General features: G+C 37.8%; 2 protein-coding genes, 2 long non-coding RNA genes and 1 other non-coding gene across 5 annotated transcripts; 4 read left to right on the forward strand and 1 right to left on the reverse strand.

The window, feature by feature from the left end:
- Positions 1-15,835: 15,835 nt before the first annotated feature.
- On the forward strand, positions 15,836-17,155 carry LOC133822864 (uncharacterized). The gene is made up of 3 exons (XR_009888058.1): positions 15,836-16,061; positions 16,549-16,647; positions 16,736-17,155. It is a non-coding gene; the product is annotated as an uncharacterized LOC133822864 (long non-coding RNA).
- A 769-nt stretch (positions 17,156-17,924) lies between these two features.
- LOC133822916 (uncharacterized) lies at positions 17,925-18,574 on the forward strand. The gene is made up of 3 exons (XR_009888075.1): positions 17,925-18,031; positions 18,166-18,300; positions 18,532-18,574. It is a non-coding gene; the product is annotated as an uncharacterized LOC133822916 (long non-coding RNA).
- Positions 18,575-19,072: 498 nt separating this feature from the next.
- On the forward strand, positions 19,073-21,675 carry LOC133812875 (7-dehydrocholesterol reductase-like). Its single transcript, XM_062246712.1, has 9 exons — positions 19,073-19,096; positions 19,209-19,322; positions 19,416-19,475; positions 19,591-19,770; positions 20,269-20,394; positions 20,498-20,562; positions 20,843-20,924; positions 21,006-21,088; positions 21,422-21,675. Exons 1-9 carry the CDS (start codon positions 19,073-19,075, stop codon positions 21,486-21,488), a joined length of 801 nt encoding a protein of 266 aa, XP_062102696.1. The 3' UTR covers positions 21,489-21,675.
- A 3,318-nt stretch (positions 21,676-24,993) lies between these two features.
- On the forward strand, positions 24,994-31,440 carry LOC133791156 (uncharacterized). Its single transcript, XM_062229077.1, has 17 exons — positions 24,994-25,341; positions 26,243-26,345; positions 26,879-26,948; positions 27,069-27,107; positions 27,211-27,328; positions 27,442-27,499; positions 27,594-27,658; positions 27,820-27,826; positions 27,947-28,007; positions 28,149-28,208; positions 28,407-28,426; positions 28,527-28,592; positions 28,768-28,935; positions 29,188-29,445; positions 29,921-30,133; positions 30,483-30,754; positions 30,919-31,440. Exons 1-17 carry the CDS (start codon positions 25,253-25,255, stop codon positions 31,055-31,057), a joined length of 1,806 nt encoding a protein of 601 aa, XP_062085061.1. The 5' UTR covers positions 24,994-25,252; the 3' UTR covers positions 31,058-31,440.
- Positions 31,441-67,305: 35,865 nt separating this feature from the next.
- On the reverse strand, positions 67,306-67,412 carry LOC133813722 (small nucleolar RNA R71). The gene has a single exon (XR_009884725.1). It is a non-coding gene; the product is annotated as a small nucleolar RNA R71 (small nucleolar RNA).
- Between the last annotated feature and the right edge of the window lie 4,677 nt (positions 67,413-72,089).

The following is a 72,089-nucleotide window of genomic DNA, read 5'->3' on the forward strand; positions in this document are numbered from 1 at the left end:
GCAATTAACTTGATAATTGAGGTTTTAGGTTAAAAGTGTAGCTAAACTGCAATTAAAGTCATATAATTTAAAAACGTAATCATTCATTATAAAGCGTTATACATTTGGGATCCCAAAATACTGTTAAGAAATATTTACAACTCAAAATATAATTAAAGTCGACTAAACGAAAAAATTAGGTTTAATACACATCATCTCTGTAACGCCCCAAACTCCAGGGACCGTTACGGTGTGCCTTGTAAACAGTGCTAAACTCGCTAATCGAGTCATTTGGCCAAAATCGTGAACTAAGTATGACTAGCGGTTTAGGGATTAAAAACCTTGGTTAAGATGTAACGTTTCACTAGAACGTTTAATATATACATTGGGATCCCGAAAATAAAGTTTCAGAGTCTATTACAGAAAACATTTACAACAGGCCGTTCTAAGCGGCAAAACAGGGTTCAACCCTAGTTCCACTTTAAACCTCGGCCATGGCGGATGAGCAGCTGCATATGTACACGTCATCACCTAAGCTCTCCAACTCAAGGATGGTCCAGCTTCCTCTTGCCTTTACCTGCACCATGTAGCATCCGTGAGCCAAAGCCCAGCAAGAAAACACAATAAAGCATGATATAATATCAACAACGATCATAATAACCATTCAGGACTATCAGTCTAAGCAAATAGGTGACAATAGCCAAAAGTCACAATAATGAGCATCGCTCCTTCTAGCCATGTGACGATAGGGTCACCAGGGCTTAACCGATAAGTGATTCCTTCTTAAGTTTGAATAGGACAGGTGCAAGGTGATTAGTCACCAACATAACCCTCTTCACGACTCTAGAGTCGAAACTATGGACAACGTCCCTTAGCCATGTGACAAACGGTCACCGGGGTCATATACCTTGGCTATAGTCATCTGGTTGTAGACCAGGCAAGCGCTTATAAGTTCTTCGACTTTAGGGTCGGTCTAGCATTAATGCCATAGAGCCATTCAATGCATGATTCTCGACTTTAGAGTCGGTCCCTGACTAGTCAGTGTCTTTCACCAATAAGACATGCCACCAATCACATATCACATATTCCATATCCATAAACGAGGTATTTAGCATGCTTACTAAACAGGTATTAGTACCATTAGGGCCATGCATCAACACAGAGACTCAAGCTCTGAACGATATCATACTCAATATATAAGGCATGTCCCAATCACATGTTTCTCATGCATCATATGCAATAAATCCAGTAATCTAACATGCGCCAATAACAGCCATGCATGTCACGTTTAATAGTCAACCAGCATGCGTCAAGAATAGCCATGCATGTCACGTTTAATAGTCAACCAGCATGCGTCAAGAATAGCCATGCATGTCATACATAATAATCAACTGACATGCTTCAATAATAACCATGCATGTCATACTCATTAATCAACCAACATGCATCATAATAACCACGCATGTCATACATAACAATCAACCGACATGCATCAATAATAACCATGCATGTCTCATACATAATAGCCAACCGGCATGCATCAATAATAACCATGCATGCCTCATACATAATAATCAACCGACATGCATCAATGATAACCATGCATGTCTCATATACACAGGGTGCAGTTTTCTTACCTTAGATTCGAGCTAGAACCAATATAAGAACGACCCTTGAGAACGATCAACCTTTAAGCCCTTAGCGGTCACCTAATCATAACCAAATATGGAACATCATCAATAACATGATAATCAAAGGTTACACACCAATATCTAGCCCCCAAGAGGTCAATCCAAACTAATCCAAGTAGTAGGGACACTCCCGAGGCCCATAACTAAGTTCCCGGGGTCAAAACGAGCAAACGGGGTGAAAACAGGGCAAGGGCTGCGGCCCTAGCACCTTGGGCCACGGCCCCCAGGGTTCTTTGAGGCAAGGGCCACGGCGCCCTCCATCAAGGGCCGCGGCGCCCAGCGAAGAAAAATTCCTGACACTTGCTTCTTCGAACTAGGGCCGCGGCGCACAAGAACAGGGCTGCGGCCCCCAACCTTGGGCCATTCCCAAACGTGTTTTAAGGACTCCAAATCCTCCAAAAACATACCCAAACATTCCCCAATCATCAAATCAAAGTTCCCAAGCTTCCCAATACTCCAAAACCCTCAAAACCCAAAGCTCAAACCGACCAAAAACTCAACAATCAACAAAGTCCAATTCTAAGCTTAGAAACTTTAAAAACTTAAAACTTCAAACTTAGATTACCTTCGATTGGGTTGTTTCCCGTCAAATCCTTTGGTTAAGAAGCTTCTAATCTTTCCTAGGATCGCTATGCCTCGACCCTCGCTTGATTTCGACTCCCAGAACTCAAGATTTCCTCAAAAAGGCTCAAACGGTAAAACGGACTGTTTTGAGAGAGAACGAGAAGTTTCTAACGTACGTTCTTATCTGTCAAGCTACTTCAAGCTTAAGTAACCTCAAATAAAACCTAGTGCTCGGGGTCCCGAAAACACCCCCGGGGACACTATAGTCAAAACTTCCAGAATTTCACTCTGATCTCAAATATTCCCAATCCATCACCAAATAAACATTTCTATTACCCCAAAATTGACCCCGTTATGACAAAACCGCTAATCCATTATATATGACCGTCTCATGTCGAATAGCTCGAATATATCTCCATAATAATGAAATCTCATTCACAAATTACAATATGCACCCAATTTACACAATTACGCCCATAGTGGTCAAATTACCAAATTACCCTCATATTTAACATATGAACCCATATGCATGCATTCACCATCATATAATAATATAACTCACGTAAACATGCATATAATCATTAAATATCATAGTAAATCAATTATGGCCCTCCCGGCCTCCTAATCAAGGTCCTAAACCTTATTAGGAAATTTGGGGCATTACAATCTCCCAAAAATACCCTTGGCCGTGGCAGCCAGGCAGGCCGAACATGCACACGCCGCTTCATGCTCTCCGTACTCATGGTTGATCGACCTTTCCTTTTCCCTTACTTGCACCATAGAGCACCCATGAGCCGAAGCCCAGTAAGAAAACTCCACACAAGCAATCAACATATGCATAACTAACAATCAACATATAATAAGTCGTCAACAGGATAAACACATAATGGCCATGCTGTCCTAGGCGCTTTACCAGGCCCTGGGTTCGCGGTCTACACCGTGAGGATATCCTAGGTATCCAGTAGGGGTCTCACCTTGGCAACTTGCACTTCGCATGCTTAACGCTGCTCCCAGCCCCTTGCCGTACTCGGCCTTGCCGTTCTCGGCCTTTGCTGTTTCTGGCCCTTGCCGTTCTCGGCCTTTGCCATTCCCGACCTTTGCCGTACATTTACAGATATGCAACACATAGCATAAGCTTAACAAATACTCAAGAAAATACAAACATAATTAATAGCGCTACGCCCTGCAACACAATCACATAGGGTCGTGCCCTGCAATACAAACTATAGGGCCACACCGTGCTCTACGGGTACAATAGTTTTCTTACTTGTGTCCCAAGCTTCCCGAGCACCGCTATCCCGAGCACCGTCCTCTAGTCTGAGCCTCGGTGAAAACCTAGTCACAACGTATCAACAACATCCATCCATTAAGCCCTAATCCATTAAATAACTTTGGAATATAATTTCATTCTCCAAGACCTTGAATTCTATCAATCCGGGTGATAAAATCCATCCCGAGCCTTAACAATTGGGTTCCTAAGCCAAAAACCTACAAAATAACCAATACATTGAATTAGGGCCGTGGCCCAGCCCCTTAAGGGCCGCGGCATGCCCCAAAACAGAGGCACAATGCCTCCCTGCTGGGAGACACGGGCCGCGGCGCGCCTCAAGAACAGAGGTCTCCCCAGGCCTTCACGCACACGCGGGCCACGGCATGGCCAGCCTTGGGTCGCGTTCGACCCCCAAACCCAGAAAACCTCCATGCAATCCACGAGCTAACCTCCCTGAATTTCACCATTTCCGAGCCTAAATCCTAAAATTCTGCCTAGGACTCAATTCCAAACCACATAACCAGTTTATTCACCCAGAAACTCCAACAAAAACTCTAAAAAAACACTTCAATTCCATCACTTATGTTCAAACTCCCAAACTCTAAAAAAAAAAACAGAGAAAACCAAGCAAAAGTTAAACTTAGATCCTTACCTCTGAATTAGTTTTGGCCTGTGCTTGACTCTAGTTGCCCCAACTTCACTTCTCCCCAAGCTCAACAAACACAAAGCTTGAATTCCTATGCTTGATTTCCTTCTAAGATCTTCAACCACCAAAGAGAGAGATGGAGAACTGGTTTTGCAAGAGAAAACAGCTGAGAAACTTTTATCTTTTACTTTTGTTCAAGTGGTTTCCCCAAGGTTCTAAGTGTATATCCATTAGCCTAAAAGACTAAATTGCCCATAAGCCTATCCTCAACCCTTTAATGTCATAAGGGCATTTCGGTCATTTGCCAAATCCCGCTAAGTCCTCGAGTATTCCTATAAATCCCTGTTTAATCCCAACATGTCTCAATCATGACTAAATTATTACCCGATACTCGATAATTCCCGAACACAAATAATATTCCCAAAATACCCCTAGACTCCTCCCGAGCCAGGTATTTGACCCTGTTGCGACTTTCTAGCTAAACCTGTAACGCCCTGAATAGCCAAGACCGTTACACTGTGTGTTTATAAAAGTGCTAGACTTGCTAATCAAGCCATTTAATTAAAAACGTGCTACTGAAACTATAATGGAACTAGGGTTAAAAGATTTTGGTCTTAAAAATCACATTTCTTTTAAATATCACTTCCTGTTTACACGTGATCCCAAAAACAATAGAATTAAAACCATTTACAAAAGATTCATGATTTAAATACAATATTAGCCATACTAAGCCAAAATAGACAGTTTAGCGATCCCTGTCCTGATCCACTCCTCGGCTAAGGCGACTGAACAGCTGACTATGTACATTCAGCCCCGCAGCTCTCCATCTCAGGACTGGTCTAACTTGCCTTTGCCTTTACCTACACCACGTAGCACCCGTGAGCCAAGGCCCAGCAAGAAAACACAATAACAGAGCATAAGCAATCAACAGACAATCCAATATTACATATTGCATAAACATGTTCTCGACCATATAAACATTCAGGATAACCAAGTATTCAACATACTAAACATATCAACTCATATCACACACCAATTCACAAATGATAACTAGGGTTAGCGCCCTCAAGCCGCACCCTCCGTTATCCCACTGACTCCGACCCGCTTAAACCGAGCTCAGTGAATATTATGCTGTCCTCGACTACATGTGGCCAAGCCGCGCCCTGTGCGCAAATATTGTGTATGGCACCCTTAGGCCGCTATCACATGTCCCATGGAATAATACCATCATTGACATTATACAGATATTGGGAGCTCTTAGTCCCATCACAAACATATAACCGGGTGCAGTTTTCTTACCTTTGGATTTGCTAGCCTTGTTCACTGTGATCCTTGAGCACGATCCCCCCTTGAGCCCCAGCGCACACCTAGTCATAACCATAGATCAAAATCATCACCAAACCTCAAGTCCGAACCCTAGCCTCGGGACCAATACCGAGCCCTCAGGAAGCTCTAATTCCACCAAACGGGGTGGTGGAATCGAACCCCGAACCCTCGGGCAAAGACCCTTGAAAATAACTCAAAAACCCCTTTCTGGAAACAGGGTAGCGCTACAGCGCTCTAAGGAGGGTGCTACAGCGCTACAAGCAAAACCAAAGCACCTTCAACATGCATGGCCTAGCGCTACAGTGCCCAAAGGCTAGCGCTGTAGCGCTAGTCATAGACAGGCAACACTGCATTTTCCCTTCCTGCGATTTTCCTCGAGCCAACCCTTACCAAAACTCTTCCAATCCTCAACCAAACTTAAAAACAAGCTTATTAACACACTCCACTCATCCCAAGCATCCCAAATACTCAAAACCCAAGCACATGCATCCCTAATCTCAAAATTCATCATAGTTGACCCTAAACTCAGAAACCATCAAAACTTCAAAGTTTAAAGCTTAGAATTTTATACCTTTAATGGGATTTCGACTTTGAGTTAGCTTCTAGACCTCCTTAGCTTGCTCTTCCTCAATCCTTTGCTTGAATTCCCCTAAAGTTCCCATCAATTCAGCTTAGACACCATAGTTCAAACAATCCAAACCAGAAACTGAAAACTCCAAAGTCTTACCTTAAGTGATGGTGTGTTCTTGCTAAGCCCTTGCCAATCCTTCAAGCCTAGCTCAGAATTCTTGTTGCTCAGCCTAACCTAACTCCCCTCTGAGCTTTGCTCCAAGAAAACACAAGAAAATGGTGAAGAAAAGCATAAACCGACCCTTGGAGAAATGCCCTGCTTTCTTCCCTTTCTTTTTCTTTCTTTTCCTTCTTTTCTCAGACTTCTACCTTATTCTACACCTTCCACTAAACATAAAGCCTCACCAATACCTATCTCTTAAAAGCTAAATGACCATAATGCCCTCCCCTTTAATCCTGAGTCTTTTAATCCACTTAGGGGCATTTTGGTCATTTTACCCAATTCCCGCTAATTCCTCAAGTGTCTCTAATATTTTCCGCTTACTTCTTGATACCTAATTAATCACCAATTATATTCCTCGATGTCAAAATAGACCCCAATATATTCACTAAATTCTCATTTATACCCCCAGGCTCGCCCCGAGCCGGGTATAAATCCCCGCTGTGACTTTTTCGCTAATCTGCTCACTAGGATCGTCTCGAATCACAGATCACAGATATATCCACATAATAATGTGGTCTCAATAATTATTGCATATTGTTATACCCAAAAATTGGAGAATGCATCCTAGGAGGCTAAGGAGAATGCATTCTAGGAGAGTTAAGGGGAGTGGTCCTAGGAGACCCTAAGGAGGATGTGGTCCTAGGAGACCCCAAGAGAGTGATCCTAGGAGAACCCAAGGATGAGGTCCGAGGAGAACTCAAGAAAGTGGTCCTAAGAGACCCCAAGGAGGATGTGGTCCTAGGAGATCCCAAGGGTGTGTTTGAGGTAAGCCTTCCAAGGTTTCCTAAGTGTTGGCTCGAACGTGTCCAAGGTAAGTAGATAAGGAGGAGGAGTCCCATGCAAGCCAAGAATGGAGACTTAGATTCTACCAAGGAGAGCCTACACAATGTCCGATCGGACATAATTGGGAGATGCTAAAGGGGAGTGCCTCAGGCTTGTCCAAGGAGAGATGTCAAGGAGGATGCCTTGGACCACCTTGGTCCAAGGAGAAGGCAAGAGGAGGATTCCTCGGACCACCTTGGTCCGAGGAGAAGGCCACAAGGTCCGATCGGACCTTGATTGGAGAAGGTATGCTTGGACTTGTCCGAGGTGAGAAGCAAGGGTGTTGCTTCGGACCACCTTGGTCCGAGGAGAGCCAAGCATGCATATATCACCTTGGTCCAAGGAAAGCTTGAAGGAGTAACCAACATGCATGTGAGACTATCCCCAGAAACAACTTCAACAACATACCCGGGAATCTCTCATTTCTCACTCAAATTAAGGAATCAGTTGTATTTTAAACATTTATTGTAATATAAATATAAGATGAATAATAAAATATCCCTATCTAAAGGGGATATCAGTTGAGTATCCCAGGCCTATAAATAGAGAGCTTATGGGATTAGAGAGGGGGTCCTTGAGCTGCTTCTTTCTAGAGAGAGAAAATTGGGACTATGTATTCTAGAGAGAGAAAATTGGGTCTGAGTATTCTAGAGAGAGAATTCTTGTATTTTTGCAATCTATATTGAAGAAACTCAGTTGGCTCAGTCCATCTGATCTTGAGTATAGATCTATAAATCACAACTCTAAGTGGATTAGGCTATTACCGACAATCGGGGCTAAACCACTATAAAAATCTCCTGTGTTATTTATTTTTCTTGTTTATACCGTCTGTTGTCGTTTTTATTTCTCTTGAAGGCTTGTCGTTATTGACATTCTCACGTCGTTGGCTAAAAACGCAGTCAACACATATATATACAGTTATGCCCGCAACGGGCCAAAATTACGATTATGCCCTTCTAACCTATTCAGGGCCCACATGCATACTAATACACATAGTCATGCATCTCAAATATTCAAATAGCCATATAACATGCTTTTAAATCCTTAAATCACATATATTCCTATTATGCCCTCCCGCCACACTAATCAAGGCCCTTAAGCCTTATTAGTAAATTTGGGACGTTACAAAACCGCTCCCTAGGACTGTCTCGGATCGTGCATCACAAATATATCACCACTTACACGTGGAAAAGATCACAATATACACAAATATTGCATTTAGGCTATCAACGGGCTAAACTTACAAACATGCCCCTAATAACCAAATGGGGCTCACATGCATATTTAATGCACCTAAACATGCATTTCTATTCACATACTCATCAAATTCACATATTAATATAATGAATCACTTATTGCCCTCTAGGCACGCTAATCAAGGCCCTAAGCCCTATTAGCAAAAATGGGACGCTACATACAAGTTTTCCAACTCAAATTTGTCGACGAGTTCTCACCATCAACACCAGTGATGCGTTGAACTTCACTAATTTTTCTTGATTGATATAATAATATTGAACTTGAAATGTATGCTTTAATTTTAGGTCTGGCAATTCGTGTAAACTTATCAGATTTGTGTCAGTATGATTATGACACGACATGATTAAGGTAAACATGAACATGACACGATTATTAAACATGTCAAAAATATGAACACAAACACAATACGATTATTAAACAGGTAAATACGTCACGAACACGACATGACACGATAACATGATTTTGACACGATTAATGTGTCATGATACAACATGAAATTGACACAATTAATCATAACTATATGAAAAAAATCATAAAATCTATGATAATTATTTGTGTTATCGTGTTGACACGATTATGACATGACACGATTAAGGTAAACACTAACACGACACGATTATTAAACATGTCAAAAACTCAAACACGAACACGATTATTAAATGTGTCATCCTAACCCATTTATTTCCGTGCTGTGTCGTGACCCAAATTGCCATCCCTACTTAATTTGCAAGCAATATAAATGAAAGAAACCTACCACGAGGAATTAATAGGGGCATGAAGTAGAGAAGGTAGATGACGAAAAAAAAAGCAGTGAAAAGAATTGTAGAACTAGAAAAGGGGTTGCCATATTGTTTTAATCGTGGGATAACTTGATAAGTACTCATTTTTAGGATTAGTTAACAAAAATTAGCCATTAAATAAATTTAGTTAAATTTTACGTATGACTGAATGGTATAATTAGTAGATTCAAATAAATACTGGGTATAAAATTAAATGTTTTAAAAACTTGCTAAAAGTTAAATGCCATCTCTAAAACTGGGCACTCTGTGTAATTTGTAAATTAATCTTTATTAATAAATGCTTTAATTTATACATTTAGATTAAGTTTCATCCAAGGGTCTAAAATTAGTGTAAATAATGAAACCCATCACCCATCCCTATATATCTCGCAGGTTTAAATGATGAAGAAAATTAAAATATAGGTCATGGATATAACATTTTAATAAGGTAGTAAAATATAATATACATGCAGTTATCGTCCTATAACTACGAATTAAATTTATTTACATAGCTCAGAGCAAGTTTGAATCCATCACTGTTAAGAATCCTAGAGCAAAAAAAAAAAGAAGGAAAATGAAGAATTACTATAAAATGGGGAATGAGTAGGGAGAGGTTATGGTTTGACAAAAATAACAAATTTTGTCAAGAAGGGTAGTTTGGCTAATTTTCAACATATTATAAATACTAAAACTATACCTCATTTTATATATGATCAAAGATCGAATCATGACACAGATTTGAACAGAAAAACTATCAGTAACAAAAAAAGATGAATACTAACTATGTACTAGCAAGATTTAGGTGATAATTGTTAGAGACTGAGTCAAAGTCTTGTCTTAATATCAAGATTAGTTATGTTGTTTCTGTTATAACCAATTCTCTAATGAGTTCTCTCTTATTGTAATGCCCCAAATTTCCTAATAAGGTTTAAGACCTTGATTAGGAGGTCGGGAGGGCCATAATTGATTTATTATGATATTTAATGATTATATGCATGTTTATGTGAATTATATTATTATATGATGGTAAATGCATGCATATGGGTTCATTTTTAATTATAAGGGCATTTTTGTAATTTGGCCCGTTGAGGGAGAGATTGTGTATTTTCGTGCATGTGGGTGAATTATAAATAATACCACATTATATGTGGATCGGTTCAAGCCATTCGGCATGAGACGATCATGGAATGCAAGTTTTCGGTCTAGTCATAACAGGATTAAGTTCAGGGCTCGGAGTGAGTCTCGGGGTAATTTGGTGATTAGAACGTTGCCGGGGATTAAAAGGGTAACGGGATGTGAATTATTGGTATTTGAGAATATTGAGAATAACGGGAATTGGAGGGTGTTAATTATAATTAACGAGATAGGCGGGAAATGACGATTTTACCCTTGGGAGTCTTTAGAAGCCTTTATTTAACCTAGGGGCAAAATGGTCTTTTCACCCCTAAGATTTATATCAACTCAAGGCTGTAGAAACCTTCAGACCAAAACAGAGCATCATCATTCTCATCTTTCTCCCTCACCCGTACACCATTTCTCCTCTTCCATCCTTTGGAATTTTTGAAGCCATCTTGAAGAACCAAGCTAGGAGATCAAAGGTGGGAGCTTAGGAAACTAGTTCAATCATTGAAGGGGGTCTAAATCTAGCTTGAGGTAAGGAAATTCAGCCATGAAAATCTTATATACCCTATTTTTTTCTATTAAGTTTTCAGTTGAGGATTTTGATGTGTTAGTTGGGAATTAATGGGAGATTTTGAGTAAGATTGATTGGATTTTGAAGATGTTGTGATATGTATGAGGTTTAGGGGTTGAATTGGATGTTAAGGTGATGTTTGGGATTGGTTTGAAGGGTTAGTTCCAAGGAAAAATGCAGGGGAGGAAAGCTGGTTCTTGCTGTTTTGTAGTAAAGAGCCGCGACATGGCTATGGTGAGCCGTGGCCCACACTGGTTGCTAAGGAAGAGCTGCCTCTGTTTGAGGGGCGAGCCGCGGTGCGGCTAGGGAGGACCGCGACCCTTAGAGGCATTTTTGGCCAGAAATGAGTTTTTGGCTTAGGAATGCTAGCCTTAGGCCTTGGGATCGATCCTACTACCCGGTTTAGTTTGGATTGATGTCCCGGAGGCTAGTTATTGGTTTGGGAACCTATGTTGATCATTTTTATTAATGGTGTCCAGTATTTGGTTATGACTAGGTGACCGCTAAAGGACTAAAAGTTGATCGTTCTCAAGGGTCGTTCCTTTATTCATTCTAGCTTGAATCTGAGGTAAGAAAGCTACACCCTGTGTATATGTGATATGCATGGCTATTTTTGATGTATGTTGGATGCTTAAATGTAATGCACGAGAAACATGTGATTAGGACATGCTTTGTATATTAAGTATGATATTTTGTTCAGAGCTTGAGCCTCTGTGTTTATGCATGATCCTAATTGTGCTAGTATTATTGAGTAAGCATGCTGAATGCCCCTATTTGAATATTTGACATATGATATATGTTTGGTGGCATGGCTTACTTGTGTATGGCACTGACTTATTAGTCAGAATCGGCAATGGTGTCAGATCCATCTGTGAAGCTGTGATTTACTAGTCAAGTTCACAATGGGTTGAACACTGGTCGTGTTTTACTGACCTAAGAGTCAGAAATGGCATAGCGTCATGAACGCCGAGCCAAATGAAGATTAGATCTAATTGATATCAGCGTTGAATGACTCATATGGGGTATTAATGCTGGACCGACCTGAAGGTCGATGAAAATTATAAGCGCTTGCCTAATCTAAGACTAGTTACTAGAGCCAGGGCCTAAGGCCTAGGTGACTACTTGTCACATGGCTAGGAGGGTATGGGACCTCTGAGATGGACTTATTAGTCATCTAATTGAGATGGACTTATTAGTCATCTGACCGAGATGGACTTATTAGTCATCTGACCGAGATAGACTTATCAGTCATCTAACCGAGATAGACTTATCAGTCATCTGACTGAGATGGACTTATTAGTCCTCTATCTTTTATTCAGGGCTATCAGGCCGATATGGTTACCGGAACCACCAGAGTTGAATCACCTATCTAATTGAGACTGACTTGATAGTCGTCCACTCAGGAGGGCAGGATTCTTTATCCTGGATACCCATTGTTACGTGAATTTGTTTGCCTGCTTGATTAGGGCTATATCTGCTAGGCATGTGCCTTATGATTTGATGACATGTTATTACTGTTCATGAGCATATTAAGTTTTCTTGCTGGGCTTCGGCTCACGGGTGCTATGTGGTGCAGGTAAAGGCAAAAGAAAGCTGGACCATCCTTGAGTTGGAGAGCTTAGGTGATGATGTGTACATATGCAGCTGCTCGACCACCACGACCGAGGTTTGAAGAGGAACTAGGGTTTAACCCTGTTTTGCCACTTAGATCGGCCTGTTGTAAATATTTTCTTCTAGTAGACTCTGAAATTATATTTTGGGATCCCAATGTACATATTAAACGTTCCAATGAAACGTTATATCTTAACCAAATTTTTTAATCCCTAAACCGCTAATCATACTTAGTTACACGATTTTGGCCAAATGACTCGATTAGCGAGTTTAGCACTGTTTACAAGGCACACCGTAATGGTCCCTGGAGTTAGGGCGTTACACTTATATTGTAACAAACTCTCTTGTACTGATCTTGTAGTTTTTTACTCATCTATAAATAATACAAGCTAGCTCAGATCATTTTGAGATCTTGAGTCATTTCATTTCATTACTCTTTACATGGTATCAACGCTATCACGATCCACTTTCTCTCAATTTTCCATTCTCACTTTCTTCTTCCCAAACACTCTCTGTTTTTTTGGGTCCTTCTTCGACTCGTCCATGGTGACCATTGAGGCCTCCGATGTCGCTCCACCATCGCATTTCGCAGGCACAACCTCCAATCTCTATGCACTCTCTGCTTCTCAATAGTAATTTGTGGTCCTTTTTGAAGTGCTTAACCACACTTTGGCTGCCAAACTCAATCAAACAAATTTTCTCCTCTGGCAAGCTCAGATGGAGAATGTGATTTTTTCCAATGGCATAGAATATTTCTTGGACGGATCATCCACGATTCCTCCTCAGACCATTGAAGGCGTCACTGGCACCAATCCAGAATTTCTCACATGGAGACGGAAAGATCGATTAATCCTTTCTGGTATCTTCTCCTCATTGACTCCAGAGATAATGCCCCAAATAGTTGGTCATTCAACAAGTGCAACAGCCTAGTCAGATCTTCGCCAAATCTACTCCTTAACATCGAATGCTCGGATTATGAAACTTCGACTCCAGCTACAAATGCTCAAGAAAGGAGCACTGTTCATGATTGACTACATCTTGAAGGTAAAAAGCCTTTCTGATTAACTTGCTGCTACCTCTGAAAATGTCTCAGAACGAGACCAAGTTCTTTACCTTCTTGCAGGTTTGAGTGCTGAATATAACTCATTCATAGTCTCAATTACATCCAAAACAAGATGTCACTTTTGAACATGTCACAAGCCTTCTTTTGGGACATGAGTCACGTCTGGATCAACAAAACTCAGTTGATGAAGCCACTTTACCATCTCATCCAATGTTGCTTATAGACAATCTTAGAATCAATGATCTCAACCGTTGAATCGTCCTGCACCTGGCCGTGGCTCCTCGATGAACCCCTTTCAAGGTAGAGGAAATGGATCCAATCAACCCAACTCTTCCAATGACCCTCGCATAATTTGTCAACTTTGCCAGCAACCTGGACATCACGCCTTCAATTTCTATAGGCGTTTTGATCCAAATATGCTAGCTCCATCAGTTTCAATTCCATCTGGAGTTTCACCTGTTTCAGCAATGGTTGCCACTCCAAGCACTCTTCAAGATGATACCATGTTGCTTGACTCAGGGGCATCACATCATTTGACACCTAACTCAACCAATCTCGACAGCACCAATCCCTACACTGGCCATGAAGAATCTACTTCATCAAGGCTCCCTTGAACATGGCCTACACTACAACAATATTGAGTATATATTACATTAAAGAATAGCATATTTTAAAAAATGCTATTATTAATGGGGGATTAAAATTAACACGGAACTGATGAATATGGGGATTAAAATTTTTGGCGCCATATGACTAAAATCCCAGGCGGCAAAATGAATTTAGCCAAAATTCCCTTTCTCTCAGATTTTCTCAAGCCTTTCTCTCAGCCTCAATCTCTCACTCACGAAGTCTCTCCGCCCTCACCGCCCTCAACTCATCTCTGCCTCCGCCCTCACGAAGTCTCTCCGCCCTCACCGAAGTCTCTCCGCCCTCACCGAAGTCTCTGCCTCACGAAGACAACTTTCCAGAGTCGCGTCTCTCTGCCTCTCCGTCTGGACAGTTGTTGTGTTCACCGATCGCCTCAGCGACGAGGAGTCTCTTTCACTCTCTTCCGATCGTGGCTGGTATTGCTCTGCTATTAGTCAATCGACGAGGATTTCTCCGACCTCGAACTTTTGCAGTTCTTTCGTATCCAAGGTCTCGACAAGTCCGGCAATCAGATTTTTCGCATCGTCGGAAAGTACTTTCCCAGTAAAATCCGAATCTCTCTACTCAAAGTTTTTTTTTTTGGTTCGTAACTTGATTTTGATACGAGGGTTCTGTTTGTTTTATTGGTAGTGTTCTTTTTAAACCCTCTATTTAGTTAATATCGGTATTTTTGTTGATTTTGCTCGTATTGTTTTGAAATTGGAGGAAAAATTTGTAGCAGATATTTGATGTTAGTTCTCTTTCACATGCTAATTCCTAGTTTTGTATTTTGGTATGGCGTTAGTATTTGAATTTTGTAAAAAAATTGGATAAATTTTCTAGATTTAATGAAGTTTTGGGAAGAGAAAATTCAGCGCATGATTCTATCATAAATTTGTATACTTTCATAATAATAACCAGAAATTATTGATATCTTATTCAGAGCAATGTGAATGGTGGGGGATTTTACTTGAAGAAGTAATTTTTAGGCAAAAGTAGCTTTTTTCTCATTCTCTTTCCAAGATTTGTCAAAGATACAAAGCTTGTAGGGTTAAAGTGCTGCGCATTTTGAAAGTTTTCTATAAATGACTTGGACTTTACAAATGTTGCAATGGCAGGAATTTTTACTGTATGTATTCAGGAATCTTCACTTCAGATGAAGTTGTGGGAGCTGTTGGAGTTACTGCATTGCCATTAGAGGATTTTGTATCAGAAAGGAGGAGGAAATTGGAGTACCTTGAGATGCAAGTAGAACTTATGAAGGTAATACTTGCTATTCTTCTGCACTATCTAATAAATTTTATGGGTTGTGAAAACAATGTGCTTCTCTTCCAAATGAGATAGTTTTGTGCACTGCTTTCTTCTTTCTTACATGTATCACAAAATAAATATGGAGTAATGATCAATCAGTTATGTCTGGCTGCCGCAGACTACAACTAAGTTTAGGTCTAAGCCAATGAAATCTGTAGCCCCTTGTATGTTTCTTTGTTTACTCGATTGATTCGACATTATTTAATGCAGGGGAAGAGAGAGAAGAAGAATAAGCAAGAATGAAGGAATCTAAGGGCAGTGAGGAGAATGTGGCATTGAGAGAAATGATTGTTCCAACCGCAAGAGAAGCACAAGAGCCAGCGAGAGCAAGAGCAGTTATGGGAACTAAGTCGTGCATTGGCTGTTTTGAGCTTCTGTATCTGTAAGAATTAGATACTTTAAGCTCCCTTGTTCATTCTTTTGGATAAATTTAGAAGTTGTATTTACTTTCAACTTGTTAAATGCAGTCAGTTAGTAGAGAATATGTAGAGTTCCTTGGGCTTGTAAATAGGGAGCTGCATCGCTACAAGGAAATCATTGAAATGGAAACTTGTTATGTTCATTGTGAGGATAATGTCATCTTCAATTTTTTTGTGCATGACCAACTAGAGCAGAGATTAACATCCAAGGTATAAATGTTGTAATTCATATTAATTTAATTTTCTATGCAAGTATATTGACATATTAGGAATTCCTTAATTTATCATCATTAATTGGTTGAATGGATAGCCAAATAAGGATTGTCTACAAACATTTCCACTAGTAATTCTCTACTTTCACTTCTATAAATACTGTTGAAATGACAGTTCTCCCATTTTGGTGATTATCTAGAAATCTTTAAAATATCTCATACTCATACTGCCTCACACAATTAACCATGTATCAACTTTCTAATATTTAGTATTGTGATTTAGAATCTACTGGAGGACAAAGTGAACTTTATTTAATCAAATACATTTATCTTGTCTAGATTCTAGACCTATGAGATATGCATCTAGAGGCAAAGCAAACATTATTTCTTTTCTTTACCGTACTATTTCCTTATGTAACTATTAATTTTTTTGTTACCTCAATTCGTTTTTGACTTATAATCTTTTACTTTAAATTTTCAAACAGAGGCAACAATGAGTTGTTTCTAGTTCTATTGGTAGCAGAGAAATGTCTTAAAAAGTCAATCAGTCCAATGATCTGCACTCATGGTTTCTAGTTTTTCAGGTATGCAAGTCAATTGTGAATCTGTTATTTGTTCATGCTTTCTTTTGCTTCTGTATGTCACCTTCTAACTGCAAAGGTTTTTCTATAGGCTGTGCTGATCCTCTTCCTCTGGGGTCTTTTCATGTGGCTGGGATGTTGGCATTGATTTGGGTGATTGGGCTTGCTTGGATCAGATCTTGGCTGCAAGAATTTTTATATAAGCTTCTTCTAGTCACGTTTAGCTTCTTGAAACTAGACCCCCTGGTGTTTTGAGTCCAAAAATAGTTTTTGTCTGCATCAATTCAGTCAAATGGAGATTAATCATGTGCTTGATTTATTAGTTTCTTTTGGTATTTAAGTTTCTCACCAACACACTAATGGCGTAATTCTACCAAACTTTGTTTGTTGTTTGATTATTAGAGACCTTGTATCATTTTAGTAATTGTTGACTCACAATTTAGCCTAATTACTCCTTTCTCTGTCTAGAAATTTTTGTTTTCTTTCATTGAGGCATTTTGTGGGATGTTGTTATCCAACAGGATGTTCTTGGGAACTCATCTGGATTTTTTGTAGCCATTGGGCAATGAATATTCTGAATCTGAAATTTCTTTGTAGTGTTCCTCTTTTCAGAGCCTTTTGGCAGTTTATTTTGCTATTTTGGGTGTTGCTGAGCAAGAAATGTTTTAGCTAGCTGGCATACTTCTTCTAGCTTAACTAGATACTTGTTTTCTTGAAATGGTTTTAGCTTGACAATATTCATTACATTACAATCTTATTCTTCTTGACGAAATGGTGAGTATAAGAAATTCCTTGTTCCCTTTTCAATTTTTCTGTGTATTTTAGTTATAAGGATCATGTGGCCCATATTGCTTAGATCAATGATATTGTACAAATAAGGGTTAGTGCAGCTGCTTTTAATGATTTAGTATTTTGAGAAAGAACTTGAAAAAATGGCTTATTTGTGTAAACTATGAGATGAAAGTTCGTTTTTATCACAATCCATTTTTATTGCATTCTCCTTCGGAGTCTAAAAATTTGGTTTTGAATAATTCAAGTGCTTTGAATTGTTTTCTGAAATGGAGTTTGGTTTTACTAAATTATTAGAGAGAGAAAAATATAAGGTTAATTTGATATGGTGTTCAACGGCCTTAATTAAAATTTTAAATTCTCTTGTGGTATCATTGTAATATACTTTATACAAAACAACTTTATTTACCCCTTGGCATTGTGATGCTTTAGAGATTGTTGTCAAGTTTTGTTTATGCTGAGTTAGATAAGTACCTATCTAATGGCTTGTTTCTGTTGTTAGCCTGCGACAACTTTCAAGGGTGCTTATGAAAGTTTAGGTCTGGATGCATCTGGTGGAAAATCCGTTCATTTTCAGAAGATTTGGCACCTTATTCAGGTATAGCAGATGTGTAGGTGCTTAGATGATATCTGATTGCGTGCTCTGCCCCCTGAGGGTCTGGTACAATTTTGTTTTGTGATTTTCTTCGTAGGGGAAGTTATCTTTTTTTCTTTCTTCCCACTATTCTATAGGCATTAACTGGTGAAGACTCGTCTGTTCCAAAAAGCGTGTCAAAAAAGATGTCTTTAATTATTGGTGCAAGGCGCCATCTTGAGCGGGGTCATGAAAAATATGTAATGGATACTATCCAAAGTCATCCTGCCCAGGTAATAACTTAATATTCTACCATGACGGTTTATTGCTGCCTAGCAGGATTTTAATATTTTGGGAATGATTTTTTCCAATGATGCTTGGTGTAGCCTAGATTCTAGTAATTATGTAGCTTTATTGATCCATTCTTGCTCGTGTCTTATGCTCAAATTTTTTCTTCTGCTATTGTGTTTTACATTGATTTAGGGAACTTGCTATTTTGATGTTCACGATTACTCTCATTATAGGCTGCACTTGGTGGGGTTGTTGGAAACATGCAAAGAATTCGTGCATTCTTCCAGGTTAGCGCACATTTCTCTTAACCTTTAGTACTTGCATTTTTCATGTCATCTTGTCATTCTGAATAATTGTTCACGTCTAATGTATTTGATGCTTAAAAGTGCAGATTCGTTTGAGGGACTATGGAGTTCTAGAGTTTGATGCAGGTGATTCTTGAAGGCAGCCTCCTATTGATACAACTAGGCAGCAGGTCTGCAATAAATGTTCTAGTTCAAACTATTTTCTAAATATTTTGGTTGATTAATGTTAACCATCTCATACTTGTGTTTAAATCATATGAGGCTATGTTGCATTGACGTTGGATTTGAGAATGTGAAAAATAAAATGGGGATACTTTCTCAGTAGTCTGGCTGACTTTGTTCTTCTTTACGTTGCCCTCTTCTTGTTTTGCAACAGGCTGTTTAGGCATAAATTTTCTTGCTTATTGGTCTTTACACTTCACTAGTAATTACACGAGTCTTTTAATTCCTAACTGCTCAGAATTTGTGTATGTACACTGATGCTGTCACACATGTTTGTAGCAGCTTAAACTCTGCTGGGTTACTAAGTGTATGCGGTCATTATTGAAATTTTCCCAAACCATAACTTTTGAATATCCTTTCGAATTTCGATTGTCTTTTTGCAGGGTATGGAACTCTATCCTCGCATTGGTAAAAACTTCGACATTAAAGTTTTTACAAATTGCAGATTTGGAATGATGTCTTGGGCAGTTCTAGCTGTAACCTATTGCATAAAGCAGGTAGCGTCTATGGGATAGTTGTGAATTATGCCTAATTATGTCAGTAATTCAGCATCACTTTGTTTATGTCCATGGTGTTGGTTGATGTGCCAGTTGCAATATGAATTGGATTGGCTGTATTTGATCCCAATTACTTGGATTGGCTACCATGACGTTGCAAATTCTTGGCCTTAATTTTAGCAGATAAATTGTTTCTACTACCTAATTTTTCACTGTGATTAGAAGAGACCAAATAATTATTAAACAAATGTTCTTGTAGTGCTGAATTTATCTATTGCTTCTTTCCCGTTCTTTTGGTTTGTTCATACTTTCTCTCATTTGGATCATTGTACCTATCATTTTGACAGCTGGTTTTTATATTTGCTGGGGATGCCTTGTATGGGTTCCTTCTATATATACTTCTCCTGGCATGTACCTGGTCAATCATCCTGTACACCTTGGAACTCAGGTATAAAGTTTTCTATTCTAAGTTTATTTGGTCAATAAAATGTAATATTACTGCTTTCGTTCAGGAACAGTTCCAAAATGTTTTTCAACCTTTTCAAAATGTGAACACTTTTCTGCATTACTAGAGAGTAGGAAACTATAGCAATGGCTATGTAGATACCTTGGTGGGATTCAAACTTTAGACCTTATGGAAGCAAACCACATGTCTTCCCATTTGAGCTAACTCCCCTTGGTATACACCAGTAATATTATTATTAGCTTGTAAAAGCTGTATATTGGCAATTTGATTCTAGATTTGAGTTAGAAGCTGCAAATCTATTCTACCAGCCAAATGCAAAAGTTGAATGCTTGTAACTTTGTTTGTAAGCTGCCAAGCCCATGAGATGAGCGTAGACTTGATTTTTTTTGCAACCAACCATACTTTCTTTTCTGTCCTATTTCCCCATTGTCCCTGTTAAATTAATTCTTAATTTTAGTTGTCTACTTTGCTTTGTCACAGTTGGCACTCTACATCCTAGTAGCATGCATTCTTTGCATATACATCAACTACGAGTGTGATAGGCAAAGGCAAGAGTTTCGCAGAACAAATGGCAAAGCTTTGGTTTGGGGTAAAGCTCCATCAAAGGTATATGGTTCTCTGAAACTCGTTATTTGGTTCTCATTATACATACAATTTTCTGTATATCTGCTGCTAAATCCTGCATAATTCTTCCCTTTCTGTTTCACAGATAACTGCCACTTACACTACCACAACTGGGGAAACAAAAAGCAGCATTCTTTTAACTTCGGGATGGTACGTTTTCAGGCTCTGCCATGTAAATATGAACTAACTGGATTTTTTTTTCTTCTTGGTTATGAATGCGGGGGGTGAGCATGCTGTTGTTGGCCTACTTGCTCCAACAGGATGTTGGAAACCTTGAAATGGGTACACTATGTATATAAAATGAGCATTCTAACCATGTGGATGGTTTGGTTTTCTGATAGAGGGTGCTTTCTTCTTCTATTTCTATGAGCCATTGTCCTAATTTGTCAAATGCTAAAATTCTAAAAACAAAGTTCTCTGGTTCACGCAGGTGGGGATTAGCTCGACATTTCCACTATGTCCCAGAAATATTAGCTGCATTTTTCTGGATTGTTCCAGCTCTTTTTAACCACGTAAGTAATTTTCCTTCTGGGGTTTAGATTTGTTTATGTTGTTAGAAGTTGTGTTTGAATTGAATCACTTTTGTCCTGCAGGCTTTACCCTACTTTTATGTGGTGTTTCTTACAATCCTTCTCCTCGACCGGGCGAAAAGGGATGATGATCGGTGCCGATCCAAGTAAGCAAACACAATCTCATCATTTGTTTATGAAAAATTATATGTCCCTTAAAAATTGCAAAGGTAAACCTTCCAAATTTAGTTTTTCAAATAGATCCCGAAGTTGAGGTAATTCATTAGTTAGAACTTACCTTACGAGTGCTACTAGTTTATTTGCTTGTATGGGAGAGACAAACTCTGATCATGTTAGTGGTTTCTGGTCCAACAGGTGTAGACAATTTACAAACCGATGCCAGTGTAGAGAAAAATAAATAAGTAGACGAAATGAATAATGGTTTGCGCGTTTTCATACAGATAAAGGCATAAAATCTTGACATGTGATTGTTATTGTAGGTATGGAAAATACTGGAAATCGTACTGCGAGAAGGTTCGGTACAGGGTCATCCCCGGAATTTACTGAGAAAATGTTGCACAAGTGTTTGTTCTATGTTGAGAATGGCATGTATATTCAGCCTTTCCAAATTAAATGATGGCAGGCTGGTATCATGTTGTTATTGTTGTTTTTGTAATGGTCAACTTTATGGATGTTGTATTTCTCTCATCTTCAATGACCAAAAACTTTTCTTGTTTAGGAAAATTACTATAAAGTTTTGTTTCTATTTTTCATTTTTGAAGTAAAAATTGTTCAAAATTATAAAACTTTATTATGTTATGCTTTCAAACTTAAGTTAGAACTAAGATCTCATGAAGTAGACACATTTATGGTTTGAGTTAGTTATTGTTTAATGTAATACTTATGGTTTATCAATCTATTGAGAATTACATTTTATGATTAATTTTGAATTTTTTTTATCAAAATACAATAATGAAAATCTTTTAATTAAAAAAAAACCATATAAGTATACTTATCAAAATAAATTTTAAAATTTTATTACTATATGTTATGATTTAAAAGCATATTATAAGCGTAAAAAATCGTTATGGTTTATATAATATAACAAACTAAAAATGTTATCAAAATAATCAAATGTAACAGTTGAAAAGTGTTATGAAAAAAATACAAGATTAAACTTCAAATTTATAATCAAAAACTCTATCTAAATGTTATTATTTGAATATTATAGCACCTAAAAATGTGTTATTGAATAGTTTAAGATAACACCGAACATAACATTCAAAAAATGTTATAGAAAAGACTGGACTTTTAATAACATGGACTACGTTAGCATTTTCAGAAGTGCTATCAATAGTCCCAGATAGCACTTTTTAAGTGTTATGAATACTGTTTTTTCTTGTAGTGCTATACACTACCCAAGCTGTCAGAGACTTGCATTCCTCTCTAGCTACACCCAACAATTGTGCCTTTCTTTCTCAACAAGCTCACTCTACTACCGATTTTCATTCTGTTCTTAATTTTTAGACTGTAAACTTGCCCCCAGCTGCTATTTGGCATGCTCGATTAGGACATGTTAATGCTGATATATTCAATTTTGTACTCAAGCAATGTAATAAAGATTTCTCATATTGTTGACGCGGTTCTTCGCCAACAGGTAATTAAGAGAAGAAGAGAAAGGGATTAGTGCCAAATGTAGAACCGAAACAGATATATGATCTTAGAGGATGAAAAAGGTGACTCAAGACCCGTTTTTTAAGTGGTTCAAAGGTTAAAATCCTTTTACTCCACTAGTCAATATTATTGATCTATACTGAGTATTTGATTACAGAGTATTTCTTACAAGAGATTATTTTTCCCAACCCTTATCAACTCCCAGGGTCTCCATATTTATAGGAGAAGGCACCTGGAAGTTGGTAAGAAGGTCATCCCGTGACCTTCTTACTTGTCGTATCAACTCTGTGACATTCATGATTAATTCCTAAACCTGACACATAAGTGTGGTCAAATTAATAGGTAAGGAGGTAATGGGCCGCACGGCCCAACCCAGTCGTGGGTGTCTGAATACGCACGTTCCTGCTGCGTGTCCGAGAAGTCAGGGGGATATCAGACACGCGATGCCTGATATGTGCACATTTACCTTGCGTGTGTTGACTTCACAAAGGGTCATAGCCTCCATATGAAGCTTGTACCACGAGCTTCATACTTAGCTCGGTCTTCGACCTTCGGAATCCCTGCCCCGGCCTGGGGCAGTGAAGGCGAGCTCTTGGGGCTTCCTCGAGCTAAGAAGGCACGACATTACGACAGAAGCTCCGGCCCCTTGGGATGATCATGAGGTAATCATGGTTAGGCCGCGGCTCGGCTTGCTAATCAGGCCGTGGGAAAATCAGGGCGTACAACATTCATTTTAAATAAAAATAAATTAATCTACTTTATTAAAGATAGTAGCTATAATTACTATTACTTTTATTATTATATTATTTGCTATGCCTAAATAAAAATGGACACAAATAGACAAAAATAATTAACACTTACAAACCTCAAAGATGTAATTGAGAGATAATAATTTATATATATTATCTCGTATAGTCAAAGCGGATGAATATAAATATATAATTATAATTTAGATTGAAATTATACATTAACCACACAAAGAAAAGAAGTTTCAATATTTTTGTAATTAACTTAATATACTGTATAAAACGATTTTTTTTTTTAAAATTACAGTAGCACATGTAATTAACCCTAAATTTTTTGGAAATAATAAAATGGGCCTAGATTTGGGCTCAAATAAAAAAAGTAGATCAGCACGACATGGGCGTTGCCTATGGACTGTGTTGGGCTTATTCTTTCAAATATGAGCTGGTCCAGTACGAATTTGAATACGGGTCTAGCCCAGCCCGAATTATTCGGATACACGAAAAATGTGGCCTGGGCCGGCCCACATTTACAGCTCTATTCACGTGTGCTCGCACACACTTTTTTATTTTTTTTATTTTTTTTTATAGTGCAAGCTTGTTTGTTTTTTAAGGTTCTAATGGAATTAATTTGGAATCAATACCACAATAATTTCTAATGATTTTATTTCATTTTTGATAGTCATTGGTGATTTTTGGAGCACGTCATTAGTCCAAAACGCTATACGAGCACCTCACTTCGACGACCAAGCACCTAATCTTTTGGTATATCTCAAACTAGCTAACTTATGTATTTTGTCTCATTTGTACTCGATATTGTTTCTACGTTTTTTGTTCTACTCACACCTCGACCAAATATGCCTTTGTGAAAACTAGTTCGCTCATCTTAAAAAACAAACAAGCTCGCACTTAAAAAAAGTACGAGCACGATAAAAAATAGTCAATTATTTAATTACAATTAATTTAGACGTTTCTAAGAGTTTTAACTGTTGCAACTAATATGCTTCAATTAATATTTGTAAGAGTCTATCATTATGACGAAACTTTTTGTAACATTAACCTATTATCCTATAAGTAGGTGAACCCAGTACCATTCAAAGACTGAAAAACAATAATAAAAATGGAGAGAACTTTCTTCTAAAAGTAGATGTAGGCTCGACTATAATTTTGTGTTTCTATTTCATTTATACATACTCGCATATTTTATTTGAGTGTTCGAAGCTTTATTTGAGTGCTCACATTTGATGTTGATACAAAATTCCTCCAACAATATGTTAACAATGTGCACAATATTCATGCACTATTTTTTTTTCTTTTTCAAAATTAGTTATAGTGAAATTTGACAGTTTGAATTATTTTATTTGTAAAATGACTTATTGTTTGATTTTTAATTATTTGTATTTAAGAAAACAAACTCATAAAAAAAAACCTACTTGAAAGAAGAAAAATGTAAATATATTAGTTGATTTTATTTTCGTAAACATGTGTTTCACTTTCACATAAGAGCTCACAATCACAACAGCGACCAGACAACCAATGGCTTTTCCCGACGTACGTGTTAATAACGTATAATAGCTAAACTTAGTCAATACATTTTTTTTAATTATTATTTTAATTTAAAGGGCATTTATCGTCTACTTTACAGTACAAATTCCAAATCCTGAGCCTTTCTCTGTAAAAATGCAAAAACCAAAACCAAAAACCAAAACAAGCCGCTTGTTGTTGATCTCCAACGATTCTTAACGTACACCCTTCTCCTTTGGTTTCTCAGATCCCATTCCGTCTCCACGCTCTTGCCCAAACCCGCTTGCTTCTCTTCTTTGCATTCTTATGGTTGATTCCTCCGTACACTTATGTGCATCGGTCTTTGACTCCATCCCATTGGCGAGATAGCGGTCTCTGCAATTTTCAGCTATGGAGTTTTCTTCTTGGTTCTTGGCTTTTTCGATTTCCTGCTGCCTTTTCGCATCTGGGTCATTCTCGGTTGAGAATTTTAACCAGGCGTAAGTCATTTCCCACTGTTCCTTTTTTTTTTTAAATAAAAATAAGAAAGTAAATATTTTGTTCGAATCTGATGCTTTTTTTCTTATGACTAGAATGAAGCTATTTGCATTTAGTGGAATGTTGATTAGTTTAGTTTTTTTTAAGTTTGATCATGTGTTAGCTGTTACTGATAATGGTGAATCTTTTAAGCTATGTTTCTTGCCATGTGAGGAATTTCGCCATGTAATTTGGTCACTGAAAATGATTTGATATGCTAAAAGAGTGGCCTTTTGGTTTGGTTTCTCAAATATTGGATTAGTTTGGATAGTTTCACGTATTTAAACATGGAAACACTCGCTCTAACACCATCTTAGATTACTAATTTAATGCTACTAGAAGGGGCACCACCAATATTAGAATGCTTACTTTTGACTCTCCTTTCCACATACTGGAAAGTTACTAACATGGGTTCCTGATTGCATGGCTATCTATGTAACTTGTTCGACAAATAACGATTTTGAACACAAATTGGTGTAGCTTGGTTAAAAGTAAACTTGACAGTTGATGCGCATTTCGTAACCTCCACAATATGTTTACATAACTGAGAACGTAAATTGATGCAACGGAATTATTACCTAATTGTGTTATCTTCTGAAATTGTTTGTTTCAAATATCTTAAGTTTAAAAGTGCTTCTCAGCTAACCCGATTAAAATTCGTGGTACTTGCAATTGGTAATTTGAATCTAAGAAACTTGATATCATTATGGGGGAGGCATAATTGTCATGCATTATATTTTTGTTCGCTGGCTAAATTTTAGAAGAGTAAATTTTGAGAAACATTTACACTCAGTAATTTTTTGTTTTGCAAATACCATTTGTAAGCCATAATATCTAACAATTGTTGGCACACTGCTTGCTCAGGTTCCCTATTGTCGAACCTGATCCTGGTCATACCAAACTTCAGCTTTCAAGGGAAGGTTTGGAGGCCATCAAGAGAATAACAACTCCAATTGCGGCTGTTGCGGTAAGATGAATTTCTGGGAAGCTTTTACTTAAAATTAATGTATTTACTCATTTTTAAATTAAGCTATCACTTGGAAGTTCATCATTAAGGTAAATTTTTTAACCTCATGTGGTTCAATTTTTTTTTTTTTGGGGAAACCCTCAATACACTTGAAATGGCTGATTTAGCATATGAAGATTAAGTGGTTGTTGTGTCAGATAAAGGATAGTATATGGTCTTCCTTTTTCTTGTTTTCATGCTAAAATAGTTTGTCTTTTTTTTTTTTCCAAATTCTTCATCATTTGTTTTTTATTTTTTTATTCTTTATAATTTTAAAATATCATCTGTATGGGTTTTTGGAGCTGAACCAGAAAATCAGCACTTGTAACAATGCTTTTCATTTTCAGTAAAAAAAAACGGTGCAAATAATTGTTTTGAGTATCCCCATTCATGTGCTTGATCAGTTTCTACATTTTGAAGGAGTCTTGAAGAAGTTATCAGTTGCTCTCTTACTTTTGATTGTCTTGATTCCATATCATTGGTGGTTTGTTCAGGTTATTGGACCTTACCGCTCTGGAAAATCATTTTTGCTTAATCAACTTCTCTCCCTTTCTTGTTCTGAAGGTGCAGTCCTATTTATTGTTATATTGTTTCTGAATGGATCTTGTTCCGATAATCTTTCTGCATAGTTTGGTTAGTTTAAATGACTTAATGCCCTTGAAAATCCAAATGCTTTTTCTTCAGGCTTTGGTGTTGGACACATGCGTGACACGAAAACAAAGGGTAACGCACTCCAACGTTGAAATCACTGACATGCCTAAATAATTTTGCTTCTTTTTGTGTATGTGGCTGATACCTGACAGTGTTTTTTTAATATCTGTTTCAGGGATATGGGTATGGGGAACCCCACGAGAAATGATAATTGATGGAGTGAAAACTTCTGTGCTTTTCCTTGATACAGAGGGTTTTGAGAGTGTCGGGAAATCAAATGTATACGATGATCGGTAATTTCTGTGCCATTAAAGTACTGTTTTTAAAAATAATAAAAAATTAAATACTTTTTTTTTGGTGCGCCCTTCCTTTTCTCCCATCCTGAGTTCCTGGACTGTTTCTGCAGGATTTTCGCTCTGGCTACTGTCTTGAGTTCTGTACTAATCTATAACCTGCCTGAGACGGTTAGTGGCAATAACTTTGATGTTATAGTTTATTAAGGCTAGTTAATCACACAATTCTTTAGACGAAATTGATTTTCTCATGTCATTTGTGTAGATTCGTGAGGCTGACATCTCTCGACTATCATTTGCAGTTGAGCTTGCTGAAGAATTTTATGGAAGGTTCGTGACTTTTTTTCTTTCCAAATATTTTATTATGCCTCTTAATTGCTGTACATTTCCACTTTGCAATTGTTGTTAATTTAACAATGTTCTGGTTATTGTTTATATTTTTATTGGCAAAACTAATTTTTTTAGTGGCTTGGTTTTTGCATGGCAAACAGAGTGAAGGTAATTTACAAAACCTTTTCATATGTATATATTACCTCCCTGAACCATATAATTGCTTTTCTATGATTCTAATAATTTCTATTGCCTACTTCTGATGATGCATATGATATGCATAAATAGGGGCAAGATATTGCTTTTGAACCTGCAAAGCTTTTGTGGCTTATCCAACGTGATTTTCTACGTAAGTTTCATTAAGGTTGCATTTGATATGTTTTGTGTAAGGAACCTTATATGTACTTTATGTGACAATGTACCAATAGATCCTTTTTATTAGCTCAGAACTGAATTCCGTAATATTTTCTATGTTCCTGGTGTCCTGCAGAAGGGAAATCTGTGCACCAAATGGTGGTTGAAGCTCTCCATCGTGTCCCTAATAGTGCAGGTAAGGTGATTTTACTCATCGTGCAAGCTGAGCTTCGCATTTTCTTTCTTTTTTTAATTTGCAGTTACTGTTTTTGGTAAAAGCAAAAGCCCAGCCGTGAAGGCAAGGATATTATTATACTAAACAAATTGAGCTATTTTTGTAACTGCGCTTTTCTGAAAAGCAAACTCTTACTGTGGATGTTTTTTGAAAATGCAGGGGACAAAAATATTGATCTGGTATATCCTCTAATCTGATTTTTTGTTTCTCTTTTTTCAAATTATTAATTTAAAGATTTCTTTTTGAACTTTTGTTTAACTTGCTTTGTATTATAATCAGGTTAATCAAATTCGAGATTCCTTGGCTATCATGGGTGATAACAGCACTGCGTTTAGCTTACCACAAGTAAGTTTTTTACTTTAATATTTGTCCTCCTTTCAATATGGATTTCCCAGTTCTATAAGTATGACATGTATTCACGCACACTAGAGGCTGTGGATATAATTATTTATTCGTTTATTGTATATTTCTTTATGTGATCTAATTCTATGGTGAATTTAATTTCTGCACATATAAACAGCCTCATCTTCAGCGAACAAAGCTATGTGACTTGAACGATGGTGAACTTGACCCAAGTTATGTCAAGAAAAGAGAGCAATTAAAAGATGTTGTTGGCAGCATTATTCGTCCAAAGATTGTGCGGGGAAAACCTCTTAATGGAAAGGAATTTGTATTTTTTCTGGAGCAGGTATCTCTTAAGCTGGTTCATGTGAATTCAAACAGGAAAGCCAGGGAAAAATACCTGTCATTTGAGATTATTAATATGCTTTTAGACACGAACAGTTCACTTTTCTTATCAATTGTGACAAGATAGTACACTTCACATGCTTAAATTGGATGCTATCTCTTATACATGAATTGAAATTTTACACTCATACATGTAGAGATGATACTTGTCTTTGGATTGTAATTCTATGCATTTTAATATTCATATATTCAGATCCTTGAAGCCTTGAATAAAGGGGAAATCCCGTCAACTGGCTCTCTTGTCGAGGTTTTTAATAAGGGTATTCTTGAGCGATGTTTGAAGCTATATAGTGACATGATGGCAAAGTTGCATTTACCTCTATCAGAGGAATCTCTGCAAGATGCCCATCAAAAGTCCAGAGATGACTCAATGCAACTTTTTGAGCAGCAGCATTTTGGTCGTCACCATGCAAAGAAATCAGTTAAGGATCTAGATGAGGAAATAGAAAAGGTAGGTTTTACCTTTACAACTGCACATATGTATGTACATATATATTCTTCATGTGAAACTGTAAGCCTGTACTAGGTCATGTTCATCTAAGTATATGATGCTAAAGTATTTCTTCAACATCGGAGTACCTACCCTAGAGTTCTCAGGTGTAGTATTTGGTGATGCTTAGGTCTGTCGCCTATTGCATTATATTTGTTGGAACATAACTTAAATATCTGGGCACTTTTGGGAGAACGTATTTAAAATTAGTGAGTAATCATTTTCATCATCATTCAAATGGTGAACGTACCCAAGTCTTGTCAATGGTGAACCCTGTAGCACTAGGTATTACGATGAGTTGTGTTTATTGAACTCCATACAGAATTCTTGACTTCAGCATATTTCCTACTCATATTGTTATCCTCACCTCCATGCACATGCTACAGTTTTGCGTTATGCTAAAGGTATGTTAACTAATTCTAGAAATATTATTTAGGCTTACAAGAATGTTATTCTAGCAAATGAAAATAAGTCGTCAAAGCTCTGCGAGGGATTGTATACCAAGTGTGAGGATGAAATGGATCATCTTCAGGTTCTCAGACTTCCTAGCATGGCGAAATTTAATGCAGGTTTCCTGAAATGCAACCAAAGTTTTGAGCAGGAGTGTGTAGGACCTTCAAAAGCAAGCTATGAGCATCGAATGATGAAGGTTGGTCAATTTTTTTTTTTGAGTTGAATCTACTTTGATACTTGGTTGGCTTTTGGATAGTAGAATGAAGCCAAAACTCAAGTTTTGGTTTCATCTCTATTTTGACAATCTCACTGTCTTGACAATAGTGTGCAACAATAAAAATTTAGAGATACCCTCACTAAAAGGACCTTTGGCAATGCAATTTTGCAAACTGGCCTTCTCCCAGAAGTTACAACTACCAAAAACCTTACTTTATTGCCATATCTATAAAATTTATTAATATAGTTACATATTCAGTGTCAAAATATGTCAGTTTGGTAAGCTGGAGCCAGATATCTGAATGTACCATACATACAATTTTCTGCAGATGTTGGGAAGATCACGCTCTCTATTTATCAAAGAATATAATAACAGGCTCTTCAATTGGTTGGTGACCTTCTCCCTTGTCATGGTGGTGTTAGGCAGATTCATCATAAAGTTTATTTTACTTGAAATCGGGGCATGGATACTCTTCATTTTCTTGGAAACATACACAAGGATGTTCTGGACAGCGGAGTCTCTTTACTACAACCCGGTTTGGCATGTTATAGTTGCCACTTGGGAAACACTTGTTTACAGCCCTATCCTGGACTTGGACAGGTAAATGAACCCTCTTTCCTTTGCTCCTCAATCAGAAGTTCATGTAGGGTACTCACTAAAGTTGGTATTATGAGTGACATATAAATCTGATCACATATAATCACTACGAATACTCAATTGCTGTGTTTGTTCTTAGTTTGGTTTTTCTTCATTGTTTGGAACAGATGGGCCATTCCCCTTGGTGTGGTACTTTCATTATTCATACTTTATTGGCGGTGTTATGGGATTAGGAAACATGGGTCACGATGGCTATTACCAATGTACAATCCAAAAGGTGGTTCAAACCGCCCCAGATCGGACTGAAAGGGAGATGATTGCATTTCCAAGTGTTTAACTATGCCTCTTCTCATTGTACATCGGGCGAGCTCTTCTCTCTTTTTTTTTTATGGTATATGAAGCTGGCCGATGATCTATTCTTTTGGTTCTTGGAGGGACTTGATACTGCAGAAAGGTGAAAAATGGTGAAGAAGGTTGAAAAAGAAAGGTAAAGCATCAGACAGTGTAGACCAAATGTAGCATTAGCTAATTAATTGTATCTCTGTGGTATGTTAATTATTTCAAAATTAATTTATTTCTAGCGTTTTAGATTTGATAATGGACTCAAATTGCTGAATTCCTAATCACGAAATACTTTAAATACGAAAAAGAAAAAGGAGAAATGGTTTACTTGAAATATCTGTTGCCAATTGCTGGTGGGTCAATCATGGAATTTTGATCATACTGCTCTTATCTGATGTGAAAATAATCACTTCAATTATGAACAAGGCTTGCATTCCATTCCTCGTCGGACTTGGTTGTGAATTCTACTAATGATATACATTGTTTAGTATTTTAATAAGGTTTACTAATGACACTTATATTACTCTCTTGGTGCACAAATAAAATAATGGGAATTTTCATTAATATGAGAAATTAAATAAATATTATATTAAATATGAGAATTTGATATTGTTAACTAAATTGGAAAATTAGATTCAAGCCAGAAGAAAATAAGGTAGAAACTAAACTTTTTATTCCAGACAATTTCTTTCAAGTTTATTGTTGATTTAATTAAATATTTAGATATATTATGGCTGTAATATATAACTGAGAGTATTGTTAATTGAATGATGTGATGACATTTTCAAATAGTTTAGATTCTACCTTTATAATCAAGTTTGAAGTGGATATTGATTAATATATTTTATAGAGTAAATGGTGGCTATAATAGTCAATGTAAATATGCTCAATATTTCTAAATTGTTGTGTTTTTATACTCATTTTTTGTGTGTTAATTGTACTCAATATTTTCAAAATATTTTATTTTTATACTTATTTTTTTGGGCAGTAAATATACCAAATGTGTCAAAAACGTGTATCATATCACCACTGTCTAATACTTGAGTATAAAAGTGCAATATTTTGAAAACATTTGATTTATTATTTATCGCTAAAATAAAAATACAATATCTTGAAAACATTGAGCATATTTACAATAAAAAAAAATATTTGGTGTAAAAGTACAATATTTTAAAATTATTGGGTATTTTAATTGCCATTTACTTTATTTTATAATTGATGATATTAAACAAATGTGTGATCAAAATTATAGTTTTATAATCAATAATAATAATTTTTAGATACAAAATATGGTGTACGACATGATAATTTTCAGAATATTTAACTGAATGTTATTGGTTATTCAATCTTTGTATAAATATGTATGATTATTTTTATTATTTTAACAAATTTTCACATCATCTAAAAATTTAGTATGTTTGGAAAATATGATGTAATGGTTTTTTATTGGATAAATTTATGATGTGTTTTGGTCACGTAATTAGATGTATATTTGAAAAAAAAAACAACAAACTAATTAATTCTCTTATCACAAGATAATTTAATTTCATTAAGAAACATAAAATAACGAGGAAATTACATTTTATATGAAATTTTTAAAAGTGTGTGCAAAAATATGATTTTTAAAAAAAAAAAAAGTTAATCTGTGGTTTTTTTTTTTAAGAATTTTCACTTTTAGGAGTTTACTTTCCCATATTTTTGTATAAAAGTTGGTTTATGTCATAATTTTAGTATTAATCAAGTTTTATTAATTTGGAAGGGTATGCTTGTAATTTGATTATTATTTTTTAGCTTATTTGTTTTTTTATATTAAATTTTTTTTTGTAATATGAATTGTGTTTATTATTTTTTTTATTATAAACATTTTTTTTCCCTTATTTTAGATTGTATGTTTCTTTTTTTCAAATCCTAGGTAAGATAATCAATTACTTTATTTGATCTGTCACAGATCTGTCACAGTTATGTAAACAAAAATCATACAGCTAGGTTAAATAAGATGGGTAACCATTTACCATAAGAGAGGTGACATGTTACCCATATTAAATATTGAAAGAAACATCAAATGTGAAGGAAAAAGAGGAAGAACACTTCATTAAAAAATGAAGAAGAAGTAACTATACTTTTAGTAACACAAGTAACCAGTTGCCATAAAGAACCCAGAAATATACACACACATTAGAACATGAAGGTAACCAGTTACCCCAAAAATATACACACAAAGAACGGGAAGGTAACCAGTTACCCCAATAAATATACACACAAAGAACGGGAATGTAACCAGTTACCACAGACCTGAAGCTAGAAAAAAAACACATATCATCCCCTTTCTCTCTCTCCCATTTTCTTATCTTCCCTCACCAAGAACCCTAGTCGCCGCATGTCTCTCATTGTCGACCCTCCACTCCGACCACCTCCTTGCATCACCTCGAAAATAGAAAAAAATGTCCAGATCTAAGAAATGGTTGGCAGTCGAGGCTGGGACTCGCTTGGGTGCGATGAGGCTAGGGTGGAGTTTTCCGGTTCTTGGTTCTCGGCTTAGAGTGTTGGGGTCAGGGTCGGGTTGTAGAGGGATGGCGATGGATCTCGAGATCGACGACGAAGATGGAGATGAGGAGGGTGGTTCACGTCTAGGTGTAGGTTGTCATGGGGATGGGCTCGGAGTTACGCTACGGAGGAGGTGTGAAATCGTACCTAGGTTCGGATGGTGGGGCTCGGGCAGAGCTGGGGTCTCGAATGGAGGGTCGTCGGTGCTGGATGGGGTCGTTGGAGCTGGAGGGGATTGCGTCGGTTGGAGCTAGAGGTGATGGTGCGACTGGGTTTTGGAGAGAGAATGGGTTTGTGTGGTTGGGTTTGGAGAGAGAAAGTGTTTGTGTGGCTGGGGTTTGAGAGAGAGGAGTGGAATGCTAATTTTACAATAGTATTCTTGTTTGGCTGATGTGTTTTGGTTTTAAATTTAGCTTCCATATTTAGTTAGCTAATAATTGTGTTTCCCATACTTTGTTTTTTTCTTTAATAAATTTTTCCATACAAATTAGCAAAAATATAATCCTCATATTTTTGCACAGTGATGACATAAAAGCCATATTTTAAAAAAATTCCCTAAAATAATTTGATCTAATTAATACTCGACAAATCCCACAAACATCATTTTAGAAATCCAAACTTATAAGAAATTTCTATTATAATGTAAGATATATCAAATGCCAAAAGAAAAATCAAGTTTGAAATGCTATAGGTATTGAATACTTTTGGTGTGATATATATTTTTTTTAAAATTTGGTGATAAATAAAAATAAACAACCTTAAAATCAGATAATTTAGCTCTGATACGGAGAATACAAATTATATTCTAAGAGCAACTCCAACCACACTAATCATTTGATAAAACTAATTTATTTTAGCTAATGATATGACATTTTTTTAGCCTTTTCCTACTCCAACCAGAACTCTGTCATCCTAGCTATTATAATAATTTACTTTTGAACTAGCTAAATATAGTTAGTGTGAAAGGCTAGCTAAATCAATGACATATTATTTTAATAATAAAAATTCATAAAGAGGGATGTAAATGCAAAGTTGGTAGCACATATATTCTCTATAAATACAAGATAATAATATAATTAATTATGTAAAATTATTAAAATAATTAACTCTCTCTATAATAGAAAGCATAGTTGGAAGAGGTTCAAAAAAATCACTAGCTATAGTAACTTTTTAGCTATTAATTGGCTTTCCAATCTTTGAACCTACAAACACAGAAAAATAAGAGCAAAACAATAGTTCTCACAAAGACTACCTCTCCTTCACCATTACCCACATTATACCCATAGTTTCACTTAGCTTAAGTTCATCTGTCATCAACATATATAATGAAAGTCGAGAAACGCCCATTTTTTTAGAATTAATAATATATTTATCTATGTAAGATGTCTTTTTTTTCGAGATTAAGTGTGCAAACAATTTTAATTAAATATATTTTAATAAAAGCTAAGTAGAGAAGAGTTCCTCATAATGGATCGAAATGCTTTCTTAAAAAGTTTTATAAAATTTTATTTTTTAATCAATTAATTTTTTTTTTAAATATAAGATTACAATAAAATTATTTGGAACATTAAAAATAAATTATATAATGTTTAATGAGTAATTAAAAAAAATTATGAAATATATATAGGAAAATTCTAGGGTGCATACCTTTTGTTTTTCCTGGCTCGTGAACATCTTTCGACGCAATTTTTTTTTATGACCGTGTATATTATATTTATTTAGAGCATCCTGCAAATTTTCAAGAAATTCATAATAATTTACAAATATCAGAAATTAGGTTCAAACAGGCTGTTTTCCACGCGCATAAAAAAAATTAGTCACGCGTGCAACAACATGTTTGAACATAGTTTTCGACACTGTAAATTATTTAGAATTTCCTGAAAATTTGCAGGATGCTCTAAATAAGAACAATAAACACAGTCATAAAAAAAACCGCACTGAAAACTGTTCACAAGCCGAAAACAAAAAAGGTATGCACCAAAGAAGTATCTTATATATATTTATGAATATCTACAACAAAATTATATTATTTTCTAACTAATTATAATACAAGCATATATCTATTGAGATTTAAAAAATACATCGAATCACAATAAAATATATAAGGGTAGGTTTTAGATTATGTTTATTTATTTATTTTATGTAGTTTGTGTTGGGGGAGAATGAGATTACACCACCAATATAATATGAATCTATATGGTCATTGTCCAAATTTTCTATTTCCTAACTTTTCATGGACGCTTGAGGCTTTCTCTAATAGGAAAGAGAATTGAGATTGAACAAGCCTTGAAATTCAAAAGACAAACACTTTTTTTTTTATTGATTTCTTGGAGAAAACATGTGATCTTTGAGAGTTAGAGAGAGAGAGAGGTTAGATAGAGAATTGAAAAGTCTAATTAGTCATTAACAATCCTAAATGATCGTTTAAATAGGTTATGATCTGTCACTAGAATAGGATTAGAGCATTTAAAATTGACTTTTGGAGCCAAAAAACACATTTGTACAGACATCATACGGACGTCCCAGGGGACGCATTGCCACTTAGTGGGCGACACGTTGCTTGCTTCACAATTAGAGTTTTTCACATTTAGGCTACGCATCCTCTCTTAACAGGAAATGTGTTGCCTGAATGACTGCCCAAAATTTCCAAAATGTGTCTTAGACACCTCCAAATGCCCCCAAATTTTTTGTGCACTCTTAAATATTGAGATTGTTTAAATATAATGGTTAATTTATTTACACAATGTGGTGCAAAATACTTAACAATTTCACTCAAGTTGAAATAAAAATATAAGTTGCTGTTGTAGGCATCTAACATTGACTTTTGTGAGTAAAAAAATGATACAATGAGGTATCTAAGCTTCCCCTAAAAGTTTGGAGTCATTTGGATGTGTTTAAGAGAATTTTTGGATACCTTAGGCTATGGGATAATGACATGTCACAACCTATATGTCGACATGTCGCTTGACACATTAAATTAATGTGCGTTTTGGCTCCAAAATTATGTGTTTAAAAGGTTATTTTCTATTGGTAAAGCCTAATGGCGGTGCCTACAGTATAAATAAGGGTAATTAGAGTTGAAAAACTTTGATCACACTTTTTCATTCTCTCTTTAACTTTCTAAGAAGACTCATTTTCTCCAAGAATTATTTGACTTGTGTGAGTTTCAAATGCTTTTTTAATCTCACGTCTCATTCCATCTTGGTAAAGCTTCAAACAACTTCAGAAAGACTTGGAATAGAGATTTTGTACAACGATACTCATTGTGTTTAAGCTTTTTGATGTCCCCGCATGTTTGAAGACTCAATTGTTCAATTCAGAGGTTGTATCTCTCTAAAACCCTATATCTCTGAGATAGACTTTTTTATTTATTTCATATTTCATATTTTAATTTTTCATTATAATTTGTGATTTTATCTTTGATAGTGCTAGTAATATTTTATGTGAGGATTCCATTTATCTAGGTGGTGTAATTTCACTCTCTATTTTATGCCATTTAATTAGATCTTGCTTTAATTTTTGAATTTTTAAGATTTTCCTTCATACTATGCATGTGATTCTAGATTAGTCTCTAGAACTTTGTATTATTGAGTTTATTTCTATTATTCATTGTTGATATAAAGTCTGTAAGCCATAAATTTCCAACATTAGATAGGGGTGAATATTTGACCAACAAAACTCGAAAACTCGCATAACCCACCCGACCCGAACCCCGAGAACCCATTTTTTTTTTTTGGAAAACCTATTCATTTTGGGCCTATCCGATCCGAACCCGACATGTTTCGGGTCAGGTTCGGGTTCTAAAATTTAAAATACATGGGTTCGGGTTACACTTGAACCCAACTGAGTGTATTTAAAAAAAAAATTGAAACCCTAAAAAATTAAAAACATAACCATTTCTCTTTCTCTCTCATGCACGGGCAGCCTCCCCTCCACTCCACACACTAACGACAGACCTCTCCCTCCCTCCCTCACGGCTTCACCACCACCCCAGTCACCCTCTCTCTCACGCACAGGCACGACCCACCACCATAACCACATCCTCCCATCGCCACAGACGCAGACCCCGTAGGCGCAGCCAGCCAGCCACCACCAACCACCATCACTTTCTTTCTCTCTTTTGGCTCACACTCAAGGAGCACTCCGGCCCAACGGGGACCACGACCACCAGACCACAGTGCCACCACTGGCGCAGCCACCAACCAGCCAACCCCCTCACGGTGAGCACACCTTCTTTCTCTTTATTTTGATTTTTATTCTTTCATTTTTGTCTCTATATATATTATATACTGATATACTCTATCTATAGGCTCACTGTGTTGGTAGTCTACGACTCAATGATTATTAGATTATATATCTAATCTATACTAGTATATAATATGATTGTGTTATTATTTTTAATATCTAATCTATGAAATATATAATGTGTATATGTTCATTATTTTGTGTATCTATGACTATGTGATTACATATTTAAATCTTAAACTATGTGATTAAATATTTTATTTTACCAAACAAAGTTGTGATTTCATTAATCTTGAATTAGGTTTTACATTTAAGGTTCCTTTTTCTTTTTAATAAACCATGATCTTTAATTTTTTTTATGAAGGAAACTTTCATTGATTTGCAAAGTTTGTGTATAATATATGATTAACGTTAAAAGTCATGGTCATATCTCAATCTCATATGCTGAAATTTTTATGACAATCACTTATTTTTATGGATTTACAAATTGGATCAAAAGCGGGCTAGTCTAAATTCATTGCTTCTACTTTGAAGATTGAGGTAAACTTACTATCTTTGTTAGATTGAATTATAATATATAGGCTTGTGTGAATGTGTGTTGCCCTGTTGTAGTGGATATTAGGCTTGTGTGTTGCTATGTTGTAGTGGCTATTAGGCTTTGTTGTAGTTGATTATAGACTTGTGTGTTGCCCTGTTGTAGTGGATGTTAGGCTTGTTGTGTGTTGCTTTGTTGATTGGTTATTTTTTTAAAAATATGTTGTATTAGGTAATGGATATTGATGAGGTAGATGAAACTCCTCCTCCGATAGATGATCAACCTCCTCTCACTCAGACTGAAAACCCTACTCCTACTGATAAGGGTAGAAAAACTAGGGTTAGAAATAGGGGTAAACCTCTCATCCCTCCTGGAAAAACAAAGGGAAAATGGTCATCTGTTTGAGATCATTTTACTAAGGAAGATCCTCATCCACCCCCGACAGATCCTAATGAAGAGCCTCCTTCCCCCAAGTATATATGTAATTATTGTGGGTCTGACTTCTTGTGTGACACTAGAAAACATGGGACTAGTCATTTGTGGAACCATTTTAAGAAAGTTTGCGAGCTAAGTCCGTTTAAGATTGATGAGCACAAACAAAAGACTTTAAGCTTTGAGCCTGTAAAACGAGGGAAAGAGGGGGAAACAAGCTTAGTAGCGGTAGCTTATAACAAAGAAGCTTGTAGGGTAGCCCTCACGCAATATATTGTGTTGGATGAGTTTCCATTTAGACATGTCGAGGGTGAAGGGTTCAAAAGACTTGTCAAAACACGCCAACCTAGGTTTGAGATCCATTCTCGAATGACTGTTGCTAGGGATGTATTGAAGTTATATAAGGAGGAGAAGGTGACATTGAAAAATATTTTGAGCCATGAGAGGATATTGATTACAATCGATACTTGGACTTCCATTCAAAATTTGAATTACATGTTCATCACTGCTCATTGCATTGATAATGCTTGGGAGTATCAGAAAAGAATTATCAATTTTTTCCAAGTGGTAGATCATAAAGCTGAAACCATTGGCAATGAGATCGAGTATGTCTTTTAGAATGGGGCATTACCATTACGGTAGACAATGCTTCCTCTAATGATGTTTCCATTGGATACTTTAAGAGGAAGTTCAAAGAGAAAGAGAAGGGACTAATTTTAGATGGAAAGTTTTTACACATGAGGTGTTGCGCTCATATAGTGAACCTAATTGTCACTGAAGGGTTATAGGAAAACCATGGGTCAATTGCAACAATTTGAAATATTGTGAGGTTCGTTAGGTCTTCTCCTTCTAGGCTAAATTTTTTTAAGGAGTGTGTGATGGAGGAGAGGATTGAATGTAAAAGGCTTATGTGTTTAGATGTCCCAACAAGGTGGAACTCCACATATCTAATGCTCAATTGTGCAATGAAATTTTGGAAGGCATTTCAGGATGGAATCAGATGCTAATTATATGAAATATTTTGATGAGGTTGACAAAGATGGAAAACCAAATTAGGGGCCCCCCACTGATGTTGATTGGGATAAGGCTCTAGTGTTTTTGAGGTTTTTGGAGACTTTTTACTAAATAACTTTAATGTTTAGTGAGTCTAATTATGTTACCGCTAATAAGTACTTCATTGAGATCTGCAATATGCAACAGGAGCTGTATGACTTAGTAGTTGACGATGATGAGAACGAGTTATTGAGGACAATGGCAATGAGCATGAAACTAAAGTATGATAAGTATTGGGGAAATCTTGATAATTGTAATGAGGCACTTCTAATTGCTTTGGTCCTTGACTCAAAATACAAGCTTGAGTATCTCAGTCATTGTTTTAGTGCTACTTATGATGAGATGGCGCGCAAAGAGATGGTGAAAATGATAGAGCAGACAATAAGGGCAATGTTTGATCAATATAATGAGACAACATCAAGTCTTCATCCATCGACATCTATGACTCAACTACAGTCTCAGTCTATTGTTAGTGGTTCATCCACGTTCGGCATGCCTATTAGTGGTCAACCTACTACCAAGAAGTCACGTAATTTGCATGATGAGTTTGTGGCACGGAGATTGGAGAAGGATGATGGAATGACAAAAAATGAGGTCTATAAATATTTGGAAGAGGAACCTGAGTGACCAAGTGAGAATTTTAATGTTTTTGGATGGCGGGTTAGTAGTGGGTGCAAGTACAAGATCTTATCACTCATGACTCATGATGTGTTAGCTATACTAGTTACCACCGTTGCTTCTGAGGTGACATTTTCTATATGAGGTCAAATTTAGATCCTTTTAGAAGCTCACTAAGCCCAAGGATGGTTGAAGCATTAATTTGTCTCAAAAACTGGTGGAGTAGATCACATCAACTCATCATTGTTCGAGACTATATGGATGAAGAAGAAGCGCTTCAAACATCAGAGTATCTTGAATCAGATAATTTATTACATTTTATTTGGATTTTCATGGTCTAACTTGCAAATTATAACGTATAAATATTTATTTTCAGTGTGTGAATATTTTATAATCTAATATTTATCTTTTATATTAATAATATTTGTAGAGATGACCAATGATACTACTAGTGCTGGGCCAGCCTCATCCTCTGTCAATGTTTAGTCTTCAGCCTCATCAACTGCACAACAATCTACGAATTCAAAGAATTATATGTAAGATTTTATTCGTGCCTTATTTTACTTAGCGTTTTGTTATTTATTATCTTTGATTTCTTTTCTTTGATATATTTTTTTATTTGAAAATTTGAATTTTGAAAGGAATGAAGGAAAGGAAGGAAGGAGTGATCATACATACTACTATTCTCTTTCTTTGTATTTTGGATTTTCATGGACTTTATGTTTATTGTTGTAGAGTTATGGACTTTATGTTTGTTTATGATTGTATTTTGGGACTTTTGGCATTTTTATGTTTGTAATTTGGACTTTGGATATTAGATAATAGATAATAGGTAATGGATTGTACTTTGGAATTTATATTTAAGTGTTTTAGTATATTAATTTTGTAGTTTGTTTCTTGAAATGCATTAAAATCACATTTCTTTTCTAATTTCTAATTTTCTATAAACTTATGTTTCATGATTATATTTTTGCAAAAATTTTACCAATGCCTAATTTGTAAAAAAAATTAATTGAACAAAACTAACAACAAACTTTAAAAATTAAAAAAGTGTAAAAATTGTTATTTTTGAAAATTTTGTACCAACGCCCATTTTCTGCCCAAAGCCCAATTGGCCCAGCCCAACCCGACCCGATCAAGCCCAATGTACCCGAAACCCAAAAATCAAATCCGTGTGCACCCACCCCTATCATTATATCACTTTAGACCCAAAGTCACAATTTTTAAATACTTACAACAAAAAGTCAAATTTCACATTACCTTTACGCAAAATTGTAAGACTATTATACTAACTTGTGTAATACTACTTTAGGCTTTGCATTTTAACCAATTATAATAGTTTGTTATATTATGAGTAATATTTTTTTCTTCAGTATTTGATATTTTCTCCATTTTTTTATAGAACACTCACATAAGCTCTACATATAATGTATTTAATTTTTCATACTTAGATGAGTATTGGTATAATTTCATGTATATGTTTTATCATTTATATTTTTAGTTTTAATGCTTATTGTTTATAGTTTTATTCATAATATCTTTAGCTATCTAACTTGTACATGTTTTATAATAGATTTACGTTATTATTATTATTGCCATTATTTGTATATGTTTAAATTTTTGGTATATGATTAGTAGTGTTTTTATTTATGATTAGTTTTTATTTAGTATATATATTTTCTAAATATATGTACTATTTTTTGGGATAATTATGTTTTGTTATATAATATTTATTTTATTTTCATTTTGTAGATGTTTGTATATGTCCACATTAAGAAATGCAAACGAATTAATATAGGATTTTGAGATGAATAAATAGTACAAGTGGTGTAAAAGAACTTCACACTTAGAACTTTAATTCTTTGCACAAAGTTGAGATGAAAATGTAAGAACAAGCTTTGTATTATCTTGAGTTCTCTCTTAGAATGAACAGTTTCCAATACCCCTACTCATGGGATTGTCTTATCCTTTTATAGGTGAAGTAAGATACAAGTATAATTACAAAATTACCCTTTCTACCTTGTACAATTACAACACTGCAGGACAAATATACATGTTTGAAACTGACAACACGTCATTGGTCACAAATGTACAGGGCAGTGGTGCTTGGAAATGTACCCACAACCATTATGTCAGATAGCGTGGTGCTCGAGACGTATAATCAGTGAAGTAGTCAGCTGTGTCAGGTCTTCCAATAGGTTTTCTGGGACCTCATATGGTTCTAGATAGCGCAACTCGCGACATAGTGCAACTTGTTTTGTGGCAGAACTTCTGCTAGAAAGTTTTATGTTTGTAGGAACAAACATTCTACTAGTTAATGGTGTCAGATACAACTCGTGGGACGTTGATGCATCCGTGTCGTGAGAAGTAGTCATCCTCCTCCTTTGGTCGTGAGGTGTACCAGCTCGCGAGAAGGCCAAGAGTTGGGGTCTCCTATTCATGACACATGGGTCACAAATTTTTGACCTCCAATAGTATTTATTTGTTATTAAATATATACAATATATCTTTCAAAATAAAATGTATTAAAAAAATAGTCCAATCTCAAAGATATGGATGTGTTCATCTTTGTTCTCAAAGCACAACCATAATAGTCCAATCTTTATTAAATGTTGGAAAACCTAACTTTGGTTGTTGAAACCCATGTCAACATCATCATTTTCAAAGTGTGTGAAAATAGCTCCAGTGATTGGTCATTCGAAGGTAGGTTTTATGCATAGAAATTTGTGTTGGTACGAATGGCCAACAACATTCTTTTGGTGATTAAAAGTAGGGAGAGAGAAAAAATGAGAGAAATTAAAAGAATGAAGATTTGTCCATGGGTGTGATCATGACCTTTGTTGGGAATTTATGACTCACAAATTTTAAATCAACAATGAATAAATGTAATTAGTTCATCAATACAAACCTTAGATGCTAATCAAGAATCACATGCACAGTATTAAGGCAAATCTTGAAAATCAAAGATTAAAGTATAATCTATAAATTGACAAAAAATGGAGCGTGAAATTAGACCACCTAAATAAATGGAATCAACATACAAAATATAATAAAACTATCTCAAAAGAAAAAACAAAATGAGATGGAAAACTCGAAATCGAAAACAAAATATGCCTATGTCACAAAACCACAAAATGTAGAACCAAGACATATACACAAGGAGTATCCCTTTCTAAAATATTTATTCCAAGCCTTTATAAAGTTGCTTGAAGCTTCTAAAAAAATGGAATGAGAAGTGGGATTAAACAAGCCTCGAAACTCATACAAGTCAAGCAATTCTTGATGAGTTGTTTTGGAGAAAATGAATGTTCTTAGAGAGAGAGAGAGAGGTTAGAGAGAGAATTGAGAAGTGTTGTACCCAAATTTTAGCATGAGTTCATTCGTTCAGCTCGGGTACAACTGGCAGATAGATACGCGGAGAGATAATCGAGGGGAATAATATCTGCTTGTTATCCATGTGGACAGTTTTAGATTCATAGTGGGCATACGTGAATATAGCCATCCTGAGTTTGTCCCGAATTAAGGGTGCAATGGCTGTAAAGCGCGAGCTTGAAATATTAAATAGTTGTCGAAGAATGAGCTTGGAGGAGATATCCAGATTGTGGTAATTCTAGTATATTGCATACTCAGAGATCCTAGAGTCTCGGGATCCTCTTTTATACGTTTATTTATGACAAGGCTGTCATATTTATTATCCGAGATAGTAGGAACCTGTTATCCTGCTATCAAATCATATCCTAATATAAATGGGAATTATTTGTATTAAATGTAATTATAATGTAAATATGTGATTGACTCACGCGATTACACAAACCTGTCCATGAAATCCTCCTATAAATACTGGGAATATTGGACCGGAAAAGGGACCATTATTCTATAATACCAAAACTCTGCCAAAATAGAGAGAGAAACAACAATAATATTGACTCATGGACTAGGTGGATTTTAACCACTAAACCACGTAAAAGTTCTGTGTTCTCAAGTGAATTTTGATTATTGTTCATTACAGTTTTATTATCAAGCATTAATCTGCCTTATTATTTCTTAATAAACTATTGGCGAAAAACCACGTCAATAGTTTGGTGTTTTCATTGAGAGAAAATTATTGCTTCATCAAAATCCCAGTCGATTCTCATCATGGTGCTCACTCGTTCAATGCACGATAATGAGATAGAACAGCCTGGTGGGCAGGAGGCCCATCATACCGCTGTTCCGAATGAACGTGGCCATGAGATTCATCAGCGTCCGAGAAAACAACCGGCAGGTTATGGAGACACTGGGAGTATAGCGTCATTGTCGCTAAATCCAAATAAAAACTATCTAATTATCATTGAGTTGGAAAAAATGCAATTGAGAAGCCATCTCGCTAAGGCAAACAGGCAGATTGAAGAGGTTTTGGCCCGATTACCCTCTCTTGCAACCGACGTTAATGTCGGAAAGAGGCAAAGTGGGTCTCACAAGTCCCACAGGAATAATCGATCCAAAACAAATCGATCAATCAGAACTGCCACTCCAAGTTCTATACCTGCGGAGTGAGATCACCAAAATGCTCGACCCAGCGACCATCATAGGGGTAGTTAGCATGTCAGTCAGTCGGTTATGACTGCAACCTCAAGTTCGGTGCCTTCTTCACAGGTCCCCAGGAATGCCCATGGAAATCCACGAGGAGGGGCTGGGATAGGCTCACAAAGACCAAATGTTCCAACCAACCCTCCTACATCACGATCGGATCGCTAGGCACAGATAACTAGAGACATTGGAGTAGAACATAGGCAAGCTAATTTAGTCTGCCCTGATGGAACGAGGATAACCTCACTGATAAGGCACCCCTCATTGCCTATAAGACATCCAACACCACCTCGTCCTCAATGGAACATTCCAGCTTATGGAGACAGTAGGAGGAATCCTCCCCCATCTGCCAATACGTACGTCCCACGAACACGTGCCAAAAATCCAGATCCTCGGTAACAACCGCGAGCTGTAAATTTCACAAATGGGAGTTACTGAACTGAAAGTCATCGTAGTGGTAGGTCCGAGGGTGACCTAAGAAATCAGTTGATTTCAGCACAGAGCTCTCGGTATGATCCATAATCCGATTTGCGCGATTGTATGAATTTGTAGAGAAAAAATCCATCTCGGAATGAAGATATTAGCTATACTCGACAAGAAGGAGGCCCATCCATAGTACGTGATAATGGGAATGCCCCACAAAACCAAGCTCGATATTGGAGGGGCAAGAACCCATCAAACGCATACGATAGGATGAGAGCTGTTGAACAGCCCCCAGGTAACCTAGGGACTAGGGACCAAACTCTCAAAAGATTAGCTTTGATAGAAGAGAAAATGAAGAGGCTTTTATCTGGAAAAGAAAAAGACGATTGCGACTCAGAAGACGAGCTCGAGCCTTTCGCTCCAAATATTGCGGTGGCCACATATTCGGTAGGCTTTAGAATGCCACACTTGTCAAAATTTGATGGAGATGGAGATCCGTCAGATCACCTCGGAATGTTTGACACCATGATGATGGCTCACAATGTTGGGTTCAATCTAAGGTGAATTTATTCCCTGCAACTCTAGTCGAGCCAACCAGGCAGTGGTTTAAGCAATATAAGAGGCATTCCATAAGCTCGTCGAAGAAGTTTTCCTCTGATTTCAAAAAAGCATTCCGAGCTTCACAGGCACTCGGGTTGATACTGATTAATTGGAAAATGTAAAGTAGCAACCTGGCAAGACGTTGAAGGCATATATAAGTAGATTTGCCAATGTCGCTGCACAGGCTAGGGATGCTGATGACAACTCTAAGCTAATGGCACTAAGGATAGCTCTAAGCTAATGGCACAGAGGACGGGAATTCTCGTCGGGGGCGACCTGTGGCAAGAACTCCAAAGAAAAGGAGTTAAGAGTGTGGATGAATTCTTGGCTCGATCTCAAGAATGGATTAACCAATAAGAGGCGCGAGCATCCGTAGGAACCAGCCAGACCCCTGTCCAGCCCGTTGGAGCGGTAACGGACGTTGCAGCTATGATTCAAACCGTTACCCAGAATAACCTAGGGGGAAATAACAAAAGGAAGGGAAATGGAGAGGGAAACTAGAGCGGGGTGAAGAAAACCAAATTTGTGGTGAAGTTCAAACCTGTTTATGCTACTTATACCGACCTAACAGACACCAGGGAGCACATCTTCCTGGAAAATGCTACTTGCCCTCCATGGAAGGAGCCATAACCGTTGAAGAACCAGAGGGCGAAGAGGGATTCTTCAAAGTTCTGCCGATTCCATAATAACATCGGTCATACACACAAATGATTGTCGAAAATTGAAGGATGAGATTGAAACTCTCATTAGAGCTGGACCATTGGCCCAGTACGCTCGAAATCGAGTTGTCCCTAACCAGCCTGATGGACTAAACCCTCAATCAGTTCTCGAAGCTCCAGTAAGTCAAACTGGAGCTCAAACAAACCAGGTCGACCCTCCTCTGATAGTAGGGGGATATAACCACCATTTAGGAGGACCTCATTTGGCAGGCACGAGCAGCGGGGCCCGGAAGAGGTACATTAACGAACTGAAGTTCCATAACGGGATGAAGTTTGTCCTGGAACAACGGTTATCAAAACAACAACAATTGGAAAAGCAACCAATAATTTTCACAAAAGAGAATGCTAGCCACGTCCAATTCCCACATAACGATCTGTTGGTCATAACCGTTCAGCTCACCAGCCGGAGGGTCTAGAGAACACTAGTAGATAATGGAAGTTCTGTAAATCTACTTTTCAGGTCCACCTTGGAAAAAATGGGGTTACTTGTAACTGATTTGAAGGCGACCTCAATGACTCTGTACGGATTTTCTGGTGCATGATCAGCAGCCATCGGGACGATCGGATTGGTGGTGACATTGGGAGAAGACTCGCGAATTGTTTCCAAGTTACTTGAGTTTGTAGTAATCGATTGTCCAGCTGTGTACAATGCAATTTTGGGCCGACCTGCGCTGATGGCGTTTGAAGCCATAACCTCTATCCTCCACCTAGCAATACAATTCCCCTCAGCCGCGGGAATATGTACCATCAAAGGTGATCAGCTCACTGCCAGAGAATGATATATTATTTCTATGAAGCGAAAATCACAACCCGGACAGCAAGCAATGATCATAAATGACGGAGGTGAGGAGGCCTAAGAAGTAGAAGCTACTTGCGGGATGGAAGAACCTCAGCGAAAAGAGGACAGTGACGTCACCCAATGCGATGATATTGACCCACGGATAGGCGAAGACAAGTCAGAACTCCAAGCCATAGAGGAGCTCGAGGAAGTAAACATTGACCCCAAAGAGGCTTCAAGAATCGTAAAGATTTGGAAAAATCTTGACGATAAAAGGAAGAAGGAGCTGGTCGATTTCTTACAGGAGAATCTGGACGTTTTCACTTGGTCACATGAAGATATGGTGGGAATAATTCCGAATGTAATCATGCACACCTTAAATTTGGACAAAAACGTGCCTGCAAAATCCCAAAAATGGAGATGCTTGGGAACGTTCCGAGCTGAAGCTCTTGAGGAAGAAGTAGTTCGACTATTAAAATATGGGTTTATCCGTGAGGAAAAATACCCAATCTGGGTCGCCAATCCCATGCTGGTCCCGAACCCAAATGGGAAATGGAGGACCTGTATCAACTTCTCTGATCTAAATAAAGCTTGTCCCAATGATTGTTTCCCACTGCCAAGGATTGATCAGTTGGTAGATGCCATGACAGGTCACGAGCTTATGTCCTTCATGGACGCGTATTCTAGATATAACCAGATCGCTATGAATCTTGCAGATTAGGAACATACTAACTTCATGACCGAACATAACGTATATTGTTATAAAGTTATGCCTTTCGGCCTGAAGAATTTCGGGGCTACATATCATCGTTTGGTCAACAAGATGTTTGCTAATCAGATCAGGAGAAATATGGAAGTGTATGCCGATGATATGCTTGTCAAATCAAAGACTGCCAATAACCATGTGTCCGATCTAGAAGAATGTTTTAGAATATTAAGGAGGTATGACATGAAGCTGAATCCTCAGAAGTGCACTTTCGGAGTGGCATGTGGAAAATTCCTGGGATTCATAGTCAACACAAGGGGGATAGAGGCGAATCTTGAGAAAATCAAATCGTTGTTAGAAATGTCCTCACCTAGGTTGTGTAAAGAAGTTCAAAGCTTGACTGGAGGGGTGGCAGCTTTGAATCGTTTCATTTCAAAATCCACTGACAAGTGTTTGCCATTCTACAACTTGCTCAGAGGAAACAAAAAATTTGAGTGGACTGAGGAGTGCGAACAGGCGTTCCTCGATCTAAAAATGCACATGGCCGAGCTCCCAGTGTTATCTAAGCCCATGTTTGGAGAACCTCTATTCCTTTATCTGGTCGTGATAGAGAATGCAGTCAGTGTCGTGTTAGTTCAAGAAGAAGACCATGCTCAAAAACCAGTATATTATATAGGAAAAAGACTTCTCGAAGTCAAGTTACGATACCCACTGATAGAAAAATTGGCATTCTGTCTGATATTGGCTTCCAAGAAGCTCCGACCATATTTCCAGTCCCATTCAATCAACGTCATGACCGACCAACCGTTAAGCCAGGTTTTGTAAAAACCTGAAACGTCGGGACGTCTGTTAAAATGGGTTATCGAACTTAGCCAGTTGAGATATTGTACGTACGACGGACCTCAATCAAAAGTCAGGCCTTTGCTGATTTTATGGCTAAATGCACCAGATTTCAAGAGGAGCTCTTGAAGGAGCTGGTGCAGGAGTTATGGAAAATTTTCGTGGATAGATCATCAAATGAGAATGGATTTGGAGCTGGGATCATCTTAATCTCACTAGAAGGGCATCCATTTCATACAACTCTGAGATTCAGATTCGAGGCATCCAACAATGAAGTCGAATAACATTTATAATGGGATCAACCTCAAGAGTTTGGCCTGCCTCTGCAGCAGCCCGAGCAGCAACAGCGGCTGCTTCATCTGCACTAAAGCGCTCTTCAAAGAGAAACTTCGAGTTGGAGTCATCAATAAAGGCCAAGTTTATCCCCCTTGTTGCTTAGCCATGCAACATAGAGGGTGTCCTCGACAAGTATATCGGCCTCCCTGTTGAGATTGGTAATGTCCTCGCTAAGCTTACCAATCCTGCATCTTAGGCCTTTCGCCTCAGATGCAGCTGCTTGTGTTCTAACCACCACTTGCAAGGTTTCCCCTTAGGCCTTGCGGCCTCTACCACAGATTGGGAAGCTTCTCCCAAAGCCTTGGAAAACTTCTCCCGAGCAACCTTGGTGTCTTTCGGTACCATAGTTGCGGCCTCTTCGACTGCTTTGCAACAACGGGTGATGTTCTTGACTAGCTTGGAGGTAGTGTCCTCCACATCTTGGACTCGGGACTACTCTTTGGCAACTCGCTTCTCCAACTCTTGGGATCAACCATTCTCATCTTTGAAAGCCTTATGGAGCCATGAATTCTCATCATGAGATATCATCTGTTAAGCCTTTTAGCATGACTAGCTCCTCCTAAGCTCGGCTCAGTTCGAAGGACCTTATGGCCACGACGTCCCCCATACGTTGGCATAAGGAAGCAATCTGAACAACAAAGACAAAGTTAGTACAAAAGTACAAGTATGATAACAAGTCAGATAGGGGTCAGAGGCTTACCCGGGCGGAGGCATAACGGCAGGTTGCGAGGAGAGAAATTTCATTATCATCCCCTAGCTGCGCGTAGGTGCGAGAATGAATCTCACAGAAAGATGCACGCACCCCTTGCAGAATCTCCACCGTGAAGGAAGTTGTGTGAGACCTAACCTTCCCTGCGAATAGGGACTCCAACTCTGCCTAACCAGAGGGGAGCTGGGGAGATTGGCTTCAGGGAGGACTGTCTTGGCAAAGATACTCCGCCAACACTTTGATGTTTTCCTCCCCTTCCTTTAGGCGAGTGTTGAAATACTCCACCATCGCTTTGTATCTATAACACCCTACTTCCTTAGAGTCGTTACTATGTGAGTTAAAAATGTGCTATTAGCTCACTAATAGAGGTATTAGGTTAAAAGTGTAACTAAATTGAAGTAAAAGTCATTTAAAGAAATTAAGTATAAAAATGTAGTCATTCATTGAAATCGTAAAGAGTTATACATTTGGGATCCCAAAATACTGTTTAGAAAATACTTTACAACACAAAAGTATAATTAAGGTTGACCTAGGCGACAAAACAACCAATACAATACATCTTCCCAAAATAACCCTGGCCGTGGCAGCCAGATAGGCCGAACATGTAACCGTCGCTCCACGCCCTCTGTACTCATGATTGGTCGACCTTCCCTTTTCCTTTACCTGCACCATAGAGCACCTGTGAGTCGAAGTCTAGCAAGAAAAATCAACACAAAACAGCCCACGGGCTACACATAGTGGCCAACACTATCCCAGGCATTTTATCAGGCACTAGGTTCGCGGTCTTCACTGAGAGGGTGGCTCCAGCACCCTAGGAGGGTCTCGCTCTAATAGTCTGCACTCGGCGTGCTCAACACCCATCCTAGCCCCTTGCCGTACCCGACCTCTCGCTGTTCCCAGCCTTCATCGTTCACTCACAGACATGCATCACATAGCATAACATTCACATATATTTAAATAAATACTAAACATAAACATTATGGTTGTGCCCTACAATACAAACAATAGGGATACAGGCCGCAATATAAACAATAGGGCCACGCCCTGCTCTACGGGTACAATAGTTTCCTTACCTGTGTCCCAAGCTATCTGAGCACCGTGATCCCGAGCACAGTCCTCTAATCCGACCCTCGTTGAAAACCTAGTCACAATGCATTCATAATAACCATCCATCAAGTTATAAATCAATAAATAACTTCAAAATATTAATCTAGCTTCTGGGACCTTGGATTCTACCAAACCAGGTAGTATAATCCTTCCCAAGCTTAAAAACTCTTAAACAATAGTTATTTGCATGTGAGCCATGACCCAGCCCCTTAAGGTCCACGGTGTGCTCAAGTCAGAGGCAAAATGCCTCTCTGCTAAGGAACACAGGCCGCGGCACGCTACACCTAGCGTCGCGGCACACCTAGGCAAACAAAGGTTTTCCAGCCTCTTCGAACACATGGGCCACAGTGCTTGAAGAACATGGCCGCGACACAAGCCCTTAAACCCATAAAATCAACATTCTTCCTGCGTTTTTCCTTGAACCTAACCCCAATTTCATACCCCAAACACCAATTAAACTCAGAATCAGGCCTAGACTTCCCTTCCACACAACTTAGACTTCATAACAATCTCATAAACAAATCATATACTCATCAAAACTTAAAACCAAGTTGAAATGTACCTTCCATGCATACTTAAAGTTCTATCAAGAATTCTAACATAAACAACCAACATCAATTCTTACCTCAGTGATATCTCAAACCCTGAGATGATTTCCCAAACCTTCAAGCTTCTAGCCTCCCAAATTCCAACCTTGAATCCTTAATCTTTGTGTAATTTTCTTCAAAATCCTCTAAGCTTCAATGAGAGAAGGAGTGAGCCGAGAGAGAGAGAGAGAGTAAGGCTAAGATTCCTTCTGTTTTGTTTTCCCTTTTGTTTTTCTTAAAAGTCTCAGCATAAAAAATTCATGTACATCCCTTAGCGAAAGTCCAGAATGCCCTTAAGTCCATCTAAACCCTTAAGTACCACCAAGGGAAATTTCGTCAATTGCCACATCTCGCTAAGTCCTCGAGCATTCCTACAAATGCCCGTTTAGTCCCAACATTTCCAAATAATTACTAAACTACTACCTGTTACTTGATAATTCCCGATCATATAATACGTTCCCATAATACTCCTAGGCTCCTCCCGAGCCGGGTATTCGACCCAATTGTGACTATTTAACTAAACTGCTCCCTAGGACCGTCCCAGATCGTGCATCACAAATATATCACCACTCACTCGTGGCTAAAATTATGAATATGCCCCTAATAGCCAAATGGGACCCACATGCATATTTAATTCACCTAAACATGCATTTTTAATCACATTATCATCAAATTCACATATTAGCATAATTAAAACAATTATTGCCCTCCCAGCACGCTAATCAAGGCCATAAGCCTTATTAACAAATTTGGGACGCTATAACTATCCCCTCCTTACAGAAATTTCATCCTCAAAATTACCTGAATAACTCAGGATACCGATCCCGCATATCTGTCTCAAGTTCCCAAGTCGCCTCTTCCACTTTGTTGTTCCTCCACAACACTTTCACTAAGGAGATGGTCTTGCTCCACAAGTCTTTATCCTTTTGGTCTAAAATCTGAACCGGCTTCTCCTCATACGATAAATCCTGATCTAGTTCCAAGTTCTCATAATTTAGCACATGCGTAAAATCTGATACATACTTCCGGAGCATGGATACATGAAACACATTGTGAACCCCTGATAGAGCTGGAGGCATCGCCAATCTGTAAGCTACCTCTCCAACCCGTTCCAAAATCTTAAAGGGGCCAACAAACCTAGGGATCAACTTGCCTCGTACTCCAAACCGTTTCACCCCTCTCAAGGGAGAAACTCTGAGAAACACATGGTCACTGGCTTGAAACTCTACGCTCTTGCGTCTCAAGTGTGAGTAACTCTTCTTCCGACTCTGGGAGGTGAGCATTCATGCTCTAATCTTCTCACTCGCCTCGTTGGTCCTCTTAACAACCTCAGGACCCAGATATCTCTGCTCACCTGTCTCATCCCAATGGATGGATGATCTACACTTCATCCCATATAATATCTCATACGGAACCACTCTGATAGTTGCCTGATAACTGTTATTATACAAAAATTCAATCAGAGGAAGATACCTACTCCAAGATCCCCCAAAATCTAGCACACAGGCTCGCAACATATCCTCCAATATCTTAATCATCCTCTTAGACTGTCCATCCTTCTGAGGATGATAAGTGGTACTAAGCCGCAACTGTGTGGTACAATTTCCTTCACATATCATTTAGCATACTACTCCACAGTATAGGTCATCTTAACAGGAAAAAAGTGGGCAGACTTGGTGTACCTATCCACAATCACCCACACTGAATCATGTTGTCCCACGGTCTTCGACAATCCAACCACGAAGTCCATGGTGATATACTCCCATTTCCACTTTGGAATCCCTAGAGGCTACAACAACCCTGCTGGCCTCTGATGTTAGCCTTTACCTGTTGACAAGTCAAACACTTGGTCACATAATTTACCACATCCCTCTTCATTCCCGACCACCAATACAGAGTTCTCAAATCTTGGTACACTTTCGTCGTACTCGGATGTAGAGAATAAGGAGTGGTATGAGACTCATCCAAGATCTCTTGCTGGATACCAGAATCAATCAGAACGTAAATTCAGTCTTTGTACTTCAATAGTCTCATCTCTGAAATAGAAAAGTCTTTAGCCGCTTCGGCTAATATGCCCTCCTTGTGCTCTCTCAACTGGGAATCCTCCCCCCTCTGCCTCCTTGATCCTCTACAGGAGCATAGACTGAAGAATGATGTTGGCTAACTGACCAACCACCAACTCTATACCGGCTCTAGTCATCACTTTGGCTAACTTATCTGCTATCTTCCTTGATTTGAACAACTGTTCTGGGCCCTTCCGACTCAGCGCGTCAGCCACCACATTGGCCTTTCTAGGATGCTACAGAATATCACAATCGTAATCCTTTACCGATTCCAGCCAATGCCTCTGGCGCATATTCAGATCCTTCTGAGTAAAGAAGTACTTCAAACTCTTATGGTTGGTGTATATTTCACACTTCTCGCCATATAAGTAGTGTCTCGAAACCCTAAGTGCAAATACCACAGCTGTCAATTCCAGATCATGTGTAGGATACCTCTATTCATACTCCTTCAAATGTCTCGATGCGTAGGCTATTACCTTTCTGGCTTGCATCAATACACACCCCAAACCATGTCTGGAAACATCACAATAGACTACAAACTTCTCATTGTTTGACGACAGAATCAATACAGGAGCGGTGATCAGTCGTCGCTTCAAATCCTTGAAACTATTCTCACACCTGTCTTTCCATACACACTTAGTCTTCTTACGCGTCAATTCGATCAATGGTGTGGCTATTATGGAGAATCCCTCAACAAACTACCGATAGTACCTTGCCAATCCCAAAAAGCTCCTTACCTCTGGTACACTGCTCGGCCTGGGCCAATCCCTCACTGCCTCAATCTTACATGGGTAAACTAGAATCCCCTCCTTACTAGCAATATGACCCAAAAATGTTACTTGGGGTAGCCAAAACTCACACTTGCTCAACTTAGCATATAACTTATGCTCCCTCAACCGATGTAATACCAGACGTAGATGCTGCTCGTTTTCTATCTCTGTCTGAGAGTACACCAGCATGTCGTCAATGAATACGATCACAAACTTGTCCAGATAGTCCTTGAAGACCATATCCATCAAGTCCATAAAGGCTTCTGGGGCGTTGGTTAATCCAAAGGACATAACCAGGAATTCATAGTGTCCATACCTCATACGGAAATCGGTCTTTGGTATGTACTCTTCTTTAATCCTTAATTGGTGGTAGCCTGACCGAAGATCAATCTTAGAGAACACTGTCTTCCTCTGTAGCTGGTCAAAAAATTCATCGATCCTAGGTAGTGGGTACTTGTTCTTAATGGTCAACTTGTTCAAATCTTTGTAGTCAATGCCCATTCTTAAGGATCCATCCTTCTTCTTGACGAACAACACTGGAGCACCCCACGATGAAAAACTCGGTCTAATGAATCCCAAATCCAGTAACTCTTGCAACTGAATCTTCATTCCTTTAACTTTGCCAGAGCCATTCTATAAGGTGTCCTAGATACTGTCTCCACCCCTGGTGCCAACTCTATGACAAACTCGATCTCTCAATGTGGCAGCAACCCTAGCAAGTCTGCAAGGAACAAATCAGAAAACTCATATACCAATCTGGTCCCATCTGGCCCAACCGTAACCACTCTGGAAGTATCCATAATGTTTGCTAGAAATCCTATGCAACCCTCTTGCATTAGGTTTCTAGCCTTCAGTGCCGAAATCATAGGTACTCGTGGTCAACTCACTGTACCCATGAATACAAAGGGTACCTCCCCTTCTGGTTCAAAGGTCACCATCCTACGCTTGCAGTCAATCATTGCCTCATACTTCGATAACCAATCCATCCCTATGATCATATCAAAGTCATCCATTTCTAGCCCAGTCGGCAATAAATCACTAGATCTACAAAGCTGATCTATCACTCTAGCAGAAACAAATGAATGAGTAGCCCTTGAGTCAATCAATGTAATAAAAGAAGAACCAGCATTAGAAATTTGACCTGTCATGACCGAGGGGCTAGCCTTAGCCTCAGTCTGGGTCAAGGTAAATAATCTAGCAGAAGTGAGACTATCACTCTATTTCGACCCTTCCTTCTTGGCTTGTGGGAAATCCTTCCTCAAATGACTGATGCTCCCACAAGTAAAGCATGCCCTGATCCTGCACTCTCCTTGGTGTCGTCGTCTACACCGAGGTCACACTGGGAAACTCCTCCAGTTGTCTCCCCCGCCCTGACGGCCACTGAAAGCACCTCGTGCCCTCCTATCCGAGCTAGGAGGAATAAAAGAGATTGGGGCCTTTCTCTTCTGCTCACTGGGGCCAATACCCCGACTAGATCCAGTAAAAGGAGGCACCGTCCTCCGAGCCTCGCGCCTAGCCATGCCCTCTCTCCATATCTTATCCTCGACCCCCTTAGCTGTAAGGGCCTTGTCCACTACCTGTGCATAAATGGTAGTCCCCGGATCCAAAGTTATCTTGACGTCACGGGTAATCATGACGTTTAATCCCCCCACAAACCGATCTCTTCGTGCCATGTCAGTCGGCACCAAATCCAGCGCGAACTTCGCTAACCGGTCAAACTTCAAGGCATACTCAGTAACTATCATCCGATTCTGAGTCATGTTCGTAAACTCATCCACCTTCGCAGCTCAGACTGCGACACTATAATACTTCTCATTGAATATGTTTTTGAACTTTTCCCAGGTCATGGTTGCAATATTCCTTCTCTGAGACACAATATCCCACCAGACGCGTGCATCTTCTCTCAACATGTAGCTGGAGCAAGCTACCCTCTCATTCCCTTCCAACCTCATGAAATCTGGGATGGAAGAAATCATATTCACCTACTGCTCTGCCCACAGTGGGTCTGGACCACCCTCAAAGGTGGGAGGATGCTGCTTCCTGAACCTCTCATACAAAGGTTCCCATCTATTCTCCATAGCAGGTTGGGCTGGCACTGGTGCCACAGCCTGTGGTACCTGTAACCCAATTCCTTGAGGAGGGGCCTGCTGCCTTAACTGTCGAAACTCTTCTTCCATTCGATGAAGTCTAACTTCCATCTCGGAAAATAACTGTTGCTAATTTGGTGGGGCAGGTGGAGGGTCCTGGCCCTGATTGTCATCCTTGACCCTATTGTCGCGGAGTCTGATTGATCGCCGAGGCATCACTACAATATGCCTGCAACCAATGACGCCACACATCAGGCATGATAACAACATCCAAAATCACCTCCAATTTCATTAACCAATCACAACCAGCAAATCCACATATCACATATAGCATACAACAATCAAGAGGAACATGCCCTAGCATCATGCATATATCAACACATTCATCATGCTCTATCTATATATTCAGGCAAATAGGGCACTCAAACAAGCATTTAAACATATAATTCATTAAATACCAACTAACCCTGAGTCAAGCTTGTCACTAGTAGTGAGCGTACATGTTCGGTCGATCTTCAGGAACCATAAACCTAGGCTCGCTCTGATACCAAGTTGTAACGCCCTACTTCCTTAAAGTCGTTACTATGTGAGTTAAAAATGTGCCATTAGCTTGCTAATCGAGGTTTTATGTTAAAAGTGTAACTAAACTGAAGTAAAAGTCGTTTAAAGATATTAAGTATAAAAATGTAGTCATTCATTGAATTTGTAAAGAGTTATACATTTGGGATCCCAAAATACTGTTTAGAAAATATTTTATAACACAAAAGTATAATTAAGGTCGACCTAGGCAAAAAAACAACCAATACAATACATCTTCCAAAAATAACCCTGGCCGTGGCAGCCAGGTAGGTCGAACATGTACCCGTCGCTCCATACTCATTGTTGGTCGACCTTCCCTTTGCCCTTACCTCCACCATAGAGCATCCGTGAGACGAAGCCCAGCAAGAAAACTCAACACAAGACATATAACATATGCATAACTATCCACAACATACAATAAAACATCCAACATTTTACACATAGCGGCCAACGTCGTCCCAGAAGCTTTATCAGGTCCTAAGTTCGCGGTCTTCATCGAGAGGGTGGCTCTAGCACACTAAGAGGGTCTCACCCTAACGGTCTACACTCAGCGTGCTCAATGCCGATCTCGACCTCTTGCCATTCTCGGCTTTTGCCGTTCATGTTCTTTGCCATTCCCGACCTTCGCCGTTCACTCACAGGCATGCATCATATAGCATAACATTCACAGATATTTAAATACATACTAAACATAAACATTAGGGTCGCGCCCTACAATACAAACAATAGGGCTACACCCCACAATGCAAACAATAGGGCCACACCCTACTCTATTAGTACAAAAATTTCCTTACCTGTGTCCCGAGCTATCTGAGCACCGCGATCCCAAGCACAGTCTTCTAATCCGAGCTTCATTGAAAACCTAGTCACAATGCATTCATATTAACCATCCATCAAGTTCTAAACTAATAAATATCTTCGAAATATTAATCTAGCCTTTGGGACCTTGGATTCTACCAAACCGGGTAGTATAATCCTTCCCAAGCCTTAACATTCGGGTTCCCAAGCTTAAAAACTCTCAAACAACCATTATCTGCATTTAAGCCGCGACCCAGCCCCTTAAGGGCCGCGACGCGCTCAAGTTAGAGGAAAAATGCCTCTCTGCTGAGGAACACGGGCTGCGGCGCGCTACACCTTGCGTCGCGACGCGCCTAGGAAAACAGAGGCTGTCCAAGCTCTTCGAGCACACGGGCCGCGGCGCCTGAAGAACATGACCGCGACCTGAGCCCCCAATCCCAGAAAATCAATATTCTTCTTGCATTTTTCCTCGAGCCTAAACCCCAATTTCATACCCCAAACACCAATTAAACTCAGAATCAGGCCTAGACTTCCCTTCCACACAACTTAGACTTCATAACAATCTCAGAAACAAATCATATACTCATTAAAACTTAAAACCAAGCTGAAATCTACCTTCCATGCATACTTAAAGTTCTAGCAAGAATTCTAACAGAATTAACCAGCATCAATTCTTACCTCAGTGATATCTCAAACCCTAAGCTGATTTCCCAAACCTTCAAGCTTCTAGCCTCCCAAATTCCAGCCTTGAATCCTTAATCTCTGAGTAATTTTCTTCAAAAACCTCTAAGCTTCAATGAGAGAGGAGTGAGTCGAGAGAGAGAGAGAGAGAGTAAGAGAGAGCAAGGCTGAGATTGCTTCTGTTTTGTTTTCCCTTTTGTTTTTCTTCTAAGTCTCAGCATCAGAAATTCATGTATATCCCTTAGCAAAAGTCCAGAATGCCCCTTAAGTCTATCTAAATCCTCAAGTACCACCAAGGGAATTTCGTCAATTGCCACATCCCGCTAAGTCCTCGAACATTCCTAAAAATCCATTTTTAATCCCGACATTTCCAAATAATTACTAAACTACTACCTATTACTCGATAAAATCCCGAACACATAATACGTTCCCAAAATACTCCTAGGCTCCTCCCGAGCTGAGTATTCGACCCCGTTTTGACTATTTAACTAATCTGCTCCCTAGGACCGTCTCGGATCGTGCATCACAAATATATCACCACTCACTCGTGGTATCAAACACAATAAACACAAATATTACATTTATGCCCTCAACGGGCTAAAATTACGAATATGCCCTTAATAGCCAAATGGGGCCCACATGCATATTAATTCACCTAAACATGCATTTCTAATCACATTATTATCAAATTCACATATTAGCATATTTAAAACAATTATTACCCTTCGACACGCTAATAAAGTCCCTAAGCTTTATTAGCGAATTTGTGACGCTACAATATCTTTCTAGCTCTTCCCCCTCGTAGTGCTAGGGGAAGATCACCAGACGAGGAGTCTTAGTCGGATGACTACTTGACACTCGAGAGAGGGCTGGCTCGCCTCCGCTCCGAACGCCCTTCTCTTGGGGCAAGAGAACCACTGATGAGGTTGATCACTGGTTGGTCCTCCACCATGGGCAGGAACCGTGGGAGCACCTACCTGTTAGGATTATTACACTAAAAGCATGTAAAAACATTTTATTGATTTAAATAAAAATAAAATTTTATTATATTTGAATGTTATAATTATTGTTTAAATTAATTATATAATAATATCTAGAAAATTCCTTATTTATTCATGAGAATATGATCTTGTATTAGTACGAGAGAATTAAGATCATATATAATGAATAAAATAGCCAGTAACATATTAAAGTAAGGAATATTTAATGAATGGTTACTAGTGCAGTTTACTAAGCATACGAGATGCAAGTGATCTAGATTCAGATTATTGATGTGGATAGACATCTTAGTAACGGTGTTGTATATTATAGAGATTATATATGACATGACCGATGATAATTAATTATCTTTATAAACTTTTTGTTTGACATAAAGATTTAATTCTTATCATAATAGATGATCATTTATAGATCAGGCTAAATCGTGAGTATTCATGAACAATTGTTTGTGTTTATTGGATCTTTTGATTCACTCGTTAAGCTTTCTTAGTATAATGAGGCTAATGACTTGTTTTGGAGATTCAATATCATGAATGGTTGGGAACATGATTTACAACAATGGAATTCATACTTTCCTAACTGATTGAATATTGGTTCATTTAAGGGTTAATTATGGAATTGAATAGTTATTGAGCTCAAATCTATAATTTGGTTATAGATTAATTATTCACTAGTGAATTAATGGTACTTAAGGATCAAAATGTAATTATAAGGGTAAAATGGTAATCTTGACCATCTTTAATTAACGAACCAATAAATGGAGGACAAAACTACATTTATTGATTATATCAATGGACTACAAGAGAAAACTTTGTAAATATAATTCTATAAATACTTAGAGTGCAATTCCGTATTTATAGTGGAGTATTCATGAAATTAACAAAAAAGATTATTAGAATATAGATTTTAATTAATAGTCTGGTTTATTGGAGCTTTCTATTATAGGTCCATGGTCCCTAAATCACCTATGTCCTAAACTATCAAGGGTAAGGATGTCAAAAGAAAGATTTGTAGATAGATAAGAACTTAATTGCAAAGGAATTATTTTTCCAGAGCAAGGAAATAATTATGTGATAATTATGGGAAATTAATTAATTATTAACTCTATAGTTTTTATTGTGAAAAACTATATGTTAAAATCATGTTTGGATCAATATAAAAAGAGATATTAATAATTATCTTATTTAAAATAAGATATTTATTTATTTATTTAAAACTGATAATGTAAGATAAAATTAATTTTGAATTAACTGATACTTATTTTGAGATAAATATATTGTCTTAAATATTAATTAAACAAATAAATGAGAAAATTATGGATAACCCTAATGGTGTGGTAGACACACTCACTGTACAGTGAGTGTGGCGCCACACACAGGGATTTCCTGTCCCTGTGATTTGAATTTTGAATTTCAAATAATTTTTTTATTTAATTATATATACTTAATTATTCTTTTTTAAATATGATTTAAATTAAATAATTAAATATGTTATAACTGATTAGTTCTATTTTAAAGAAAATAAAGAATAATTAAATTAGTTAATTATCTTTATAAACCTGAAAAGAAGCGATACTTTTAAAGAAGTGGTTTTCAGTTTGATTGTCAAACTCTCTCTGAAAAGAAAGCGATAGTTTTTCTAAACTTGAAAAACTATTCAATACATCTTCTCTTTATCAAACCTCTCTAAATCTCATGTGTTGAGTACATCTAGAGAGTCCTAACTCAACCTTTTGAATCCTACGTGCCCACACACATCCTTGTGTGTTTGAGAATTGGTCTAGAAGATCAAGGTGTCAGCTTTTAGAATCTGGATTGGAAGATTGTTGATTTATACAAAAATATTTGTGGATACTTGATACGCTTCAAGATCTCTAAGCTATTTCTATGTGATTTAATATATCTATATATGTATGATCCTGGTTGGTATTAATAAACTTTTTAAAAACCCATTCCGCTGCATATCTCTGATTTACACTTTTAATACCAACACTGCCGGGGGCTCGAGAACTGCTACCGGAGCTACGGGCGCCACAACTAGTGCAGCAAAGCCATGAATCTGAGCTGGTCCCTGAAGCCTTTGTCTTTTGGCATGAATGGAGTCGGCCAAGCCCATTTGATCTGCAAAAGGACAAGGACAAAATAGATAGTGTCTAAAAGACCATGTAAAAACAAAAAAGTTACGTGCAAGAAACTAAAAAAGATAGTAAGGAGCATGTGATCTCCTCAGGAGGCCCACCACTAAATGGCTCCTCCGGGTGAAGAATTGAATGAGAAAATTCCCTCATTAGCCCACCCATTTCTTGAGTAGTGTTAGTTTCATATTGACAAAACCACCTCGAGTGGAAGGACGTCATGTCATCCAATGGCACGAAGCCTTGTGGGGGTAACTTGATCTTTGAATGGTGGAGGTAAACATCAATAAAGTCTTGATAGTCTTGGAACTTCTCTGTGGTCTAGTGACAGTCGGAGAAGCCCACACGTGCTCATGATTTACCCCGTCTCCTACTTGTCTAGAATTATATACTATGATTGGGGAGTTACCTTGATCAATGGACGATGACCCTATCCCTGCCTGAGCTCTTCTTCAAGCTCCTATTCAGCTTCCTTGGCTACTTGAACAACTTAAGCATTTTCGAAGCGCTCCTCCAGCATCCACTAGTTATACTAGAAGTGGATCAGTCCATACACCTAGTTGATATGGCTAGATGTCGCTTCTCGGGCCTACTTGGAGTTCCAAAATCCGGACAGGTAGACGTTGCCAATGTGTTGGCCCTCTTGAAGAAGTCCAACAACCTGCAAATTTGCCTCCGTCACCAGGAAGTTGAGCTCTATCTCCACCTCAGGAAGGCTCTTCATCTCCTATAAGTGGTTATTGTGCATTTCGACGTATAATGTTCGATGGAAATGATCTAAGAAGAAAAATTTCCTAAGTCCGGGAAGAACACTGGCGTTGGAGGACAATTCAAAAGAAAGCAAAGATACTTACCAACCCTAGAAAACTCGAGGAGAAAGGTTAGGTTGGTCCGCGTCGGGAAACCATTCGTGAAGAAGTAATTTTCTTCTTAGTCTCGCACGTGGCTCTTGTTGTGGTAGGGAGCCTTATACAAAAAGTTTGGATTGGTGCACTTCATAAGGGTATTGTACCCATCACCATTTTTCTTCCTCGGGCAGGCCCAGAAACTGTACACATACATAATCTTGGCTAGAGAAGGCATGGGTCAGTTCCTCCTCCGATGCAGAATGTATAGCCCTACGAGGACCCGATACCCATTCGGGGACAATTGGAACGGGGCGATACCCATGAACTTCAAGAAGTCCATGAAATATTGGTGTAGGGGCAGCACTGCCTCTGCTTGGAGGTGAGACTTGCTCCATGCCCCGAGGTCGTTCACGCTCCGATGTGCTCGCTTCGAGTCTCGAGGCAACAAGGATGTCCTTACCAATCCCATAGTGGGTTATGATCCGGTCCAAGGCCCCACAGTGCTTCAGCTTGCTCAGAAGCTGCTTCTTCGCAAATTCTTCAGCCTCATAACACTGGGGGCGTTGATGGGGCTCTTATTCACGTCCTCCTTCGAGGCGCCCCAACGGGCTGACCTCTCCGTCCCTAGAGGCTTTTCTCTTACCACTATTGTTTGGTTTTGCTTCGAGGCTTGTGCTCTCCTCCCCTCTGGCCTCTGTTCACCTTCCCAAGCCATTGCTAAGATCGCTTGGTTGAATGTGTAAAACCCTTGTTGGTGAAGTTGATAGAGCTCTTGGGACATCTAAAACAAAACCGAGCAGTTAGCATTTTGATCAAAAGAAAGTGGGCCAAAACACGAGAACCCCTAAGACAACTGCTCAGGGAGTGGAGGACAAAGAAATTCTAAGGGACAGTGACATCCTCAGAACCCTAGATTGGCTCCTAGAACTCAAGAACTTCATCGGAATCTAGAAATTTTCCAGATTCCAATCGAATACCCAAAATGCGAAAAAATGCCAAATATCATAAATGGTCCATTTCAGCCAATTTTGACACTTTCATGGACATGTAAGGATAGTAAAAAAAATTCAAAATAACCTCTAAATCCTAAATTCCTAAGAGCCTAAACATAATCCCACAAAATCTTAAGAGCATTCAAACAAGAAAGAGAAAGTAAAGACTTACTCGAGATGTATTGCCGGTAAGTGTTGTGTCGAGTGCGAACGCAGAGGTAATTTGTGCGATTAACCCAGAAGTAACTCGATTCTCTCCAACGTTCCAAGGTCACATAATTTTTGGGTTTGAGGGTTTGGTCTTGACGAGAGGATTTTAAAGCTCTAGTTTGAGAGGATTTCAAAGGTTGGTGTGAATGGAAAAGAAAGGAAAATTTCGAGTTTTATAATCGAGAAGTTGGAGTAGAAGCTATTTTTCCAGGACTGTTGATCACCTATTGATTAGTGTGGAAAAATACATATTTATTGATTTTAATGGTCAAAATAAATTAAGTTTAATTAATATTTTCATGGAATTAATATAATTTATTTTATAAATGAAAATATTTTATTACGATTTAATTTGTTGTTATTTTGTGGGAATTAAATGTGCATTTTGGCATAAAGAAGAAGAAAGAAAGAATAAAAAAAAAGAGTTGAAAAAATGGCATTTTTGAAGGGAATTAGGCTCAAAATGAGCCCAAGCCCAAGCTTGCCACCACATGGAAACGTGGCGCTCCTTTATTGGCACTTGGTCAACACTATCAGTCACCTTTCAGCCCAATTTTTATGGGTTTTGGGTCTTGCACCTTTCCATTTTGAGCTCTTAAGCTCATATTTTGTGGTGTTTTAGAAAAAAGGCAAAATGACCATTCACTAAAACAGCTTGGTTAATATTAATAATAAGATTTGATTTTTCAAAATTAATTTTTATTATTAATATTTCAAATTTATTTTGTAGACCCCATTTGTAATTTAATTTCTTTTTAGTCATTTTCTCCTTCTATAAATAGAGACTATTCTTTCACATTTGATATGTAATTTTGAGAGTAAAGAAACTATAGCAAAATTTCTACTCACTTTCTTCTCATATTTTCTTCTTAGAATTTTGTAAGAATCACGAGCATAATGATCTAATCTTCCTAGGAAGGTGATGATTCCATATGCTAGTGATGTTATTTTGCTACTTTGATTTGCTATGTTCTTTATATAATGTATTTGAGTTATTTATGTTCTTTCATCCTCATCTCTATTTTGTTAACTCTATTTACTTGTGCTAATAGTATATAGGATTAGTCATGCTCTTTCTATGTGCTTATAATTAGTAAAAGTAACATTGATACATAATTTTATCTCTAATCTTCTATTGCATTATTGCCATTGGGTATTTTGTCATTTTTAGATTTTTTATAAGATTAACATTGTGCTTTTAAAGTAAAGAACTTTATAACTCAAATGGACTTTTGTTAGAAAAGAATATGGACTTTAATGTTAGATTTCCCTTGTAAATGTTGGGATGTGAAGTATTTACTTGTGTATTTTTGTAAATCAAGTAACTAAGTAACCAAACAAGCATATGGATGATTCTTGAAACATTTCTATTTCTTAAACTCTTGATTACACCCTACTTTTATTTCACTTGTCTCATTTTATCATTTCATCAAAAAGACAACGCAAAAATCTCAAATCTATTTTCATTTCCATTTTTATGTATTTCATGTTACTAATTTTTTGTGTTATTTTCTACTAATCTTTTGGTTTTAGGTTACCTCATTGTGAATCGACCGCTCGATTTTACTACAACTAACGCTTAGTGGTTGTCACATTTTGGGCGTTAAACAAATTTTGGCGTCGTTGCCGGAGAGGTAGTTTTCAAAAGTTTTAGTGAAATTTTTACCAAAATATTTGTATCTTTATTTTTATTTTTGTAAGTATGAATATTGTGTTAGCATAGTGTTCTTGTATTTGTGGGTTGTGACTTTTTTTATTTAGTAATTTTTAGTTAATTTGATTATTATTAATATATATAATTTTTTTTCTTCTTTTTCTTTCTTCCTTTTCTTTTTCGGTAAAAAAAAAAACTATATATGTATAAATATTCATATATATATATATATATATAAAACAAAACAAACAAAAAAAGTAAAGAAAATATATATATATATGTACATTTTTTTTCTTTTCCTTTCTTTTGGTTACAAAAAGAGAATCATATAAGTATATTTAATTTTTTTTTCTTTTTAGTTAATTCTTATTCCATTTTTCTTTCTTAATTTTTTTCTATTTTTTTAGTTTAATAAATATTTAAAAAAAATTAAGCTTGCTATTTTATCTTCACTTCAACTCTCTTTTCTTTATTTTATTTTTGTGTTGATTATTTTGTTGCTTTAGGTTTCTTAGTTTAGGCTTTTCTTTTAATTTGCCTTAGTTTTCCTTAGAATTTAGGTTTTAAAAAAAAACAACAACATAAAATTGCATAAAATTGTTCATCAAATTTCAATCATAAAACGCTTAGTATTGGGAACAATTGTGTAATATTACAAATGGTAGAAACCAATATTGTTATGTCTAGAAAGATTGGTTTTTAAATAAGGTTTGTGATAGCGTTACCCCCCACACTTACCTGGGAGCCCCGTGGAGTTATGTCTAGGCAAGTGTGGGTCTAAAGTGGTACCTTGGAAACCTTCCCAATCGGCCTAGGAACATTTTGAGCATATACCTTTACAATATTACATTGTTGAACCTATTACTATAAGAAGACCAAGCTTGTTCTGTCAAAATAAGCAATTTCAATCTACTTAAAGGTTGTTTGGTCGAAAAGGTTAACTTGTGATCCACGATACTTACTCAGTAATCTCGAGGAGTTCTAGTAAAGCGTTGGAGATCACCCCAAAACCTCCAAATCTACATGGGAACAAGTTTAACAAAAATAAATAAATAAATAAAAACATAAAATAAATCTAATTCTGATTTCCAAGAGTGGATGAATCATCACAAAACTTCTAGTGACACTTCTTCCAATTCTTCCACCACTCCTGTCGGAACTCCTCCCACCAATCTTGATTCTCCACAAACCTTACCTGATAATAATCCATTTGCAATGGCTCGCAATGATGAAATCCAACCAAGAACTCTCAATGACTACCTCCATCCTACTCGCACTTCCACGCCTTCATGCATTATCTTCCCTCCTAATATGCCTGCATTAGACTTTAAACCTGGCATGATTCAACTCTTACCAACATTTCATGGAATGGAAAACGAGAGCCCATACGTGCATAACAGAGAATTCGAGGAAGTAGTAGCCACGTTCTACAACCGAGCCGAAAATGTCGATTCTATGTGGCTAAAGTTCTTCCCTTTCTCCTTGAAGGACAAAGCCAAGAGCTGGTTATACTCTTTGAGACCCAGGTCTATTGGAACATGGGAGGAAATGAACAAATCGTTCTTTCTGAAACACTTCCCCAGCCATAAGACCAATAGTCTAAAATGACAAATTTCCACATTTTCCCAAAAGGGCAATGAAACGTTCTATCAAGTCTGGGAAAGATTCAAAGATCTGTTGAATCAATGCCCACACCATGGCTATGAGAACTGGCGTTTGGTTAGTTACTTCTACAAAGGCCTCACGAGTCATGAGCGCCAGTTTGTAGAAATGTTATGCAGTGGTGAATTCCTCGAAAAAGAGCCAGACGATGCTCTTGAATATCTTGAAGAAACCGCGAAAAAAATCTCACACCTGGACTGGTCCAAGTGCTACTGATAGCACCAACCGACATAAACCATCTGAGATCTATCAACTTTGAGAAGAGAATAGTAGGCCCAACTCGAAGCTTTGAAAAATTTGTTTGAGGTCTTAATGACGAAAAATGGCGAAAAACCGCACATGATCGCTCAAGCAAAACCGTAAGAACCTTGCTTTTTTTGTGGAGGGACGGAGCATTTAGCTAAGGACTGCTTAGCTTTTAATGAAATGAGGGGGGTTTATGAGGAACAATGCAATGCCTTAAGGGCATATAACAAGCCATTCTCCCATACGTACAACCCTGGTTGGAGAAATCACCCAAATTTCAGTTGGAGAGATTCCAACCAAGCTAAATCGTTTGGAGGCCAATGGAGAAATGAGCAAAAGTTCAACCATCAAAGGCGTATTCTGCACCTCAATACAATGCTCATCCATAACAAAATTCTCTCGAGAATACCCTTCATGCATTCATAGAGGAACAATCCAAACTAAATCATCAAATGATGGAAGAAATCAAGGAAATGAAATGTCAATTCTCAAAATTGACTGAATCCTTGGCCATTTCGGAAAAAGGCAAACTTCCTTCCAAACCAAAATTCAATGTGCAAGGCCAACACATGGCCCAATCTTCAAATTCTAATGATCAAAATGTTAAGGAAGTAAATGCCATCACAACTAGAAGTGGTAAAACTTTGCAAGGCCCACCCATAAAATCCAACTCTCCTAGTACTCCAAAAGTTATTCTCGAAAATCCACCACTCAATGCCTCTCCAAAAGTGTCATTTCCCTGGGCTTTGAATCCTGTTGGAAAACTTCCTGATAATCGAGCTAAAATCGTTGAGCACTTGACACAAGTGAAGATTAATCTTCCTTTGCTTCACATCATAAAACAAGTGCCGGCTTATGCCAAAATCATCAAGGATCTATGCACTGCAAAAAGGAAGCACCATGTCAAGAAGACTGCTTTCTTGACTAAGCAAGTGAGTGCGATGATTGAACAAAAGACACTGCCGAAATACAAAGATCCCGGTTGTCCCACCATTTCTTTCCAAATTGTGACCCATGAAGTCAGCCAAGCCTTACTTGATCTTGGCGCGAGTGTAAATCTCATGCCTTATTTTGTATACTCGCAACTCGGTCTTGGAGAAATGAAGCCAACATCTGTTGTGCTACAGCTTGCTGACCGCTCCACCAAAAAGCTTAGGAGTATTGTTGAGGATGTTTTAGTTCAAATTGAAAAATTCTATTACCTTGTGGACTTTCTTATTCTTGATACCCAATCTATGGTAAACATGGAGTCAAACATTCCTATTATCCTCGGAAGACCATTCCTTGCTACTGCAAATGCTTTGATCAATTGTCAGAATGGCCTAATGAAGATATCGTTTGGAAACATGACTCTTGAAGTCAATATCTTCCACATCGGGAAACAACTCCGAGAAGATGATGAATGTTATCAAACATTCATGATTGACAGTTTTATTCCCGAGGAGGTTCAATTGCGAAGCAACTTCGATAATCTTGATGAACTCCTCCTTTTATCTCAAAATGAAAGTCCCGATTCTATGGAGTCTACTCTTGCAATATCAGATCAAATAGACTCACACAATAGAAGGACTCAGTTTTGGAAACCTCGCTTTAAAGAGCTACCTCGTGAGAGGGCACAATAGAAAACTTTAGCCGAAGAGGTTCCAATTATTCAATTGACTCAACTTCCCGAGGGTTTGAAACATGTCTTCTTGGGAGACGGTGAAACCTTTCCTGTTATCATCTCGTCCAACCTTCAAATTTCTCAAGAATTGCAGTTACTTGAGTTACTGTGAATGCATAAATATGCGATAGGTTGGACGCTTGCTGATATCATAGGTATTAGCCCTTTAATTTTCTCCCATCGAATCAATTTGGAAGACGAGGCTATCCCTTGAAGAGATCCTCAAAGGCGATTGAACCCCACAATGAAAGAAGTTGTAAAAAATGAAGTTTTGAAATTGCTAGATGCTAGTATTATTTACCCAGTAGCTGATAGCAAATGGGTCAGTCCAACTCAAGTCGTGCCCAAGAAATCTGGTGTCACTGTGATCCAAAATGAAAAAGGGCTCCTTTTCCCCCACAAAAATTGTGACAGGGTGGCGCATGTGCATTGATTATAGAAAATTAAATGCCGCCTCCCGCAAAGATTATTTTTCACTCCCATTCATTGATCAAATCCTTAAACGTGTTGCTGGTAATCCATTCTATTGCTTTCTTGATGGCTATTCTGGCTATTATCAAATTGAGGTTGCATTAGAGGATCAAGATAAGACCACTTTCACTTGTCCCTTTGGCACTTTTGCTTTCCGGCGTATGCCATTTGGCTTGTGTAATGCACCAACTACTTTCCAAAGATGCATGATGAGAATCTTTAGTGACATGATTGAAAAATCAATGGAAGTATTCATGGATGACCTAACTATTTTTGAAAATCCTTTGACACATGCCTTCTTCATCTTGAAGCTGTTTTAAAACGGTGTATTGAGAAAGGATTTGTGCTCAATTGGGAGAAATGCCACTTCATGGTATCTTATGGCATAGTCTTAGGCCACATTGTTTATGAAAGAGGAATTGAGGTTGATCAATCGAAAGTTGACCTTATCTCCAACCTGCCTACTCCTAAGATTGTCAAAGACATTAGGTCATTCCTTGGTCATGTTGGTTTCTATAGGAGGTTCATAAAAAAAATTTCAATGATTGCTCGTCCACTAAGCAACCTCCTAGCCAAAGATGTTACCTTTGAGTGGACACCTAAGTGTGAGGAATCATTCCGAACGCTTATAAATTCACTCACTTCCGCTCCCATCATTCAGTCACCCGAATGGAGTCTTCCTTTCGAGATCATGTGTGACACTAGTAACTTTGTTGTGGGAGCTGTGCTAGGAAAACGAAGGGAGGGGAAACCCTTGTTGTCTATTGTGCAAGCCAAACTCTCAATAGTGCTCAAATGAACTATTCTACTACTGAAAAAGAGTTGCTTGCCGTCGTCTTTGCGCTTGACAAATTCCGATCTTATTTGATTGGATCACTTATTACGATCTTCACAGATCACTCCACCCTTAAGTATCTCCTTTCCAAAAAGGATACTAAGGAACGATTAATACGGTGGATCCTTCTCTTGCAAGAATTTGACATAACAATCAAAGACAAGAAAAATGTTGAAAATGTCATCGCGGACCACTTGTCCCAACTTGAATTCAGCGATCCCGCTGATGGTCCACCTATTCATGATGATTTCCCCGATGAACAATTGATTTCTGTTGCTAAGTTACCGTGTTATGCAAGTTCTTTTGGGATGACTCATACTTATTCAAGTACTTCCCTGACCAAATCATGCGAAGATGCATCCACGACGATGAGGTGTCTAGTGTGCTGAATTTTTGTCACAATGATGCTTGTGGTGGTCACTTTTCTGTGAAGAAAACTGGTGCAAAAATCTTACAATGCGGTCTTTACTTGCCCACTTTGTTCGAAGACACAAATGATTTATGTTGTTCTTGTATAAGGTGCCAAAATTTAGGTTCCTTATCCTATCGGCACATGATGCCCTTGAACCCAATTCTTGTTATCGAAATATTTGATTGTTGGGGGATAGACTTTATGGGACCATTTCCACCTTCTTTTGGATACCTTTATATTCTTCTCGTTGTGGATTATGTTTCCAAATGGGTCGATGCTATACCCTGTCATACCAATGATAATGCTACAGTTGTCAAATTTTTGAAAGAAAATGTGCTATTAAGGTTTGGTACTCCTTGCGCTATCATCAATGATAAAGGCACTCATTTTTGCAACAGATCTTTTGATGCTTTTATGCGCAAGTACGATGTACTTCATAAGGTTGCAAATGCCTATCATCCACATACTAATGGTCAAGTTGAGTTAGCCAATAGGGAGATAAAACACATTATGGAAAAGACGGTAAATCCTGACCGCAAAGATTGGTCTACACTTCTTCTAAACACTCTTTGGGCATACCGCACTGCTTTCAAATCCCCTCTTGGGATGTCTCCCTATCGGCTTGTCTTTGGAAAAGCCTGTCATTTACCTGCCGAGCTCAAGCATAAAGCTTATTGGGCTATCAAAGCCCTAAACTTTGATCTGAATGCCGCAGGTATTAATCACAAACTCTAATTGTAAGAAATTAAGGAGTTGAGAAACGATGCATATGAGAATTCCAGGATTTATAAAGTGAAATTGAAAATTTCTCACGATAAACAAATCCTGCGAAAACACTTTGAGCCAAATCAGAAAGTGCATCTGTATGATTCTCGCTTGCACTTGCACCCCGGTAAACTGCGATCGCGATGGACTGGTCCATTTGTAGTGAAGCAAGTATTTTCCAACGGTTTTGTTGAGGTCAAGGACCCAACCGATGGGAGAATTTTTCGAGTTAATGGCCAAAGACTGAAGCATTACATTGAGAGTGTGAGTCATGTTGAAGAGGTCCTTCTTAAGGACCCAATTTATACACTCTGAAGTTCTAAATG

The sequence above is a fragment of the Humulus lupulus genome, chromosome 1, assembly GCF_963169125.1.
Source record: "Humulus lupulus chromosome 1, drHumLupu1.1, whole genome shotgun sequence".
NCBI classification, from domain to species: Eukaryota; Viridiplantae; Streptophyta; class Magnoliopsida; order Rosales; family Cannabaceae; genus Humulus; species Humulus lupulus.

Coding starts and splice junctions, on each gene's coding strand:
- LOC133791156 (XM_062229077.1), top strand. CDS start 25,253: ATGGAGTTTTCTTCTTGGTTCTTGGCTTTTTCGATTTCCTGCTGCCTT. Junction 28,593..28,767: donor CTGCGTTTAGCTTACCACAA/GTAAGTTTTTTA, acceptor ACATATAAACAG/CCTCATCTTCAGCGAACAAA. Junction 28,936..29,187: donor TTGTATTTTTTCTGGAGCAG/GTATCTCTTAAG, acceptor TCATATATTCAG/ATCCTTGAAGCCTTGAATAA.
- LOC133812875 (XM_062246712.1), top strand. CDS start 19,073: ATGTACACTGATGCTGTCACACAT. Junction 20,395..20,497: donor GGGGTAAAGCTCCATCAAAG/GTATATGGTTCT, acceptor TCTGTTTCACAG/ATAACTGCCACTTACACTAC. Junction 21,089..21,421: donor GATGATCGGTGCCGATCCAA/GTAAGCAAACAC, acceptor TTGTTATTGTAG/GTATGGAAAATACTGGAAAT.